Source organism: Homo sapiens, chromosome 6 (assembly GCF_000001405.40).
Source record: "Homo sapiens chromosome 6, GRCh38.p14 Primary Assembly".
In the NCBI taxonomy this organism is placed as follows: domain Eukaryota; kingdom Metazoa; phylum Chordata; class Mammalia; order Primates; family Hominidae; genus Homo; species Homo sapiens.
In genome coordinates, this window is record NC_000006.12 from 15133737 (window position 1) to 15199034 (window position 65298).

A 65298-nucleotide genomic window follows, 5' to 3' on the forward strand; every position below is an offset into this window, starting at 1 on the left:
TTTTGGCTCCAAACGTGAGCTTACTCCCTCCATAACGTTCCTCCCAAACCTGACCCCCATTCACTAGCCAGATAAATGGGAAAGCAAAGTGCTGTGCATGTTTTTTTTTTTTTTTTTTTAATTATTAACCTTTTGTTTCTTCATAGCATCCTGTTGCTTGTGTGCTTTTTGGTTTGGTGGGGGGTTTCAGACAGGGTCTCACTCTGTTGCCCAGGCTGGAGTGCAGTGGTGCGATCTCCACTCACTGCAGCCTTGACCTCTAGGGCTCAAGCAATGCTCCCACCTCAGCCTCCCACATGCCACCATGCCCAGCTAATTTTTTTCTCTTTTTTTTTAGTTTTTTATAAAGACGGGGTCTCCCTATATTGCCCAGGCTGGTCTGAATTTCCTGGGCTCAAGTGATCCTCCTGCCTCGGCCTCCCAAAGTGCTGAGATTACAGGCGTGAGCCACCATGCTCAGCCCATGTTACTTCTTCATAGCATCATCGGACGTCTTGTCTGTCATCTAGGCCTCTATCATGGATGAATGCTAATTTACAAAGCAGTTCTAGGAGTGATAAAATCTGGGCATGGTGGAGTGCGGGGTAGACAGTGGAGAGCGCTGGGTGTGACTCCAGATCCTGATGCTGCATTAGACACATGACAATCTGCATATGTTAAATAGCCTAAATTATCCATTCTACGAGGTATTCACATCTCAGAGCATGACGTAACACTCTCCTAATGCGATGGATCCTCACCTGGGCTTCCTGATTCCTGGGAGGTGACAAAGGTAGTGGTCTGCAAGCTATATATATTTTTTAATTTCTCAAATTAGGAAACCAGGATTTTGTCTCTAATGCCTTCAACTGCCCCACACAACAAATTCTGGTTATTCCATATAATGAATCCCTAAGGGCCTCTTTAAATTTGACCCTCTTCCCATGGATCCTGTGTTTTAAACAGTCCTATCAATAAAAAAAACAAAAACAAAACAACAACGAAAGCAGCATCATGTTAAATGCTATAACGATATACAAGTTTTACTTGTCAGCTAAGATAAAGAAATAAATAAGTGGCATTCTATAATCATAATTTAAGAAGAAATATCACAACCTTCTAATGCAACCCTTCTAATTTACAGGTGAGAGAAGCTGAGACCCTGAGATATTAAATAACCTACCTTTCAACCCAGGCTTTAGTGCCTCACCTCCCAAAGAGGGAACTGTTCTAGTCAATTGCAAAAGTCTATTTCAGCTCCATTCTTTTCACTGCCGCTCCCTTTCCTGTTACCTTCTTTTCCACCATAAATTCTGCCTTATGAAATAAGGTGAGGAACCTACCTCCACTTGCTGGGGACTCACTGTTCCAATCTTACCATGAGTTAGGTTCAGACCAACGCTGCAGATGGTTGCCAGATATGGGCAAATAGGCCCATGGCCTCTCTCCCCACTCCTGCCGCGTCAGTCCTCCCACCACGTCTCTTGTGGGGTGTCCTTGGTTACCACCCTCCCGGAATCTCACTTGAATCTTGACCCTGAGCCATCTGCTCCACCCACCACTCCTTCAGTTCCTGCCTATTCACCTGCCATTTCTCCCAGAGAGATGCTGCATCTTCTGCCTTCATCTCTCCTCCAACCCCCTCTGCCCCTACATCTGATTTTTTCCAAAGCACTAACTTGCCTCTGGTTCATCCTCTTCGAGGTCTTCAAAATGAGTGTATCTGTTACTTCCCTCGTGTGTTGTTTGCTCAGTAAGTGAGAACTAACACAGAGCCCTGCAGTTCTAAGGGAGTCTCAATCCTTGAAAAACTGACTTATATATTGCTGCCTTGGTGCGTCTACACAAGAAACTGTTAGTCCAAAATGGCTTTGGCTTTCATTCACTGTAGGAGAGGGATATTTAAAGGGTAGGTGCTAGAAATTCCTCAAGAGTTAAAATATTCCTTGAAAATACAAACTGGCAGGCTGAATTCATTATTGTGGGTTTTTTTTTTTCTTTTAAAAGCGGACAAACATTTTTCAATACTCGTGTTATGTGCTTTAAACATTGTCCTGACATCTGTTATTTAAAAGCACAATAGGCCTGGAGTGGTGGCTCACTCCTGTAATCCCAGCACATTGGGAGGCTGAGGTGGGTGGATCACTTGAGGTCAGGAGTTCAAGACCAGCCTGGCCAACATGCTGAAACCCCATCTCTACTAAAAATACAAAAGTTAGCTGGGTGTGGTGGCGTGGGCCTATAGTCCCAGCTACTAGGGAGGTTGAGGCAGGAGAATCGCTTGAACCCAGGAGGCAGAGGTTGCAGTGAGCCGAGATCGCACCACTGCACTCCAGCCTGGGCAACAGAGCGAGACTCTGTCAAAAAAAAAAAAAAAAAGCACAATAGAAGGCATGCTTTCAACTACAAACACAGATAAAATATGGAAACAGCTCTGTGTTTCTGGGTTATGGCCATGCTAAGCAACAGAGATTTGCATGACTAAGGTTCTACTGTGCTGACATATGCAAAATCCACAAGCAATCAAATCATTCTTAGTTTGACAATGTTTAAATGAGAAACGGAGCCTTCACCTTGGATCTGAAGACTTGTGGGCTCACCTGAGAACTCCATTTCACTCAATTTAATAGCAAGTTTAAAACAGACTTATCTAAATATTAGGTCTCCTTAACTTACAGTGATGTGGGTAGTGATTCTAATTATAGGAAGAAACAGTCAGTAGAGATTAGACCAGGGCAATCCAGGCATAATTCACCTGAGATTTGGCACAAGCTGATATTTAAAACTCACCTTTTACTTGCAAAAAAAAACAGCAACGACTTTTTTATTTTCTGTTAAAATACGCGACCTGATGACAATAAATGAATCCTCAAACATTTAGTCAGTTAAACACTACACTGACAGCATCTGTTTTGTTATTTTCTATTACAATTATAGTGGGTCAGGGGTTCTAATGAAATCATTTTCCCCAAAATATCAATTACCGGCCATAAAATGGGCTCAGATTTTGAATTTCCTGAATCGGCCCTAATTGCAATTATTTAACCTTTTTTTTTTTTCTTTTCTGAGACAGGGTCTCACTTTCTCGCCTAGTCTGGAGTGCAGTGGCACAATCACAGCTCACTGCAGCCTCAATCTCCCTGGCCTCAGGTGATCCTCCCACCTCAGCCTCCTGAGGAGCTGGGACTACAGGCATGCACCACCACGACCTGCTATTTTTTAGTATTTTTTTGTATCAATGAAGTTTTGTCATGTTGCCCAGGCTGGTCTTGAATTCCTGGGCTCAAGTGATCCACCCACATCTGCTTCCCAAAGTGCTGGGATTGTAGGCACAAGCCACCATGCCTGGCCTAATTTCAAATTTTCTGGGGTCATTTTATAATAAATAATTGAAATATGCTGGAAATTGTTAGTTGTGTTTCTTCCAGGGCAGGGGGCTGGGAGGTGAAATCCAAGTGTCCCTGAAACCTCATGTTAGATTTGCATGTCTTGATATTAGTGTAGGAAATACAGTTGCTGCTCAGGCCTTGAAAAAGAGTCATAGTGGCCCACTCATACCTGGATTGTTTCACAGGATGAAAACACAGCCAAGCCCCTAATCTCTCTGGTCCAGCCTGAACTTGAATCTGGACTTCCTTTGTCTACTATTTCCTTGTGTTGTAAAGAAGCTGCTGGCCATTGGATCTGCTTCATTTCTGGAACTTAGTGTCTTTCCACTTGAGAGGAGTCATTGGCTAGCCACACCTGATACCCATTTCAGAGAGCCGGGCAGAAAACAAAATGTGTCCTGTAGATTGCTGGAGAATGAGCCTGTGCGGCTCCTGTCCTAGCCCTCCCTCCCTACCTCCTTAAGAACAGTAATAGTGGGCTGGGCGTGGTGGCTCACTCCTGTAATCCCAGCACTTTGGGAGGCTGAAGCTGGTGGATCACGAGGTCAAGAGGTCCAGACCATCCTGGCCAACATAGTAAAACCTCGTCTCTACTAAAAATACAAAAATTAGCTGGGCGTGGTGGTGCACACCTGTAGTCCCAGCTATTCCAGGGGGCCGAGGCAGGAGAATCACTTGAACCTGGAGGCAGAGGTTGCAGTGAGCCAAGATCGCACCACTGCACTCCAGTCTGGCGACAGAGCAAGACTCTATCTCAAAAAAAAAAAAAAAAAAAAAAAAAAAAAAAAAAGAAGAAGAATAAGAACAGTAATAATGATGGGGAGGAAAGTGTTAGTTCCAAGGTTCTGGGATGTGACCGGGTCTCAGGGGGCAGAAAACGGATACTGGTGCTTTAGGAATGGCAGAGACCTGCCCACCCAGGTTCCCAGTGGTGGCAAGACCTCTGATCGAGGGGTGTAAGCCCACAGGAAGTGAAAGTGCCTACCTTCTCACCAACTTCAAAAGACTTAACAATAAGTCTTTCAGCAGAGTCTATGAAGGTCTGAGGTAGGTCAGTTTTTAGGAGTGCGTAGGCTTCCGGGCCTCTCACGTCAGTGCTTCCCAGCTGTAATGTGTGCGTGAATCACCTGGGTCCCTTGTTAAAATGCAAACACTAATTTAATAGGTCTGGGTTGGATCCAAGATTCCTTTTAGATTCCTTTTATCTGTTTTTTTTTTTTTTTTTTTTTTTTGAGACGGAGTCTCGCTTTTGTCGCCCAGGCTGGAGCACAATGGCTCCATCTCGGCTCACTGCAACCTCCGCCTCCTGAGTTCAAGCAATTCTCCTGCCTCAGCCTCCTGAGTAGCTGGGATTACAGGCGCCCGCCAACATGCCCAGCTAATTTTTGTATTTTTAGAAGGGACAGGTTTTCAGTATGTTGGCCAGGCCAGGCTGGTCTCGAACTCCTGACCTCAGGTGATCCACTCGCCTCGGCCTCCCAAAGTGCTGGGATTACAGGAGTGAGGCACCACACCGGGCCAAGATTCCTTTTTTCTAACAAGCTTCTAAGGACCACACTTTGGGTAGGGAGGGCTTGTATAAACCTAGAAATATGGAGAGGCACTCTAAGGACTAAGGATATTGGTCAAATTACCAACCCTGGGAGCTGGATCCCAAGGAATCAAATTCAAGTTGATGTAGAAAAATCAACTATGGTCTTCCCTTTTTTGGGAATGCTCCAAATGGATATTAAGGGAAAGGTGAGATTTGCTGCGTCCACGTGTTGTGGAGCAAATTCAAGCTCATCTTTTGTGATACATGTGCTTGCCTGCTAGTAATTTAAAGCTTTAAGGCAGCTATTGCTTAATAGCTTAGTGAGCACGAACCAACCCTCTGCGTGTGGTAGAATCCCCATGGCATCACCACACCCGACCTGTCGAGCCTCCATCACCGCACCAGCATCTCAACCCAAAGATCATCACGAATGGTTCTTCTGTTACTATCGTGCCTTTATTTTTGGAATAGATGATTGTCTTTTTAAATCCTTGTAGAATCATCTTATAATTTCTTTGTTTCCCTACTTCCAAGTTAAAATTCTTAGATAATTTTTTTTTTTTTTTTGAGATGGAGTCTCACCCTGTCTCCCAGGCTGGGGTGCAGTGGCGCGATCTTGGCTCACTGCAACTTCCACCTCCCGGGTTCAAGCGATTCTCCTACCCCAGCCTCCCAAGTAGCTGGGATTACAGGCGCGCACCACCACACCCAGCTAATTTTCTGTATCTTTATTAGAGACGGGGTTTCATCATGTTGGCCAGGCTGTTCTTGAACTCCTGACCTCGTGATCTGCCCGCCTCGGCCTCCCAAAGTGCTGGGATTACAGGCGTGAGCCACGGTGCTGGGCCAGATAAATAATCTTTGACTGTATTACCATGTTCTGAGCCTCCACTGTGTATTAAACATCCTGCTTGGCTTCTTACATGTACATCGCCTAACTTATTCCCCATGAAAGGCAGGTATTATTAGTCTTATTTTATAGCTGGGGAAATTAATTCTCAATGAGTTTAAATAAATTCTTCAAGCTCTCATGGTACAAAGTGATTGAACTGAAAATTCAACTCATGCCCATTCGCTCCATAGGGGCTGGTTTTATTATACCATTTGTTTGTCTCTGTCAGGTCAGACTATTTCTGAGCCTTCTCCCAGGTCCACAAATAACCTACTTCATCCACCTACTTCAGGTTCCACTTCCCAGTGAACCATCATACCTTTCTCAAAAGCAATAGAATCCTCTGCAGCAAGGGCTTAATTTACCTTTCCGTTAATATCCATTTGGAGCATTCCCAAAAATGGAAGACCATAGTCTAATGTATTCTAAGTTCAAGAATATGCCTCACCCTGACGCAACTTAATTTTACAATTTTTTTTTTTTCTTTTTTTTTTTTTTAGACAAAGGGTCTCCCTATCCTGCCCAGGCTGGTCTCAAACTCCTGGGCTCAAGCGATCCTCCTGCCTCAGCCTCCCAGAGTGCTGGGATTACAGGTGTGAGCCACTGAACTCGGTCCAACTTTGCAGATTTCTAACGGTAGGTTTATGAGCCATCTCCAATTCTTGTGGAGAAACTTCTCCAAGGTTGGGCGCGGTGGCTCAGGCCTGTAATCCCAGCACTTTGGGAGGCCAAGGTGGGCGGATCACTTGAGGTCAGGAGTTCGAGACCAGCCTGGTCAACATGGTGAAACCCCATCTCTACTAAAAATACAAAAATTAGCCAGGCATGGCAGCACATGCCTGTAGTCCCAGCTACTTGGGAGGGTGAGGCAGGAGAATCGCTTGAACCCAGGAGGCAGAGGTTGCAGTGAGCCAAGATCACACCATTGCACTCCAGCCTGGGTGACAGAGGGAGACTCTGTCTCAAAAAAAAAAAAAAAAAAAAACAGAAAAGAAAAGAAAAGCTTCTCCAACAAAGAATTCCTGGAGGGCTGAATATAGCTTCCTTGGGGTTTGCCTCACTTTGTTTTCTGTTGCTAAAGCAGAAAACCACATACTTTGTAATTTATATGAATTTAGCCTGCAGAACCATAAGTTAAATAAACTTCATAAGAGATTTATGGTTTAACTTATAGTTCTGGAGGCTAGGAAGTCCATTATGAAGGGCTGGCATCTGGTGAGGTCCTTCTTGCTGCATCGTAACATGGCAGAAGGGCAGAAGAGTGTGAGAGAGAAAGGCACCAGGGTCTGGACTTGCTTTACAACTCACTCTAGCCATAACTAACCAGCTCCTGCGATGACATTAATCTGTTCACTAGGGCAGAGTGCTCACAGTGCAGTTGCTGCTTGCTTATTTGGTCCCACTTCCAGACATTGTTGCATTGAAAATTACATTCCCACCATGTAAACTTTTGGAGGGACAGGGCTCAAGAAGTTGTGGACACTACTAAGTCTTACTCTTTCCTAGAGGAATAAAGACCTCTTTTTGGCTGGGCATGGTGGCTCACACCTGTAATCCTAGTACTTTGGGATGCCAAGGCAGGAGGATCACTTGAGCCCAGGAGTTTGAGACCAGCCTGAGCCACAAAGTGAAACTCCAACTTGACAAAACATTTTAAAAAATTATTCAGATGTCATGGCACATGCCTGTAGTCCCAGCTATTCTGGAGGCTGAGACAGAAGGATTGCTTGAGCCCAGGAGGTCGAGGCTGCAGTGAGCTATGGTCACACCATTGCACTCCAACCTGGGCAACAGACAAAGTGAGATCCCATCTAAAAAAAAAAAAACTTTCTGGGAAGTTCACCAAGGCTTTACTTCATTCCTGAGACAGTTGGCTTCATTAGGTCCACTAGCAGAGGGACTTTGACTGGCTCCTAAATTAGTTTTGGGTCATATGTCTTTCATGACAAATTGAAGTGTTTGTGGCACAGACAGCCATTGTACCATAAGACAGGTAGTACAAGTAGCCAGAAAAATCTTGTTCATATTGGGCTGCAACTTACAAGCTTTGATACACTGAGCAAGCCACTTTACTGTACTTTTTTTTTTTAACTATTTCTTTATTTTGTTTATTTATTTTTTTGAGACAGAGTATCATTCTGTTGCCCAGGCAGGAGCGCAGTGGCACAATCTTGGCTCACTGCAACCTCCACCTCCCAGGTTCAAGTGATCCTCCTGCCTCAGCCTCCAGAGTAGCTTGGACTACAGGCACAGATCACCATAACCAGTTAATTTTTGTATTTTTAGTAGAGACAGGGTTTTACCTCGTTGGCCAGACTGGTCTCGAACTCCTGACCTCGAGTGATCCACCCTCCTTGGCCTCCCAAAGTTTTGGGATTATAGGTGTGAGCCACCGCGTCCAGCCTAATTTTTGTATTTTTAGTAGAGACGGGGTTTCACCATGTTGGCAAGGGTGGTCTGGAACTCCTGGCCTCAAGTGATACACCTACCTTGACCTCCCAAAGTTCTGAGATTACAGGGTTGAGCCACCATGCCCAGCCACAAGCTACTTTACTTTTCTAAGTCTCAATTTAACTGTAAGATGTTAGTAATGGTAGATGACTGTAAGACTGCTAGAGGATTAAGTGGAATATCCTATGAAGTGTATCTGGCCTAAAGTTGCTATTCAATAAATAAATGCATATGATATCTCTTGCAAGGTAAATGATTTTAAATGACTTTGGTGTTTTTTGTTTTGTTTTGTTTTGAGAGAGGGTCTCACTCTGTCACCCAGGCTGGAGCACAGTGGTGTCATCTCGGCTGACAACAATCTGCACCTCCTGGGCTCAAGTCATCTTCCCACCTCAGCTTCACGAGTAGCTGGGACAAGTGCCAACCATATGCCTGGCTAATTTTTAAAATTTTTTGTAAAGACAAGGTCTCACTATATTGCCCAGGCTGATCTCAAATTCCTGGGCTCAACCGATCCTCCTGCCTCAGCCTCCCAAAGTGCTGGGATTGCAGGCGTGAGCCACCACGCCCAGCCTAGTTTCAGTCTTTATTGCCTTTCACACTCAGTTTTACTTTGTCTGAGTAGAGTGATGAGTAGAGGGAATCCCAATCCCTTTCATACTTCTCTTCCCATCAGTTAGCAATCCATTTTCTGGCAAACTTTCAGGTCCTTTCCATTTTAGTGAGGCTGTAAGCGAAATAATAATAATAATAATTTTTTAAAAAACCTTACTCACCTAGGTACCATTAATTCTTCTAAGATGGTAAATTGGGCCAAGATCGAGTCACAATAAAATTTTGTCATTCTTCTACGATGGAGTGCTGGGCCATCTCTTGATCACATTGGATGTTAACTAGATGACCTCTTGTAGTGCTTGGAAAAATACTCAGAAAGTACGCATTTAGATTGTAGTTTACCCTGCAAGCGTGTACATCATCTCTCCACAATTCAGTGACACCTCATCAGTCCTCTACATGGGGCGCCTATCCCACAGCTATTCAGATCCCACAGAGAACCCAGGTCCCGCTTTTGCTTTCGTTCTGCCTCAGAATCATCTAGCTAAGGAAAACTGCTTTCCAAGTTTGGGTTCAAATCCAGGTCAAAATAGTCCCTTTTCCCTCCTCACCATCCCACACCAACCCCTTCCCCAGACCCCCAGTTCTGAGCATACAGAACTAGGCACAGGGTTGAAGGATTGAGTGAATAAATGCATGAACAATTGTCCCAGCAGGTTCTGAGGCACTGTGTCAAGTGTGCTAAGACACAGGCCATCTGCTTTGTATCTTGACACCACGGAGTGTTTGTTTTAGTCATTTCTCCTTGCTCCCCTGAATCTCCCAAGCCCCAGCATATTTACAGCCGTTCAATAATAACTTCTTAGCCAGGGAATTCAAGATGAGTGGCAATAATTAACAGTCCTATGAACGTATGTCTATGGATGAGGGGAGAGAATTCCAAAGGTAAAAACAGCACTTGGGTGGACTTACCCTACAGACATTGCTTATCGGATTGGCTGCATGCTCCTAGAATGGCGGGAATGACTGTGGTCCATGAACTGTCAGTGTCAACATTCATCCAGGAACTTGTGAGGAATGCAGAATCTTGGGTCCCTCCCCAGACCTACTAAATCAGGATCTGCCTCCTAACAAAATCTCAAGGTGATGAGATTGCTGCTTGTCTAGGGACTATGCTTTGAGAAGCAAGACTGTACATTACCCATCATCACCTAAAGAGGTCACACATGGTCACACCTCCGAAGCTTGGCTCATGCTATTCCTTCTCCTTACAATATCCTTCCCCATCTTCTCTCCATGAATTCTACATTATTTCAGTTCCTACATGGAAATCATCAGAGCACCCATTTTAGCACTTAACGAAGAGAATGGCTTGCTTACCTGGACTCTACCTAAGCATTCCTAATTACCTCGAATTGTAATTACCATAGTTGTTAATATGGACTGGAGCTTGGGCTACATAGTGAGCCCCCATCTCTACATAAAATTAAAAAATTAGCCAGTATGAGCCAGGCGCGGTGGCTTACGCCTGTAATCCCAGCACTTTGGAAGGCTGAAGCGTGCAGATCACGAGGTCAAGAGATCGAGACCATCCTGGCCAACATGGTGAAACCCAGGCTCTACTAAAAATACAAAAAATTAGCTGGGCATGGTGGTGTGCGCCTGTAGTCCCAGCTACTCGGGAAGCTGAGGCAGGAGAATCACTTGAACCTGGGAGACGAGGTTGCAGCGAGCCAAGATCACGCCACTCCACTCCAGCCTGGCAATGGAGTGAGACTCTTTTGAAAGAAAGAAAGGAAGAGAGGAAAAAAGAAAAGAAAGAAAGAAAGAAAGAAAGAAAGAAAGAAAGAAAGAAAGAAAGGAAGGAAGGAAGGAAGGAAGGAAGGAAGGAAGGAAGGAAGGAAGAAAGAAAGAAACAAACAAAGAAGGAAAGAGAAAGGAAGAAAGGAAGAAAGGAAGAAAAGAAAGAAAAAGAAAGAGAAAGAAAGAAAGAGAAAGAAAGAAAAGAAAGAAAAAGAAAGAAAGAGAGGAAGAAAGAAAGAAAAAATTAGCCAGTATGGTGGCATGCACCTGTACTCCCAGCTACTCAGGAGGCTGAGGTGGGAGGATTGATTGAGCCCTGGAGTTGGAGGCTGCAATGAGCCGTGGTCACACCACTACCTCTAGCCTAGAAAGCAGTGTGAGACCCTGTCTCAAAATATATATTTTTGAGCAACAAGGTCTTCCTCTGTTGCCCAGGCTGGAGTGCAGTTGCACAATCATGACTCATGGAAGCCTCCCAGGTTCAAATGATCCTCCCACCTCAGGCTCACACCTATACTCCCAGAACTTTGGGAGGCTGAGGAGGGAGGATTGCTTGAGCCCAGGAGTTGGAGACCACTCTGGGCAACATTATAAGACCCTGTCTCTACAAAAAAATAATAATTATGAAAATTAGCCAGGCATAGTGGCGCATGCTGACAGTCCCAGCTAGTCAGGAGCCTGAGGCAGAAGGATCACTTGAGCCTGGGAGGCTACAGTGAGCCGTGATAGTGCCACTGCACTCCAGCCTGGGCAACAGAGCGAGGCTTTGTGTCAAAAAACAAAACAAAACAAGCAAACTATATATATATTTAAATATATTTCTCCTGTAGGACTGAGTTGTTCAACAGTAGAGAGAGATTATGTTTCTTCATTGTCCAGAACATAATATGTGCTCAATAAATGCTCATTCAGTGAACATTGGCACTGTATGCTCTTTGTCATTTCTATGTTCTATAGGTTCCAGAAAAAGCCACGTCATTTATAAGACATCCCACTAAATTTTAAATTACGCCCCATTCATCATACAGCAAACACCTATGTGCTTGCTGAATGAAAACCCATCTTGTGGCCGGGCACGGTGGCTCAAGCCTGTAATCCCAGCGCTTTGGGAGGCCGAGGCAGGCGGATCATGAGGTCAGGAGATGGAGACCATCCTGGCTAACACGGTGAAAAAAAAAAAAAAAGTCCCAACAAAATAAAATCCCAACAAAACAAAACGTAAGCTCACACCAGTTCATCTCCTCATGAAGTATAACCTCTAATGCAGTATCACGCTCATTTTCCATGACTTACCTGTTATGAGCACACATTATTCCATTATTAAACACTAAAGGAAACAGAGGACCTACTAGGCAAGAAGAGTTTTCAGACTGTTAAGTGGCTGGAAGGTTGCCTGGTCCTTGCGCCCGTTAAAAGACTGCACAAAAAGTCAGCACGTCCTAACTGCATTGCAGGGTTTCTATTAACTCTCAGCCCTGTAGGATTTGTCATCCAGTCATAAATGGACCCCATTTTTCTGACAATGGGAAAGAAGCAGCAGTTGTAATATGGATGGCTGTTATTCCTATTACCTTCTATTAAGAGGCACTTTCTTTCTTACTGGATCTCAAACCCAGCAGATTTCTCCTCATCTTGTATTTTGAGTGTAGAAGGAAGAAGAAGCTGTGAGAATGTGCTGGTGATGTCACAAAAGGGTAAAGAGGAAGCACAATCTAATTTCTCCCCCACTTTTTTCCTTTTTAAGAATGTAGTTTGATATTTATTTAATTTAAAAAGCCTCTGGTCAGGCTTGGGGGCTCATGCCTGTAATCCCAGCACTTTGGGAGGCAGAGGTGGGTGGATCACCTGAGGTTGGGAGTTTGAGACCAGCCTGATCAACATGGTGAAACCCCATCTCTACTAAAAATACAAAATTAGCCAGGTGTGGTGGCGCATGCCTGTAATCCCAGCTACTCGGGAGGCTGAGGTAGGACAATCGCTTGGACCTAGGAGGCAGACGTTGCAGTGAGCCAAGATAGTACCATTGCACTCCAGCCTGGGTAACAAGAGCAAACTCCATCTCAAAAAAAAAAAAAAAATAGCCGGGTGCGGTGGTGGGCACCTGTAGTCCCAGCTATTCAGGAGGCTGAGGCAGGAATATCGCTTGAACCCAGGAGGTGGAGATTGCAGTGAGCTGAGATCACACCACTGCACTCCAGCCTAGGCAACAAGAGCAAAACACCATCTCAAAAAAAAAAAAAAAAAAGTTTCTGTACAGTGTAACAAATGCAATTTTTACAAATCTGTTTTGAAAACATGGTGGCTGTTGATTTGGGTTTCATACTCTTAACAACTTCATCCACCAGTTTTTTTAGCTTCCTAATGTCTTGTAACCGCTCAGCTCACACAGTTCTGAAGTTTAGCTCCAGTCAGCTCACTTCCAGTGATGACTGGATGGAGTCCTATTTTTTTTTTTTTTTGAGACGGAGTTTCGCTATTGTTGCCCAGGCAGTAGTGCAACGGCTCGATCTCGGCTCACTGCCTCCTCTGCCTCCTGGGTTCAAGTGATTCCTCTGCCTCAGCCTCTCAAGTAGCTGAGATTACAGGCAAGCGCCACCATGCCCAGCTAATTCTTGTATTTTTAGTAGAGACAGGGTTTCACCATGTTGGCCAGGCTGGTCTCAAACTCCTGACCTCAGGTGATCCACCCACCTCGGCCTCCCAAAGTGCTGGGATTACAGGCGTGAACCACCACACCAGGCCTGATTTTAGTGCTCTACACGTTCAGAAAAACTTGTCTAGTAAGAAACTGTAGAAATGATCCCTGAAGCCCTGAAAATATAGTCTTTTCTCCTCTTTTCTTTCCTTTTTTTTTGTTTGTTTTGTTTCGTTTTTGAGACAGGGTCTTGCTCTGTCGCCCAAACTGGAGTGCAGTGGCACCATCACAGCTCACTGCAGCCTCAAACTCCTGGGCTCAAGCTATCCTCCCATCTCAGCCTCCCAAGTAGCTGGGACTACAGGCACACACCACCATGCCTAGTTAATTTTTATTATTTTTTTTTTTTCTTTTTTTTTGGCGGGACGGAGATTTACTCGTTGCCCAGGCTGGAGTGCAATGGCGCAATGTTGGCTCACCGCATCCTCTGCCTCCCAGGTTCAAGCGATTCTCCTGCCTCAGCCTCCTGAGTAGCTGGGATTACAGGCATGTGTCACCACGCCCGGCTGATTTTGTATTTTTAGTAAAGATGGGGTTTCACCGTGTTGCCCAGGCTGATCTCGAACTCCTGACCTCAGGTAATCCGCCCACCTCAGCCTCCCAAAGTGCTGGGATTACAGGCGTGAGCCACTGCGCCGAGCCATTATTATTTTATTTTATTTTATTATTGTTATTTTTTTTTATAGAGACTGGGTCTCACTATATTGCCAAGGCTGGTCTCAAACTCCTGGGCTCGAGCGATCCTTCCTCCTCGGCCTCCCCAAGTGCTGGGATTACAGGTGTGAGCTGTCACTCCCGGCCTTTAATTTCTCCCCTTTTCTAAAAACCCCAATTAACTACCTAAAAATGTAAGAAAAAATGAAAAGTTTGTCTAACAGCAGGTTCCAAATTTACAGTGAGTGATAAGACAAGACTGGCCATGGAGGTAGGCGTTCTAAATTTAGCTCCACGCTACCTCCTCGCACAGGCAGGGAGCAAGTCAGTCCTCCTCTGTGCCCAGGTCTCTTTGCCTGTCCCACGCAGGCAGCATCTGCCCTATCTCCAGGGCCTTGGCTGGACAAAACAGATCACAGATGCAAAACTATTTCATATACTCTAAGTCAGGGCTTCTTATTCAGGGGTCCATGGCCCCTCAACCCTTGGCCTTGGCCTCAGGATTTTAACAAACATCCAGACACTATCTTATTGAAGCTGGTGTGTATATGTACATGTGCTTTTTTCTGGGGAGAGAGTCTATAGCTTTCTTCAGATTTTCAAAGGAGTCTATGATCCAAATTACTATCCTGCTCCTCTTTTCTCTGTTATTAATTTCCGAGTGTTTACTGAGCCTTCACCAGGGGATCTGTTATTAATGATGTGGCTAACTTCCACTTCTCTTCTAACCTTGGAGCCGTCAAGGAAGGTTTACAGGGTTTATATTGGTTTGGATTTCACTTTAGAGGAGGGAGGGGGTGAAGATCACGTCCCCAGAGATGCCTGAGGAGCATTACCTCATCTCTGGGGAAAGCTAAGCCCAGGAGCTCTCCCACAGGGCCCCGTCAGGGCAGAGCATGAGGCTGTTGGGCCTGTTCTAAGTCGTGTTCTGGGGTTTTCTACTCCGGCAACACCTAACATATGGCATGTGCACTGATGCTTATGAAAACAGTGATTCATTCTTAATCCTTTAAAAAAAAAAAGTCAACCCTATGTGGCCTTGGCTCTCCTCCCTGAATGCCCTTCTGTTCTCCAGAATGTCTGTGTTGTCACCTGCCTCAGCCTTGTGTCGTGCGCTCTGTGACTCTGCCTCTCTGCAGGCCCCCTCCTGCCTTCCATGTCTGTCTCATTCCATCCCCACTGCTCTTTCCTCAGCGTCCTTGTGGTCACTCTGAAGCTGTGCATCCTCAGCCCTGTGTAGATGGGAAGACCTTTCCTCTCCTTCATTTCCATCCATGCACCTTGCCCAAGTGCCCCTCACCCTCACGCCTCTTCCACACTGGGTCTATTCTATGCCTTTATCCTCCTTCCCTAGGCTTCGTCCCTTTAGGGAAAATCTCCAGCTATGGGAAAACCTCCCTAGCTGGGGAGAGGCAGGAAGTAAGAAGGTGAGGGAAGAGGTAGGAAAAATTGGGGTATGGGCTGAATGAGGGCAGAAGTGGGGGAAGTGGGCTGCAGGGAAAATGACTGAGAATCACCGACTTTGCCTCCTGTCTTGCAACCTCTGCCTCCTGGGTTCAAGCAATTCTTGTGCCTCAGCCTCTCAAGTAGCTGGGATTACAAGCATGCGCCACCATGCTCAGCTAATTTTTATATTTTTAGTAGAGACCAGCTTTTCCCATGTTGGCCAGGCTGGTCTCGAACTCCTGACCTCAGGTGATCCGCCCACCTCAGCCTCCCAAAGTGCTGGGATTCCAGGCATGAGCCACCAAACCCAGTCTCGTCTTGATTTCTTTCATAAAATCATTTGTTTGATGCCCAACTGGGCAGAAGATGAAGATGTTATATCGTGAGAGAAGACAGAACCTTGCCAGTCTTATAAAAAATGAAGGAAAGAGAAGGACAGAGGGACAGGAGGAAAGAGGGGGAAAGATTCGGGAGATCATGAGGGGTAGGGGATAAGAACGCATCATATCATAGCTAACTCTGCTGTTGTTGCTGTTGTTTGTTGTTGTTGTTCTTGTTGTTCTTTGAGATGGAGTCTCACTCTGTCACCCAGGCTGGAGTGCAGTGGCACGATCTCAGCTCACTGCAACCTCCACTTCCTGGGTTCAAGCAATTCTCCTGCCTCAGCCTCCCGAGTAGCTGGGATTACAGGCATGTGCCACCACACCAGGCTAATTTTTTGTATTTTTAGTGGAGACAGGGTTTCTCCATATTGGCCAGGCTGGTCTTGAACTCCTGACCTTATGATCTGCCCACCTTGGCCTCCCAAAGTGCTGGGATTACAGGCGTGAGCCACTGCGCCTGGCTATTTTTATTTTATTTTATTTTATTATTTTATTTTATTTTATTGAGACGGGGTCTTACCATGTTTTCCAGGCTGGAGTGCAGTAGTGCAATCAAAGCTCGCTGCAGCTTCAGGCTCCTGAACTCAAGGGATCCTCCTGCCTCAGCCTCCTGAGTAACTTGAACTACAGGTACTCCTCACGCCCAGTTTTTTGTTTTTTGTTTTTTTCTTTATAGAGGCCAGATTTGGCAATGTTGCCCAGGCTGGTCTTGAACTCCTGAGCTCAAATGATCCTTCCGCCTTGGCTTCCCAAAGCCCTGGGATTATAGGCATGAGCCACCATGCCTGGCCTTAACTCTGTTTAGACCAAAGCAGATCTTAACCAATGGATAGGCAAATAGGACTCAGGAGACACAGGAGAGTCATTTCTAGAGTCAAAAGCAGCCAATCATTGTCAATGAGGTTTAAGATTAGGGTAGTCCCAAATTATGCAATAAGGTGGGTTCCAAACATTGGTTGTTGCCTGGAGCTCAAAACATGTTTCCAAAAAAGGCAGTATCCTTTGAAGAAGTCCAACAAAACTGTGTGAATCTTGGTTCTATGTAACCTTGGGTAAGCAACAACCTCTCCGAGCCTTAAATAAAGATGACAATACCTTCTAAGAAGTGTATCTTGGCCGGGCATGGTGGCTCATGCCTGTAATTCCAGCACTTTGGAAGCCTGAGGCAGGAGGATCCCTTGAACTCAGGAGTTCAAGACCAGCCCAGGCAACATAGTGAGACCCTGTCTCTTTTAAAAAAAAATTAAAAATAATTAAAGGAAAAAGAAGAAGTATATCTCTCCTTTTTTTTTTTTCTTTTTGAGATGGGGTCTTGCACTGACGCCAGGCTGGAGTACAGTGGCGTGAACTCAGCTCACTGCAAGCTCCACCTCCCAGGTTCAAGTGATTCTCCTACCTCAGCCTCCCGAGTAGCTGGGACTACAGGCATGCACCACCACGCCCAGCTAATTTTTGTATTTTTAGTAGAGATGGGGTTTCACCACGTTGGCCAGGATGGCCTCTATCTCTTGACCTCGTGATCTGCCCACCTCGGCCTCCAAAGGCAGGAGGATCACTTGAGCCCAGGAGTTTGAGACCAGCCTGGGCAACATAGTGAGATCCCATCTCTATTTTAATAAAAAATTAAAACAAAAAAAGGCTCCAATATATGGCAGATAGAATTACAGAGAAAAGCCACAGTAGCTAATAACCGGCAATGCACTGAAAATAGACAACTGTGCTAAAAAGACCATAGAAACCGAACAATAGTGTACTGCACGATGCTTGCAGAGGAAAGGGATCTAGAGTTTCAACCCCTAGCAGTAGAAGTGGATTGTTGCAGCAAGTACAGCCTCAGCTGTCATCTGTGCCCTAGGGCAGGGTTCAGTAGGTTAGGCGTTAAGAGACAGTGTACCTCATAAGAAGTGGTCAGGTTTCTTTCTGAGTTTCAGTTCTTCATTTATAGAAAGAGGATAGTAACGCACACTGTACACAGATTGTAGAAGACTAAAAATAGACCAGTATCAAAAATATTAAAAATTTTGAAAAATTCAAAATAAGATAGACCCTATTCCCAAACTATTTTCTGGAACATCAGCTGTATGGGCTATTAATAGGAATTACCAAAAAGGAAGTTTCCACACTCAAATAAAAATGGGAAATGCTGGCCGGGCGCAGCAGCTCACTCTTGTAATCCCAGCACTTTGGGAGGCCAAGGCAGGTGGATCACCTGAGGTTAGGAGTTTGAGACCAGCCTGGCCAACATGGCGAAACCCCGTCTCTACTAAAAATACAAAAACATTAGCCAGGCATGGTGGCAGTTGCCTGTAATCCCAGCTATTTAGGAGGATAAGTCAGGAGAATCGATTGAACCCAGGAGGCAGAAGTTGCAGTAAGCCGAGATCATTCCACTGCACTCCAGCCTGGGCAAAAGAGCAAGACTTCGTCTCAAAAAATAAAAAGGGGGGCCGGGCGCGGTGGCTCACACCTGTAATCAGAGCACTTTGGGAGGCCGAGGTGGGGGGATCACTTGAGGTCAGGAGTTTGAGACCAGCCTGACCAACATGGAGAAACCCCATCTCTACTAAAAATACAAAACTAGCTGGACATGGTGGCACATGTCCGTAATCCCAGCTACTTGGGAGGTTGAGGCAGAAGAATTGCTTGAACCCAGGAGGCAGAGGTTGCAGTGAGCCGAGATCACGCCATTGCACTCCAGCCTGGGCAACAAGAGCGAAACTCTGTCTCAAAAAAAAAGGAAATGCTAGGTCACAAGGAGGTCTCATACATCATCGGTTGACATAGAAATATATGCAAATTTGCAATATCTTCCAACATTTTAAATGCACATCTCCTTGGACATGGCAATCCTGCTAATGAGATGAAGGAGAAACACTAAATGAATTTTTCTTTTTTTTTTTTTATGAGGCAGAGTCTCACTCTGTCGCCCAGGCTAGAGTACAGTGGTGCGATCTCGGCTCACTGCAACCTCCGCCTCCCAGGTTCAGGTGATTCTCCTGCCTCAGCCTCCTGAGTAGCTGGGATTACAGACATGCACCACCACAGCCGGCTAATTTTTGTATTTTTAATAGAGACAGGGTTTCACCATGTTGGTCAGGCTGGTCTCGAACTCCTGACCTCATGATCCGCTCACCTCAGGCTCCCAAAGTACTGGGATTACAGGCGTGAGCCACCGCGCCCAGAATCTAAATGGATTTCTTATTGTAGGACTTCTTCAAGACAATAATGTGATATGTAGCATCTCCCAAACATATTTAAACTCAGATTCCTCTTCTTACGAGACATCTCCTGGGACTAGAGTTCCAAGGAAGACATTTGGAAACACTCAATTAAACCATGCGTGAGAGAGCTCCTAGCACAGATGGTTTTCCAGAAGACTTTATTTTCTTCTGCTGGTCCCAAGATTGGCCTCAGACCTCTTATCCCATCATCACCATCTGTTCCTTATGACCAAAGTCTCTCTCTTCCCTGGCCAGCTACACAATCAGATATATTTCAGCAACTTCCCTCTGCCCTCCTTTCTCTGAAGTATAGATTCCTGTAGGAGTTTCCCAAAGATCTTTGTGGCTCATAGTCATGAGGAATAAAAAACAAAAATGTTTTCTCCTCCAATGTCCTCTTTATTCATTTTGTCTCTGTAAGGAATGGCAAGGTCAAACAGATATAAGAGGTGAGGCTGTGTATGTGAAAGACCCCAAGCAAAATTCACTAAATTTCAAAGAAAAATTAGATGATATGCCAGACGCGGTGGCTCACACCCGTAATCCCAGCACTTTAGGAGGCTGAGTAGGGCAGATCACCTGAGGTCAGGAATTCCAGACCAGCCTGACCAACATGGAGAAACCCTGTCTCTACTAAAAACACAAAATTAGCCGGGCGGGTTGGCACATGCCTTTAATCCCAGCTACTCAGGAGGCTGAGGCAGGAGAATCCCTTGAATAGTGACATGGGAATCTCAACAAGGAGGACCTCGTATGCCGTATACAGTGGAGCACTGGTAACTGGATACTACCTACACAAGTGAGGTCTGAAAGTAATCCCTACATGAATGAACAAAACTAACTGGATGTACATTGAGCATAAGTCAGTAAGTCATAGTGACTGCCTTGAGAATTAAAAATATAGAGAGATCTTGGCAAGAAGCAGGCCCAGCTGAGTAAGGCTATCTTGTTTGATGAAGTAAGGAAGGCTATCTTATTTTCTCATGTCTTACCCAGTTGAGTAAGGCTATCTTGTTTTCTCATGTCACAGCGACAGTATGAGAGTCTCCTTAAAAGAAATTCCTAGTGAAGACAGGGCACGGTGACTCACGCCTGTAATCCTAGCACTTTGGGAGGCCGAGGCAGGAGGATTGCCTGAGCTCAGGAGTTCGAGACCAGCCTGGGCAACATGATGAAACCCCATCTCTACTAAAACTTAAAAAAAAAAATTAGCCGGGCATAGTGGTGGGCACCTGTAGTCCCAGCTACTTGGGAGGCTGAGGGAGGAGAATCACTTGAACCCGGGAGGCAGAAGTTGCAGTGAGCCTAGATAGAGCCACTGCACTCCAGCCTGGCTACAGAGCGAGACTCCATCTCCAAAAAAAAAAGAAAAAGAAAGAAATTCCTAGTGAAATACCTTTTGCTCTACTGAGCAAAGTTTCAATGCCTTCTTTGAGGTACTGAATCCCAGCAGGCTGCTAGGGGAAGATTATTTTTCTAGCAGCATTTGTCAATAGATCTGTATCCTATTATAATCTACACAAACAGGCGTGTGGTGTGTGTGTGTGTGTGTGTGTGTGTGTGTGTGTGTGTGTGTGTATATATATATTTTTTTTTTTTTTAGAGAGGGAGTATTGCTTTGCTGCCCAGGCAGGCCTCAAACTCCTTGCTTCAAGCAATTCTCCCTCCTCGGCCTCCCAAAGTGCTGGGGTTACAGGTGTGAGCCTCCACATCTGGCTATCTCTGTTTTCTTCATCTTGATAGTGGTGTTCCTGACCAGCTATTTGGGGTTTTTTGCTGACTCTAAAGTCTCTGAAATTCCTTGAATACAAAGCGCAATGGAGGCACATATTGTTGTTATTATTAAGATAGACTGGCCGGGTGCAGTGGCTCATGCCTGTAATCCCTAAACTTTGGAAGGCTGAGGTAGGCAGATCACAAGGTCAAGAGATCGAGATCATCCTGGCCAACATGGCGAAATACCGTCTCTACTAAAAATACAAAAATTAGCTGGGTGTAGTGGCACGTGCCTGTAGTCCCAGCTACTCGGGAACCTGAGGCAGGAGAATCACTTGAACCCAGGAGGTGGAGGTTGCAGTGAGCCAAGATCACACCACTGCACTCCAGGCTGGGTGACAGAGCAAGACTCCACCTCAAAAAAAAAAAAAAAAAGATACAGAGGAGGAAAAGAAAGGTTAACTGTATGCACAGTTGAAAGATCATTTTTATAGAGGCCTCCAAATCACTATAATTAATTATTGTGGGGTGTCTTACATACGACCATGGAATGCCACATGACTGATTACTATAGTTTGAATGTGTCCCCCATTCATGTGTTGGAAAGTTAATCCCCTCTACAACAGTGTTAAAACGTAAGACCTTTTAGAAGTGATTGGGCCATGAAGCCTCCACCCTCATGAATGGATTAACACTGTTATCTTGGGAATGGGATAGGTTTCTTTTTTGAGACAGGGTCTCGCTCTGTTGCCCAGGCTGGAGTACAGTGGTGTGATATCTGCTCACTGCAACCTCCACTTCCTGGGCTCCAGTGATCCTCCTGCCTCAGCCTCCCAAATAGCTGGAATTACAGGCATGTGTTACCTTGCCTGGCTAATTTTTGTATTTTCAGCAGAAAAGAGGTTTTGCTATGTTGCCCAGGCGCTCAGACTCCTGACCTCAAGTGATCCTCATGCCTCGGCCTCCCAAAGTGCTGGGATTACAGGTGTGAGCCACTGTGCTGGCTAAGGGAGTAGGTTTCTTATAAAATGATGAATTCAGCCTCCTTTTGCTCTCTCCTCCTCATTTGCTCCTCTGCCCTCCACCGTGGGATGACACAGCAAGAAGGGTCTCATGAGGTGCCAGCCTCACGATCTTGGACTTCCCAGTCTCCAGAACTGTGAGCCAATAAATTTCGTTGTTTTTTTTTTTGTTTGTTTGTTTGTTTAGATAAAGTCTTGCTCTGTTACCCAGGCTGGAGTGCAGTAGCGCAATCTCACTGCAGCCTCTGCCTCCTGGGTTCAAGCGATTCTCATGCCACAGGCTCCTGAGTAGCTGGGACTACAGGCACATGCCACTATGCTTGGCCAATTTTTGTATTTTTAGTAGAGACAGGGTTTCACCATGTTGGCCAGGCTGGTCTTGAACTCCTGGCCTCAAGTGATCCACCTGCCCTCCCAAAGTGCTGGGATTACAGGCATGAGCCACCGCGCCTGGCCCATATTTCTGTTTATTATAGATCACCCAGTCTATGGTATTGTGTTACAGGAGCACTAAATGGACTAAGACAGTGATGAAGAATGTATACAATCTTAAAAGCACATGTAAACTCTGACACACACAGTAGAAAGGAAAAGTTACATTGAGCACAATGTCTCACATATATATAACCCCAGCACTTTGGGAGGCTAAGGTGGGAGGATTCCTTGAGCCCAGGAGTTTGAGGCTGCAGTGAGCTATGATTGCATCACTGCACTCCAACGTAGGTGACAAAGTGAGACCTCATCTCTAGTTTTTGTTGTTGGTGTTGTTGTTGTTGTTGTTGTTTTTGTTTTTGAGAGAGGGTTTCACTCTAGTTGCCCAGATTGAAGTGCAATGGAGAGATCTTGGCTCACTGCAACCTCTGCCTCCTGGGTTCAAGTGATTCTCCTGCCTCAGCCCCCCGAGTAGCTGGGATTACAGGCTTGCGCCACCACGCCCAGCTAATTTTGTATTTTTAGTAGAGACGGGGTTTCACCATGTTGGTCAGGCTGGTCTCAAACTCCTGACCTCAGGTGATCTGCCCGCTTCAGCCTCCCAAAGTGCTGGGATTACAAGCATGAGCCACTGCACCCAGCCTCAAGACCTCATCTCTAAAAACAAAACAAAACAAGACTAAAAAGGAAATATAGTTTGGCCAAGACAGGTAAATTTAAAAGTCAATATATTTGTTTCAGTAAAATATAATCAGGAAGATAAATCTTTAACGAGCAATTTATAACCTGTGTCCAAAGCCAAAGATAATTTTAAATATTCATTGATTTAAATTATGAAAAGAAAGGTGTCCTACTTGTTACTGTAAATAATTGAGAGTTAACTAGAAATTTAAATATTTTTTACGAATAAAGGAATGAGTTCCTAAATTCTTGAAAATTTGATTTATGATGACTTTTCTTTCATTAGGTTGTAACTAAAGTAATGAGATTAAAAAAACTGACAAATGGAAACAAAAACTAATAACATGAAGAACTAAGATTTGAATGTGTTTGTGCATAAGTAAAAGTCATGTTTTTTTAAATTAAGGATGAATCTAAGAAACACAATTGCAATTGAAAAAGCAATGCATACGTCTCCAGAACCTGCTCAGTCCTATCAAAAACAGCTAACTTTTTTTTCTACTAACCTTTTAATCTGAGTTCCTCTTCTTCTTTACTGAAAGATAACATCTACTCTTTGAAATCACCTCTATTGGTTAAAATTAATGAATTGAGGGGAAGGGAACCCTTGACAACTCTGCCTCCAGCCATGGCAGATTAATTTGTAACAGACCAACACAGTCTCTCCAGGAATATATGAACAAAATGGAGATGGGGGAAACCGTTTGTTGGGTGTCATCAGAGTGGTACCAAGGCATCCAGGACCTGAAGGGGCAAGATTCCATAGAGAAGGGAATCTTAGGTGTGAGCCTGATATTAGTCATCTGTAGCAGTTTTTCTTTTCTTTTGGGGAGGGGGGCAGGTTGTGGGGAGGTAGGGGAGACAGGGTCTCTCTTGTGCTGCCCAGACTGGAGTGCAGTGGTGCAATCATGGCTCACTGCAGCCTTGATCTCTATAGCTCAGGGGATCCTCCCACCTATGCCCCAGAGTAGTAGAACTACAGGTACACGCCACCACATCCAGCTAATTTTTTAATTTTTTTGTAGAGACAGGGTCTCACTATGTTGCCCAGGCTGGTCTCAAGTGAACCTCCCACCTTGGCCTCCCAAAGTGCTGGTATTATTACAACCATGAACCACCATGCCTGGCTGCAGTTTTTCTTTTCAGGGCATTTGATGATTCATATCAAATTATCAGAAAACAGCAGATGTAATCCAAGCACTTTGGGAGGCGAAGGCAAGAAGATCACTTAAGGCCAGGAGTTCAAGGCCATCCTGGACAACATAGTGAGACCCCCATCTCTACAAAAATAAAAAATAAATAAATAATTTCACTAAAAAAAGAAAGAAAGCAGAATGGTGGCTGAGAAAATAGAAAATCAGCAATCTGTATATGACCAGTTGATGCAGTAATTTCAGAAAAATAAGTCTTATTTCAGCCAAATATATATTACTAGCAGCAATGAGAAAGGTATTACCAACCTTTCCAAATGAGCACTCCAATGATATTCAGCCTGATCTTCATTAAGAATAGTCACTTTTCTCCTGAATCATAATCAGAATGGAATATATATATATTGAGAGAGTCTCGCTCTGTCACCCAGGCTAGAGCACAGTGGCACGATCGTGGCTCACTGCAACCTCCACCTCCCAGATGGAGGCAATTCTCCTGCCTCAGCCTCCTGAGTAGCTGGGATTACAGGCATGCAACACCATGCCTGGCTAATTTTTGTATTTTTTAGTAGAGACAGGGTTTCAATTGGCCAGACTGATTAACTCCTGACCTCAGATGATCCACTCACCTCGGCCTCCCAAAGTGCTGGGATTACAGGCATAAGCCACGGTGCCTGGCCCAAAATGGAATATTTTAAAGCCTTAACAAAATAAACATTGTAAGTTAACTTGGTGAATAGTTAAGTAATCAATGATAAAGAACCCTACAAATTGCCAGGTATGGTGGCTCATGCCTGTAATCCCAGCACTTTGGGAGGTCGAGATGGGTGGATGGCTTGAGCTCAGGAGTTAAAAATCAGCCTGAGCAACATGACAAAACCCCATCTCTAAAAAAAATACAAACAAAAAAAAATCAGCCAGTCGTGGTGGCATGCGCCTATAGTCTCAGCTACCCAGAGGCTGAGGGGGGACGATTGCATGAGCCCCAGGAGGTTGAGGCTGTAATGAGCCATGATGACACCACTGCACTCCAGCCTGGGTGACAGAGCAAGACCCTGCCCCCAAAAACAAAACAAAAAATAAAAAACAAACAAACAAACAAACAAAAAACATACAAATCGACCAAAGGCAAGAGAATGCTCTGTTGCATGTGGGTTCTCCAGAAGCAGGTGCTAAGATAAAGTCTGGGGTATAAGATGTTTATTAAGGATCAACACGTGTCAGGCCAGGCACAGTGGCTCATGCCTGTAATCCCATTACTTTGGGAGGCTGAGGCGGGCGGATCATTTGAGGTCAAGAGTTCAAGACCAGCCTAGCCAATATGGCGAAACCCCATCTCTACTAAAAATACAAAAATGAGCCAGGAGTGGTGGCAGGCACCTGTAATCCCAGCTACTCAGGAGCCTGCGGCGGGAGAATCGCTTGAACCTGGGAGGCAGAGTTTGCAGTGAGCTGACATCCCACTGACTATTTCACTAAGAGTGAAACTCTATCTCAAAAAAAAGCAAAAACAAAAACAAAAATTAGTCAGGTGTGGGGAGCTGGGGGGTACAAGGTTGTAGTGAGCAGAGATAGCACCACTGCACTCCAGCCTGGGTGCTAGAGCCAGACCTTGCCTCAAAAAAAAAAAAAAAAAAAGGAAATGGAGTCTTGCTCTGTCACTCAGGCCGGAGTGCAGTGGCACAATCATAGCTCACTGTAGCCTCTATCACCTGGGCTCAACCGATTCTCCTGCCTCAGCCTCCAGAGTAGCTGGGACTATAGGTGCACACCACCACATCTGGCCCAGCTTCTAGAACAGTGCCTGATATATATGGAAATGCAGTACTCTTCATGGAGTAGGTTAATTCCTGAGTAGAAGCATATTGACTTCATTTCTTCACCTTTGTTCCATCCTCCATCTACCCAGGCAACCCTTCTTAGCTAAGGCTATGGATTGGAACACCTACAAGTGGTTTTTCCACGTGGACCTGGGCTTTCTCAAACATGGTGTCTGTGTTCCAAAGGTGAGCATCCCTGAGCGGGGAAAGGGGGGTCAGCCAAAAACTATATGGACTTTCATGACAAGCCTCAGAGATCAAATCTCATCATTTCCATCACATTGTATTTGCTGAGGCAGTTATAAAGATTTTCCCAAGGTCAAAGTTAGGGAACAACCTGTCTCAGTGGAGGAAGGTCAGTGTCACATTATAAAAAGAATATGTGAGATGAGATACATACTATCTGCCATAACACTCAAATTTCACTTGCAGTCATGTTATCAGGCCTCCCCACTCTAACCATGCATTCTTTTTTGTTGTTGGTTTGCTTTGTTTTGTTTTGAAACGGAGTCACTCTGTCACCAAGGCTGGAGTGCAGTGGCGCGATCTCGGCTCACTGCAACCACCACCTCCCAGGTTCAAGCAATTCTCCTGCCTCAGCCTCTCGAATAGCTGGGACTACAGGCAAATGCCACCACACCCGGGTAATTTTTTTTTTTTTTTGTATTATTAGTAGAGACAGGGGTTTCACCATGTTGGCCAGGCTGGTCTCGAACTCCTGACCTCAGATGATCTGCCCACCTCAGTCTCCCAAAGTGCTGGGATTACAGGCAGGCGTGAGCCAGTGTGCCCAGCCATTTTTGTTTATGTTTTGTAGAGACAAGGTCTCACTATGTTGCCCAGGCTGGTCTTGAACTCTTGGACTCAAGCAATCCTTCCTGTTTGGCCTCCCAAAGTGCTGGGATTACAGGCCTTTGCCACCACGCCTGGTGGGAATGCTTATTTCAGCAAGTAGAGGACTCACTTGGGCTCTGGGTGACTCGGAAGCAAAGCCACATACAACTGTCATCACTGTCACCTGTGTCAGCATACTATTTGCATTTGTTTTTTTCTCCTCTTTTCCATTGTTTATTTGTCATACTTACTTGGTTCATGTTATAGAAAATATATTTTCTTGGGAAAGAAGAAGACATTATAGTATAGTGTTAAAACTCCAGGTTTATTTATTTATAAAGAATGATTGTGTCATCATTAGGAATTTTAGTGTGAATTCTATGCTGGGTTGCCCATTTGATAGTAAGTGAATTTCAGATGAAGTCAGTTCTAAGACAATAATTCACTTCTGGGCCCTCAAAGTCAGTGCCCAACTCAGTTCTTTTTAATATCAATGGGATGTATTCATTAGCCAGAGTTAAAATAATCTAAAAACTTCTTCCAACAAAATAATTGGATTGAAATAACATCCAGAGTGGTTAGACTGGAAAAAAAAAGGCATTATTCAATTTCCAAATATAGTACCTTGAATAATAAAATGATCTCATTCTTGTTTTATTGTGGGTATTGCTTCATAATTGTCCTTAATGTTCATTCTTTATTTCTTCTTGGGAAGATCAGAAAGGGGTGACTGAAGTAGAAGCGAAGTCAGCAACTTATCTTCAGGCATAACTACTTTTCCTGTATCCTGAACCCTCGAGAGGGATTTCTGAAGAAAGAAAGAGAAAAATTACACCTTATCCAATGGAATGTAGAGAGTTGGAAATAAAAAGGCCTTAAAAATTGTAACACATATCTTTCTGGCTTATGACCACATTTTCTAACATCTGTTGAGGGACATTTTCTGACCGAAAGGCCTGTCAGTATCAATAAGGAGAGACGCTTTCCTCATTGTTCTAGAATCTACAGTGTCCAGGGTTATTGAAATGCATATATACTGCAGTTCATAGCAAAGGATGGAGAGCGGGAGTGAAGAGGGAAGGGAAAGAGGAGCAGGGATTAAAGTGTGGAGTCGCCCCTGGCCCTGCTTTGAACTCTCACTGGCTTTTTGGAACTTAATCAAGATCAAACAGGCAGTTGCCGCCAGCTCAAGGCCTCTGGTTCTCTATAATTTTTGGAGTAGATTTTGAGGTTACGATTATGACGTTTTGTGGTAACTTTAAACTGGAAAGTATTGCATTCACCTTTTATATTCCCCAAAGAAAGAAGAAATGCCCAGCCATGTAATGAAACTCCTTTCCATCTGACCATTGTGTTAGGAACAGATTTCACACTAAGCAAATCTTTGCAACCAGACTCAAATGTTTCCCATTACAGCCGTGCACAGGTATCAGTGTGCAAGGGGCTGCTGCAGAGTGTGCAATTCTCCCAGCAAAATGCACACACTTGGTGGCTTGGATAGAGTATCAAAATCATATCCACGGTTGAAAATTTGTTTGCACTTGTGATCACCACACCTTAGAGCCCAAACGATAAGAACACAGGCCGGGCGTGGTGGCTCACGCCTGTAATCCCATCGCTTTGGGAGGCCAAGGGGTGGGGGTGGGGGTGGGGGCGCCGATCACGAAGTCAGGAGTTCAAGACCAGCCTGACCAACATAGTGAAACCCCATCTCTACTAAAAATACAAAAATTAGCCAAGCATGGTGGCACACACCTGTAGTCCCAACTACTCGGGAGTCTGAGGCAGGAGAATTGCTTGAACCCGGGAGGCAGAAGTTGTAGTGAGCCAAGATCGCGCCACTGTACTCCAGCCTGGGTGACAGAGCAAGACCCCGTCTCAAAAAATAAATAAATAAATAAATAAATAAGAACACAAATTCCATAAATTGTTTTGAAAAAAAATCTGATTTCACATAACATACATGGCTCAAATTGTTGCAGCCTTAATTCCTTGAATAAGAATTGCTCATTTGCCACGTCTACAACATATCTTACTAGAATCCTTCACAGTTTAGCAACTTGTGCTTCCCTGTAAAACCAGCGCTAAAAAGTGACTTTTTTTTTTTTTGAGATGGAGTCTCGCTCTGTTGCCCAGGCTGGAGTGCACTGGTGAGATCTTGGCTCACTGCAACCTCTGCTTCCTGGGTTCCAGCGATTCTCATGCCTCAGCCTCCCAGGTAGCTGGGACTACAGGCGTGTACCACCATGACTGGCTAGTTTTTGTATTTTTATTAGAGAATTGGTTTCACCATGTTGTCCAGGCTGGTCTCAAACTCTTGACCTCAAGTGATCCACCTGCCTCGGCCTCCCAAAGTGCTGGGATTACAGGTGTGAGCCACCGTGCCTGGCCTCAACAGAAAGTTTCAATCTACCACAATATAATTGTTACCGTGGTTTTAGGGGAAATTTCCTTCCCCTTCACCTTGTCTCAGAGTAACATTAAAAACACTCAGTTCTTATAAAATAGCTACAGACTACAGCCTTTGAAGCCAAATTAAAGCCATGATGTATAACTAAAATAATGCTAATGAGAACAGAAACAATAGCAGTTATAAGATGCTCTTATTGGCCGGGCATGGTGGTTCACGCCTGTAATCCCAGCACTTTGGGAGGCTGAGGCGGATGGATCACCTGAGGTAGGGAGTTCGAGACCAGCCTGGCCAACATGGGGAAACCCCGTCTCTACTGAAAATAAAAATATCAGCTGGGCGTGGTCGCGGGTGCCTGTAATCCCAGCTACTTGGGAGGCTGAGTAACGAGAATCGCTTGAACCCGGGAGGCGGACGTTGTAGTGAGCCAAGATTGGCTACTGCACTCCTGCCTGGGCGACAAGAGCGAGACTCCATCTCACAAAAAAAAAGATACTCTTATCAAAGACTTCAGTAAAGTTCATAAATGGCATCTTATGAATCCTTTTTGAATAGCAGGCATTGTTATCTCCATGTTATCGGATGGGGAACCAAGACATTCAAAGATAACTTGCCAAGGTCATCAGATTCCTCAGAGCCACACCAAAACAGAAAGCCATAATGGTGTATGCTGCCTTGGTCCTCTGGGGTGTGTCTTTTAGAACTTCATGCTGGAGTCCATCTTACATTCTCAACTCAGAAGCCAACTTGGTTTGCATACATACTGGGAGTAACTTTGCTTTTTGTTTGTTTTTTAAGTAGATATGGGGTCTCACTATGTTGCCCAGGCTGGTCTCAAACTCCTATCTTCAAGCCAGCCTTCTGCCTTGGCCTCCCAAAGTACTAGGATTACATTCATAAGCCACCATGCCCACCCTAGGAGTAACTTTGGTACAAAATTGCTGGGCGCAGTGGCTCACGCCTGTAATCCCAGCACTTTGGGAGGCCGAGGCAGGCGGATCACGAGATCAGGAGATCAAGACCATCCTGGCTAACACGGTGAAACCCCGTCTCTACTAAAAGTACAAAAAATTAGCCGGACGTGGTGGCGGGCACCTGTAATCCCAGCTACTTGGGAGGCTGAGGCAGGAGAATGGCGTGAACCCAGGAGGTGGAGCTTGCAGTGAGCCGAGATCGTGCCACTGCACTCCAGCCTGGGCAACTGAGCGAGACTCCGTTTCAAAAAAAGAAAAAAAAAAGAGAAAATTTACTGACCTAGGAAAGAGAGAAAGAGAGAATAGAGAGAGAAAAATAAAGGCTATCTGTGACTCCTCAAAGAAGTTATTTCTATAAATGTCCAATAGGAGATCATTTTCAGAGTCTTTTACAGCTTCAGCATAATTGAGTACAACTTGCATGACTCAAATACACACTTCTATCCTGAAAATATCCTTTTCTATAATAATTTCATATTTTTGTTTCGTTTTGTTTTTAAGACAGGGTTTCTTTCACTCCTGCCACCCAGGCTGGAGTGCAGTGGCGCCATCTTGGCTTACGGCAACTTCTGCCTCCCTGGCTCAAGTGATTCTCCTGCCGTAGCCTCCCAAGTAGCTAGGACCACAGGCACGCGTGCCACCATGCCCAGCTAATTTTTGTATTTTTTGTAAAGACAGGGTTTCACCATGTTGCCCAGGCTGGTCTTGCACTCCTGAACTCAAGCGATCCGCCCACCTTGGCCTCCCAAAATGATGGGATTGCATACGTGAGCCACCAAGCCCAGCCTCGGCATTTTAAATTATGTTGAATACTTTCTCCTGAGATCCCAAATTTGGTACAATAGACATTAATATTTAAAACTGACAGTTGTAGCCGGGTGCGGTGGCTCAGGCCTGTAACCCCAGCACATTGGGAGGCCGAGGCGGGGGGATCACCTGAGGTCAGGAGTTTGAGACCAGCCTGACCAACATGAAGAAACCCCTGTCTCTACTAAAAATACAAAATTAGCTGGGCGTGGTGGTACATGCCTATAATCCCAGCTACTCAGGAGGCTGAGGCAGGAGAATAGCTTGAACCTGGAAGGCGGAGGTTGCGGTGAGCTGAGATGGCGCCATTGCACTCCAGCCTGGGTAACAAGAGCAAAACTCCGTCTCAAAAAAAAAAATAAAATAAAATAAAAAATAAAAATAAATAAATAAATAAATAAATAAATAAATAAAACTGACATTTGTAATTGATTTCAATATGTATTACATCATACTAAATATATCTGCTGTTCTCTTATTGTATATTGATATCAGAAAAGATTACCTGATCTCTTGCTTGAAAAAAAGAAAACATGTAGAATAAACATGCATTTTTTTTTTGAGACAGTTTCACTCTTCCGCCCAAGCTGGAGTACAACAGCACAATCTTGGCTCACTGCAACCTCTGCTTCCCTAGCTCAGGGGATCTTCCAGCCTCAGCCCCCGAAGTAGCTAGGACCATAGGCGCTTGCCCACGCCTGGCTAATTTTTGTAATTTTGGTAGAGACGGAGTTTCACCATGTTGGCCAGGCTGGTCTTGAACTCCTGAGCTCAGGTGATCCACCTACCTGGGCCTCCCAAAGTGCTGGAATTACAGGCATGAGCCACTGTGCCTAGTCAGGAGTTTCTCAGAGTTTGTATGAGATTCATCCAAAGAGCCACTCTTTCTTTTTTATTTTTATTTTTTGTTTTAATTAATTAATTTTTTTTTTTTTGAGACAGAGTCTTACTCTGTTCCCCAGGCTGGAGTGCAGTGGCATGATCTCTGCTCACCGCAACCTCTGCTTCCTGGGTTCAAGTGATTCTCCTGCCTCAGCCTCCTGAGTAGCTGGGATTACAGGCATGTGCCACCATGCCCGGCTAATTTTTGTATTTTTAGTAGAGACAGGGTTTCACCATGTTGGCCAGGCTGGTCTGGAACTCCTAACCTCAAGTGATCCACCCACGTCGGCCTCCCAAAGTGCTGAGATTACAGGTATGAACCAATTTTAATTTAAATATTTTATTTCTTTATGTGTTCAGAGTCAATAAGAATTCTCTTTCTCCTATTCTTTCCCACTTTTTATGGTCCCAATTCCAATCATCCTAGACTACCACCAAAATGTTCACTGGCTCCAGTTTAAGGTGATATTGACCTAGAAGTGTATGCATTATCAATTGTTAGACTTTCGAGGCCTAACAATTTTCCAGGGTCCAAAGGCCATCATTTGTAATGGTAGAATTTCAGCTATGTTGACGGATGGAGCCATTTTTGAAAACCAAGTCAATTCTCTTTAACTCAGGTTACAGAAGGAACTTCTTGTATGTAAGGCAAGTGCTGAATACAGATTTTGATTACTTTTCAGTTTATGTTAAAATTTCAAAGCCTAACAAAGATGAAAAGTCATCTACCAAAGAATGATGAACATTGACTCTCCGAGCCCTTGAATTCTAAACCACAGACTGATTGGAAACCCTTAGACCTCAGCGGCCCCACCCCCTATCGCACCCCCAGTGCTTCCGTTAATTAGTAGGGGTAAAGAGGGAGCCAGAAGGGAAGGGAGAACTGGGGCCTTACAATAGGATCTGTCAGGAGTCTAAGCTCCTCCTCGGAAGAAACCCTCTAGCCACAAGGATTACTGATGCCTGTAATTCTACAATTAAAGAATCATTGTTCTCTTAATAAAATGAAAATACCCTGGTGATAGTTTAAGTCTTACTCCATAACCTAATAGTATATCTCAACACCTACAACAGCAATACTTAGGATGTTTGGCAAAACTCACGATTCCTGGATGTCAACACAGAAATCACTGAATTTCGTCTTTTTTTTTTTTTTTAATTTTTTTTATTTTTATTTTTATTTTTTTGTGTGTGTGTGAGACGGAGTTTCACTCTGTCACCCAGACTGGAGTGCAGTGGCACGATCTTGGCTCACTGCAACTTCCGCCTCCTGGATTCAGGCAATTCTCTAGCCTCAGCCTCCCGAATAGCTTGGATTACAGGAGTGCACCACCATGCCCAGCTAATTTTTGTATTTTAGTAGAGGCAGGGTTTCACCATGTTGGCCAGGCTGATCTTAAACTCCTGACCTCAAGTGATCCGCCCAAACCGACCTCCCAAAATGATGGGATTACAGGCATAAGCCACCACACCCGGCCCAGAAATCACTGAATTTCTAACTCAAATTCTCATTTGATCCTTATGCACAGTGAAGTAGAACGACTTCTGGCTTAGAGCTAGAGAGAAATAAAGAGGAAGCAAGAGTAGAAGATGAAGCCCGGGCAACATAGCAAGACCTCATCTCTACAAAAAAAGAAAATGCATAAAAATTAGCGAGACATGGTGGTGTGCGCCTGTGGTCCCAGCTATTTGGGAAGCTGAGCTGAGAGGATCACAGAAGCCTGGAAAGTCAAGGCTGCAGTGAGCCCTGATCATGCCACTGCACTCCAGCCTGGGCAACAGAGCAAGACTCTGCTTCTAAGAAAAAGAATTGAAGATGTGGGATTGGGGTGAGGGGGATGTGGAATCAAAGATAAACACTCATGAATTATGGTGTATTTGACAATTTAAGCCACTCCTGAAAGGCACCGAGAAGGACCAAAAGGGAAATCAATGAGAAAAAGGAAAGGAAGGGTGCACAAATTTTATGCACCTGGCATGGACTTCTAAAATGTTGTTCTGCATTAAATAGGTCTCTACCACCTCATCAAGGAAAAAGTTTTGGTGTTGCTCTTCTTTCCTTTCCTTATTTCCTTTTTTTTTTTTTTGAGATGGAGTCTCACTCTGTCACCCAGGCTGGCGTGCAATGGCGCAATCTCAGCTCACTGCAACCTCCGCTGCCTCCCGGGCTCAAGCAATTCTCCCACCTCAGCCTCCCAAGTAGCTGGGATTACTAGCACACACCACCATGCCAGCTAATTTTTGTATTTTTGTAGAGACAGGGTTTCGCCAGGTTGGCCAGTCTGGTCTTGAACTCCTGACCTGATGTGATCTGCCCGCCTCAGCCTCCCAAAGTGCTGGGATTACAGGCATGAGCCACCGTGCCTGGCCACCCTTATTTCCTTTTTATTTAAAAAGGTTCCTTTCCATATTTAACATATAGAATTTTGCTTAGGAAATATGGGATTTGTGGAAAGTTAGGAAGGCATTTTTTACAAATAAATGCTGTGTATTAATGAATCCTACATCTTTTCCCACATTTATTTCTTCAAAGATGTCTACAAAGATAGTATTTTTGCAGGTTCTTTTTTTCTACGTAACACCTAACTTTAAAAAGGCAAAATATTATTCACACAAATATCTTTTACTCACTCTACCCAATATTAGAAGCATTATAGGCTCCAAAGACTATCATGATTAACCTTCCTCGAATAAAACTTTAGGGATCTGCTTTGAACCCACAAAAGAAATTAAATGCACAGTTAAGACTGATTTTCATCATCAAGTTGCAACAGGGAATTGTCTTTAAAGCCGTCTCCTGCTGCCTTCATTAGAGTCTTGATCTCTTGCTGCAAATTTATATTCCTTTGTGGGTTTAAGGCAGATATTGGGTATCCTTTTAATTTATTAGGCAAGCTATTGATGAGTCTCATTCTGCCACAAATTCATGAACAATATTCCCGTGGCCACTCTAGTGGGAGTCTTAAGTGAATACAACATCTTCAAGATAAGTGACCATTTTTCACAGGGTAAATGGTATATTAAAAAACCAACATGTGGCCAGGTGCGGTGGCTCACGCCTGTAATACCAGCACTTTGGGAGGCCGAGGCAGGCGGATCACAAAGTCAGGAGTTCAAGACCAGCCCGACCAACATGGTGAAACCCCATCTCTATTAAAAAATATATATATACAAAAATTAGCTGGGTGTAGTGGTTCATGCCTGTAATCCCAGCTACTTGGGAGGCTGAGGCAGGAGACTCACTTGAACCTGGGAGGCAGAGGCTGCAGTGAGCCGAGATCACGCCATTGCACTCCAGTCTGGGCAATAGAGTGAGACTCTGTCTCAAAAAAAAAAAACCCAAAATGTGCAAGTTAAAAACGTGTATCAGCCTCTGCTTTAAGATCCACTTTGAGGCTGGGCACAGTGGCTCACGCCTGTAATCCCAGCACTTTGGGAGGCCAAGGCAGGCAAATCCCTTGAGCTCAGGAGTTTGAGACCAGCCTGGGCAACATGGGGAAACCTCATCTCTATTAAAAATACAAAAATTAGCCAGGCGTAATGGCAGATGCCTGTAATTCCAGCTACTTGGGAGGCTGAGGCAGGAGAAATGCTTGAGCCCGGGAGGCGGAGGTTGCTGTGAGCCGAGATTGCACCACTGCACTCCAGCCTGGGCAACAATAATGAAACTCCATCTCAAAGAGAAAGCAAAACAAAACAAAACAAAAAAACAAGAGTCACTGGGTCTTTTCTAGCTCGGCAGGACGAAGAATGACAACTAACTCTAAAGCATCCATTCCATTCCATATTTATGGAGCATTTGCCAGGCGTTAGGAATTGCACTAGGTGCTAAGAATGCAAAGATCAAGGGCAGGGCGAGGTGGCTCATGCCTATAATCCCAGCACTTTGGGAGGCTGAAGTGGGAGGATTGCTTGAGCCCAGGAGTTCGAGACCAGCCTGGGCAAAGCAGTGAGACCCCCTCATCTCTGAAAAAATAAAAATAAAAAAATAAGAATGCAAAGATCAATAGCATATTGTCCCAGTTCTCACTCACTTGGGTTTGAATCCTACCTCTATTCCTTACTTCTAGTTGGCTTTGGGTAACTTTGACCACTTCAAGCCTTCTTTTCCTCCATTATGAAATGGGGAAAGTAATAGTATCTACTTACAGTAGATATCCCATGAGCATTTGTTGGAAAAAATTGTGTCTACTAAGTGAGAATCTTAATAAGTAAAATGAAGTTACATTTATTGATCTCCTCCTCTATGCCAGGCACGGAGCTTAGTGTTTCACATACATTATTTTCATTTCTACAACAACTGTCAAGGTGGGGGAAACAAGCAGTTATAATACAACGTGGTAAGAGCTATACTAGTGGCACCTGCAAACTGTGATGAGAACACAGTGGGGAGGCATTAGCTTTTTCTAGGGAACCCCATAGAGACTTCACAGAGAAGATAGGGAAGATTTCATAACAACAATAATAATAACAGCAGTAGCTAACAGCCATGGAGAACTCATTCAGCACCAGGCCCTGAGCCACAATACACGCCTTCAGTCAACGAGCACTCCCTGAGCCTTCCTCCTCGAGGTCTTAGCTCCCAGAGAGGGATGTGGTCCTATCATCCCATTTTGTAGAGAAAGAAACTAACCTTTAGAGTTGCTAAATAACGTGCCCAAGGTCACCCAGCTGGTAACGGTCAGGGTCAGGATCCAAACCTGAGTGTGCCTGATTGCAAAGCCCACACGCCGAGGAATGGTGCCTTCCTCCCTTTATGAATGTATGGCTTTATTAAGAGCTAACCAGCACACAGCAGCTGCGCAAATGACAAATTTGTGCGCTAACATCCAACAGACTGTAGCCTCCTTGGGGGAACTGTGCAGAACAGAGCCTGATACTGAAGGCGCTTAATTCTTTGGGAAGTCCAGCGTGTTTGATTCCAGCTGTACAGCCCCAGCTCAGAGGAGCTGGGGACAAAGGGCTCCATCCTGGGACTGGGGGAGGTGGCTGAGGTGAATAAAGTGCTGTCGAGAAATCAACTGCATGGCCTTGAGAGATGAGTTAACCCTTTCAAGACACCAGGCTAATATTTGGTTTAATTATCTCTTCCAAGGTAGTAAATGACACTCCAATGGTCTCAGTAAATTTATCTCTCAAATGGGAGCCATTTACTAACCTACTTCAGGCCTCAACCCTTCTGTCTTAGACAGCTTCTCTTTAAAAGGCCAGTTGTAAGCAAGTTCTCTACTTGCCTGCTTTAAAGAGAGTGGAAAGAAGTCCCTAAAACTTCCCAAGATTACTTTTAATTAAAAGGATACAAATCCTTATTTTTTCCCATTTCTCCAACCTTCTGTGCTGAGGGGGGAGATGAGATATTTAGCAAATAAAAGGAGACCTTTTCTTCGAATTTCAGAGCTGTTCAATTATAAACACGGCTGCCTGCGAAGTTGGAAATCAATTCAACTGCAATCTTCTTTAAAGCTTTTTAAATGCAACTGCTAACCTGTCTAGATGTTTAACTTTCAGGTTTCAAAACCTGTCAGTTAAAACTTGCTTACTGTTACTCCTTTTCTCTGAAGCTACCAGCCAGAAGAGAAATTATGTAGCAAATTGGAAACAAGGAACTAAGACTTGATAGCAACACAAAAGGCTAGCTGACGGGCTGGAGTGCAAGACACTACAATTCTTGCTCTGAAAATGAATAAGGATTAGAGGGCTCATCTACTGGCGGCCTCTAATGAGGTTGCGCCTTCTCAGTTCTGAAACAAGCAGTCAATTGATCCCTTCACAAGAACACCTGGTCTATTTCGAGAAGGAAAAAATTAGTGAAACCTGTTGTTGGCTGAGTTTACCAGTCAATTCTGTTAAATTGTGGCATTGGTAGCAATAGGGAGGCATGGTTCATTAAAAATACCATTCGGGGAAATCCTAAGGCAATGGGATAGTGATTACTGAACTAATTCTATTGGCCTGAAAGAGTTAATTCAGCTCCTAAAGGGAAGCAATTTACTTTCTATTCCCCCCGAGGATGGACCAGGCTCTTAAGGAGTTTCATACAATGAGGCTGTTTTTTACCACCCCTCCCCTCCACTCCCCTCACGTAAAGTCCCCCTGACAGTTGTCAAGCCCAAGATGAAGATGGGGTGTACTGGCAGGGTCACCTGGCATTACTCACATGGGCCCCTCTCAGGCAGCCTGGGTAATGCTGAATAAATCCATGCATGCAAGGAAAGGGCACAAGGACAAATCCTCTGACTTTGTGTGTCTGGATTCTAAACACCTACCCAAATTCTAAGCAGCACAGCCAGATAAATCCATCAACCAGGGTGGCTAAGGGATACCTAATTTATATGCAACCTTGGCAGTGTATCACTGGGCCCAAAGTGCCAGTGTAAACAGTTCTGGACAGGCCCCCATCCTGCTTCAGCAGAGAACAGACACCATCCTCCTGGACCACAAAGGTCCTCATTGCAAATGAAAAGGCGGGAGGGGGTCACGTTCAGGAGAGCAGAGTTAAATGAATAACACATGCCCTTCCAGATACGTGTGTGTGCTTTTTAATAATTAATTATGAAAAGTGTCAAACATAGATCAAAATAGCTATCATATAATGAAACCCCTATGCACCCGTGACACAGCTGCAACAATTAATAACTTATGGCCCATCTTATTTCAACTGGACCCCACCCACTCACCCCACGACAATGTTATCTTGAAGCAATCCCCAGACTTCTTATAATTTCATCCATAAATATTTTCAAAATATTTCTAAAAAATCAGATCTCTCTCTTTTTTAAAAAACAAACCTAAAATAATTACTACCCCTAAAAAAAAAAAAAAAGAAAGAAACAACCAGGCCAGGCTCAGTGGCTCATGCCTGTAATCCCAGCACTTTGGGACGCCTAGGTAGGAGGAACACTTGAGGCCAGGAGTTTCAGACCAGCCTGGACGACATAGTGAGACCCCATCTCTACTAAAAAATAGAAAATGAGCTGGATGTAGCGTCACGTGCCTGTAGTCCCAGCTACTCAGGAGACTGGGGTGGGAGGATTACTTAAGCCCAGGAGGTCAAGGCAGCAATGAGCCATGATCCCGCCACTGCGCTCCAGCCTGGGTGACAGAGTTATTTCTTGTCTCTAGGAGAGTAAAAAAGGCCAGGCAAATGGCTCACACCTGAAATACCAGCACTTTGGGAGGCCGAGGTGGGTAGATCACAAGGTCAGGAGTTCGAGACCAGCCTGGCCAACATGGTGAAACCCCATCTCTACTAAAAATACAAAAAAATTATGTGGGCGTGGTGGCACACACCTGTAATCCCAGCTACTCAGGAGGCTGAGGTAGGAGAATTGCTTGAACCCGGGAGGTGGATGCTGCTGTGAACCGAGATCATGCCACTGCACTCCAGTCTGGGCAACAGAGTGAGACTCCATCTCAAAAAATAAATAAGTTAAATAAAATTAAAAAATACAGCTGGGCACGGTGGCTCACGCCTGTAATCCCAGCACTTTGGGAGGCCAATGCGGACAGATCATGAGGTCAGGAGATTGAGACCATCCTGGCTAACACAGTGAAACCCCATCTCTACTAAAAATACAAAAAAATTAGCTGGGCATGGTGGCAGGTGCCTATAGTCCCAGCTAGTCGGGAGGCTGAGGCAGGATAATGGCGTGAACCTGGGAGGCAGAGCTTGCAGTGAGCCGAGATTGCACCACTGCACTCCAGCCTGGGCGACAGAGCGAGACTCCATCTCAAAATAAAATAAAATAAAATAAAATAAAAAATACAAAAATACAAAAAAATTAACCAGGTATGCTGGCACTTGCCTGTAGTCCCAGCTACTCGGGAGGCTGAGGCAGGAGGATTGCTTGAACCCAGGAGGCGAAGGTTGCAGTGAGCTAAGATCGCACCACTGCACTCCAGCCTGGGTGACAGAGCGAGACTCCATCTCAAAAGAAAAAAAAAACAACAGCAAACCCTTTTGACACATGCTACAACATGAATGAACATTGAGGACACTGTGCTGAATGAAATAAACCAGACATAAAAGGACAAATATAGTCTGCTTCCACTCATATGAGGTATCTGGAGTAGTAAATTCATAAAGACAGATAATTGAATGGTGGTTGCCAGGAGCTGGAGAGAGGAGGGAATGGGCAGTTAGTATTTAGTGGACACAGAGTTTCGATTTTGGAAAATGAAAACCATTCTGCCATTGGATGGAGGTGATGGTCGCACAATAATGTGAATGGACTTAATGTCACTGGACTGTACACTTGAACATGATTTAAATGGCTGGACGCGGTGGCTCACACCTGTAATCCCAGCACTTTGGGAGGCTGAGGCAGGCGGATCACCTGAGGTTGGGAGTTCAAGACCACCCTGACCAACATGGAGAAACCCGTCTCTACTAAAAATACAAAATTAGCTGGATTTGGTGGCCGGTAATCCCAGCTGCTCGGGAGGCTGAGGCAGGAGAATTGCTTGAACCCAGGAGGAGGAGGTTGTGGTGAGCCGGAGATCGCACCATTGCACTCCAGCCTGGGCAACAAAAGTGAAACTCTGTCTCAAAAAAAAAAAAAAAAAAAAAGATTAAGATGGTGGCCGGTAGCAGTGGCTCATGCCTATAATCCCAGCATTTTGGAAGGCCAAGACAGGCGGATCACCTGAGGTCAGGAGTTCGAGACCAGCCTAGCTAACATGGTGAAACCCCGTCTCTACCAAAAATACAAAAATTAGCTGGGCGTGGTGGCGGGCTCCTGTAATCCCAGCTATTCAGGAGGCTGAGGCAGGAGAATTGCTTGAACCCGGGAGGCAGAGGTTGTAGTGAGCCGAGATCATGCCACTGCACTCCAGCCTGGGCAACAAGGGCAAAACTCTGTCTCAAAAAAAAAAAAAAATATATATATATATATATACAAAAATTAGGCAGGCATGGTAGTGCGCACCTGTAATCCCAGCTACTCAGGAGGCTGAGGCAGGAGACTTGCCTGAGCCTGGGAGGCAGAGGTTGCAGTGAGCTGAAATCAAACCACTGCACTCCAGCCTGGGTGACAGAGCAAGACTGTCTCAAAAAAAAAAAAAAAAGGATAAAATGGTAAAATTTATGTTGTGTGTTTATATTTGGCCACAAATTTTTAAATGGTAGGGGTTTTTTTTTTAACAAAAAAACTTTCATATCATAAACTATTCACTAAGTGTTGAAATTTTCTCATAAATATCAAAAATTTTGTTCAGTTTGCTTGCATCAGAAGCCACATAAGGTTCACGTACTGTGGCTGGTGAGCAGGTCTTTTAAAAACCTACATATTCCCTGCCAGCCTCCTGCTTTTCCCCATTACAATTTATTCATGGAAAAACTTTTCCTGTAAAGTTTTCCACAGTAAATAGTTAGCTCCTCACACACATCCTTATGGGGTCTTCTCTGTTTTTCTCTTTTTTTTTTTTTTTTTTTTTTGAGTCCTGCTCTGTCATCCAGGCTGGAGTGCAGTGGTGTGATCTCGGCTCACTGCAATCTCCAACTCCCAGGTTCAAGCGATTCTCCTGCCTCGGCCTCCCGAGTAGCTGGGATTACAGGCATGCACAACCACACCTGGCTAATTTTTTTTTTTTTTTTTTTTTTTGTATTTTCAGTACAGATGTGGCTTTCACCATGTTGGCCTGGCTGTCCTCAAACTCCTGGACTCAATCAATCTGCCCACCTTGGCCTCCCAGAGTATAGGATTATACGCATAAGCCACAGTGCCCTACCTTTGTCTTCTTGAATACTGAAAGTTAAATCAAGAGACCAGCTCAGATTCAAGTTTGATGTTTTTGGCAAGACCACTGCCTAAGTCCAACTACGCCACTGTAAGAGTATATGAGTGGCCCAAAATGTGAGTGTGCAAAATTCATCAACAAACTATGATGAGCAACCCAGTCCATGCTCCCACCATCAGTGGTCTTAGAACAGGGGTAGGAGGAATGAGAGGAAATATCCACACACACACGCACAAAATTTGTTTCTGGTTTTTTTTGGGTTTTTTTTTTTTTTTTAAGACGAGGTTTCACTCTGTCGCCCAGGCTGGAATACAGAGGCACAATCTTGGTTCACTGCAGCCTCAAACTCCCTGGGCTCAGGTGATCCTCCTGCTTCAGTCTCCCAAGTAGCTAGAACTATAGGTAAGTGCCACCACACCAGGTAAATTTATTGTATTTTTTTGGTGTTATATTTTTCGTGTAGAGACAGGGTTTAACAATATTGCCCAGACTAAAACAAAAAAACATTTTAAGACAAAATCTTTGTCATCAAGGAACCTGAAATCTTGTTAAGATGGCAAAACTGATACATGCAGAACAATTAATAATTAAGTGCAGGCCAGGCATGGTGGCTCACGCCTGTAATCCCAGCACTTTTGGGAGGCCAAGGTGGGCAGATCACCTGAGGTCGGGAGTTGGAGACCAGCCTGGCCAACATGATGAAACGCTGTCTCTACTAAAAGTACAAAAAAAAAAATTAGCCAGTTGTGGTGGTACATGCCTGTAATCCCAGCTACTCGGAAGGCGGAGGCAGGAGAATCGTTTGAACCCAGGAGGTGGAGTTGGCAGTGAGCCGAGATCGCGCCACTGCACTCAAGCCTGGGCAACAGAGCCAGACTCTGGCTCAAAAATAATAATAATAAAGTGCAAAACTGCTATGACTATCAAACCCTATGTCATTCTAAGGGTGAGATCATCTAAGAAGGTTTTAGGTCGTATAAAGTTCCTGAAATGGATCTTGAAGGATTGTTAGATTTTTGGAAGAAAGAAGGCATTCTAGGAAGTGAAAACTATACAAAGAAAAGCACAAAGGTTGGCATTTGGAGGCGGATAGAGAGGATAATTTAAACAGACTGAGAAAGATAATATAGGGGAATGAAAAGTCAACAGAGAAATAAGCGTTGGAAGAAGCCCACTGATCTCTAGAGATTAAGAATCAGTTGTTACTTATGTTTTGGCATGCACACTTAGGCAAAATTCTAAAGGCCTATAAATATTGTGGGTGTTTTGAGGATCTGATGTCTAATATATTTTAATAGAAGAATTGAGGTGTTATCTGAATGAAATCTTTTCCAGCTGAGTTCATCCTTTCTAGAGACGAAACACATTAAACTTTTTTTCATGAAAAATACAGTTAGAACTTGTAAAATGTTGGGGGTGAAGGGTGGAGGAAATGTACATGAAAAAGATGGAAAAAGAGTTGGTAATTGTTGAAGCTGAGTGATGGGTATATAGGGCTCATTATGCTGTTCTCCCTACTTTTGAGTATGTTTGAAACTTCCATAATAAAAAGTTATTTGTAAACCTATTGCTATTGGGGTCAAGGGTCCTTCCCACGTTCCATGTTTCCCATGTTATAGGAAAAAAAAGACTCACTAGACCGGAAGATGCGGTGCTTGTCTCTTCTGTTGTCAGGCTGTTTAACTCTGAGCCAATTACTTCACCTTTGTGGGTCTCAATTCCCTTCTCTGTAAAATGAAGGGAAAAAGGAAAAGAACTACTGCTTATTGAATGCCTACTATGTGCAAGAATTTTGCGGTGCACTTTATACACACGCTGCAAGTACCAACAGGATGGACGCAATGTTCTCCTTAGTCTCCAAAGTTTCTTTCCCTCTCTAGGCGTCCAGGAATTATCCACTTAACTTCAGTTCGTGATTGGATAAACCCATGTGGCGAATGCCTGGCAAGTCTGAGGAGACATACAGATAAAAAAGACAGTTCCTGTCTTCAACGACTTTGTTATCTAGAAGGACAGCTAGGACAAATGAGTGTAATACAACTGATCAATGTTATAATAACTGTTATAACAACTAAATAGGAAAGATACTAAATGTTTTACCTTACATGTAGTGTGCATCCCTACAATATGAGAAAATGATGCAATGGTGTACTGATAGAACCAGATGGTGCTGGGTGGGGGTCCTGTAAGAGGAACACTCATCCCCTAATGAGGGGATCAGAAGGTTTCATAGAGGAGACAGTGTCTGTGTTACGTTTTTTAAAAAATAAACTTGTTGCTGGGCATGGTGGCTCACACCTGTAATCCCAGCACTTTGGGAGGCTGAGGCAGGTGGATCGCGAGGTCAGGAGATCGAGACCATCCTGGCTAACACTGTGAAACCCTGTCTCTACTAAAAGTACAAAAAAAAAAATTAGCCAGGCATGGTGGCGGGCGCCTGTAGTCCCAGCTACTCGGGAGGCTGAGGGAGGAGAATGGCATGAACCCAGGAGGTGGAGCCTGAAGTGAGCCGAGATCATGCCACTGTAATCCAGCTTGGGCGACAGAGCAAGACTCTGTCACAAAAAAATAAATAAATAAATAAATAAATAAATAAATAAAAATAAACTTGTTGGCCGGGTGCGGTGGCTCATGCCTGTTATCCCAGCACTTTGCGAGGCTGAGGTGGGTGGATCACCTGAGGTCAGGAGTTCGAGACCAACCTGGGCAACATGGTAAAACCGTGTCTCTACTAAAAATACAAAAATTAGCCAGGCATGGTGGCACTTGCCTGTAATCCCAGCTACTCGGGAGGCTGAGGCACAAGAATTGCTTGAATCTGGGAGGCAGAGGTTGCAGTGAGCTGAGATAGCACCAGTGTACTCCAGCCTGGGCAACAGAGTGAGACTCCATCTCAAATAAATAAATTAATTAAATGAGCCAGGTGCAGTGGCTCATACCTGTAATCCTAGCACTTTGGGAGGTCGAGGCGGGTGGATCACCTGAGGTCAAGAGTTTGAGACCAGCCTGGCTAACATGGGGAAACTCCATCTCTACTAAAAATACAAAAAAATTAGCTGGTTGTGGTAGTGGGCGTCTGTAATCCCAGCTACTTGGGAGGCTAAGGCAGGAGAATCACTTGAAACTGGGAGGCAGAGGTTGCAGTGAGCTGAGATCACGCCACTGCAGCCTGGGCAACAGAGGCAGACTCTGCCTCAAAAAAAAAATAAATGGATAAATAAAAATTAAAATAAATAAATAAAATGCAATTATACAGTATTTGTCCTTTATTGTCTGGCTTCTTTCACTTAGCATAATCCCCTCAAGGTTCATCTATGTTGTAACACATGCCAGAATGGCCTTCCTTTTTAAGGCTGAATAATATTCCATTGGATGAATATACATTTTATTTATCCATTCATTCATTGATGACCACTTGGGTGGCTTCAACCTTTTGGCTATTATGAATAAAGCTGCTGTGAAGACAAGTGTATAAAAATCTGTTTGTGGCCGAGCGCGGTGGCTCACGCCTGTAATCCCAGCACTTTAGGAGGCAGAGGCGGGCATATCACCAGGTCAAGAGATCGATATCATCCTGGGCTAACATGGTGAAACCCTCCTCTCTACTAAAACACAGACAAAAAATTAGCTGGGCATGGTGGTGTGTGCCTGTAGTTCCAGCTACTTGGGAGACTGAGGCAGGGGAATCACCTGAACCAGAGAGGCAGAGGTTGCAGTGAGCTGGGATCGCGCCACTGCACTCCTGGCAACACAGCGAGACTCCATCTCAGAAAAAAACAAAAAACAAAACAAAACAAAAACCGGGGGCTGAGCTCAGTGGCTCACGCCTGTAATCCCAGCACTTTGGGAAGCCAAGGTGGGCAGATCACCTGAGGTCAGGAGTTTGAGACCAGCCTGGCCAACATGCTGAAACCCCATCTCTACTAAAAATATAAGAATTAGCCATGCCTGTAATCCCAGCTACTCAGGAGGCTGAGACAGGAAAATCACTTGAACCCAGGAGGTGGAGGCTGAAGTGAGCCAAGATTGTGCCACTGCACTCCAGACTGGGCCACAGAGCAAGACTCGGTCTCAAAAAAAAAAAAAAAAAAAAAAAAAATCTGTGTTCCTACTTTCAGTTCTTTTGGGTATATACTATGATAAGTCTTGAAGAATGAGAAGGAATTAAGTCAAAAGGGAAAGATAAGCAGTCCAAGAAGAGTGAGTAACTTGTGTAAAGGCACAGGGAGCTATAGTTCAGTTGGCTGTAGAACAGAGAGAGAGGATACGTGCTGAGACAGGAAACTGCAGAGAGAGGCAGGCGCTAGACCTTGAGGGACCTTGTGTGAGAATGGACAGTGAGGGCTAAAAGCAGCCTCAGGTCAAATCCCTGTTTACACTGCTAATGTTGTTTTCTTTTTAACTTCTAAAAAATATTTTAGGCTGGGCACGCCTATAATCCCATCACTTAGGAAGGCCGAGGTGGGTGGATCACCTAAGGTCAGGAGTTTGAGACCAGCCTGACCAATATAGTGAAAGCCCATTTCTACTAAAAATACAAAAATTATCCGGGCATGGTGGCGTGCGCCTGTAGTCCCAGCTACTTGGGAGGCTGAGACAGGATAATTGCTTGAACTCAGGAGGTGGAGGTTGCAGTGAGCTGAGATTGTGCCACTGCCCTCCAGCCTGGGCAATAGAGCAAAATTCCATCTCAAAAAAAAAAAAAAGTATATATATATACACACACACACACACATAAATACACACACGCACACACACGCACATATTTAATCTTTATTCTTTTGTAAAATGTAGAGATTGAATCTCACTATGTTGCTGCCCAGGCTGGTCTCAAACTCATGGCCTCAAGGGATCCTCCTGCCTCAGCCTCCCAAAGTGCTGGGATTACAGGTGTGAAGCAGCACACCTGGCCTTCACTGCTTTTTTTTTTTTTTTTTTTTTTTAAGACAAAGTCTCACTTTCTCATGCAGGCTGGAGGGCAGTGGCACCATTTGGGCTCACTGCAGCCTCGACAACCTGGGCTCAAGTGATCCTCCTACCTCAACCTCCTAAGTAGCTGGGACTACAGGGGCCTGCCACCACACCTGGCTGCTTTCTGTATTTTTTGTAGTGACAGGTCCTCGCCATGTTGCCCAGGCTGGTCTCGAACTCATGAGCTCAAGCCATTCACTTGCCTCAGCTTCCCAAAGTGTTAAGATTACAAGCATGAACCACTGTGCCTGGCCTCACTGCTATTCTTAAAGTGACCACTGTAATGTACCTTTAAGCAACTACTCAAAAACAATGTTTTTCCAGCAAAAAGGTTGGGACCTAATGCAAATGATCACTAGAACATGAACACACATCGTTGTGACCCGAGTCTTATGTTTCCCTCACAATAGTCCCCCTCGCTCTACAGAAGTTCAATTAATAGTAGTGGAATGCTAAATTGACTAATTACTTATGGTCAATGGATCTGTGCTATTTCACAAAATCTTTTGCTCAATATAGTATTCTCTAATGCATTGCTTTTATTTGACTGAATTCTTTTCAGAATCAACTAAGCCAGAGCACAAATCCGATTATGAGATTGTACATTTAACTCTCCAGCTGACTTTCTCTGTAAGGCAGGATGAATCCCTTCAGTCATGTTGAAAATGGTGCCAAGTGGCCGGGAGCGGTGGCTCACGCCTGTAATCCCAGCACTTTAGGAGGCCAAGGCGGGCAGATCACGAGGTCAGGAGATCGAGACCATCCTGGCTAACATGGTGAAACCCCGTTTCTACTAAAAATACAAAAAAATTAGCCAGGCTTGGTGGCGGGCACCTGTAGTCCCAGCTACTCAGGAGGCTGAGGCAGGAGAATGGCGTGAACCTGGGAGGCAGAGGTTGCAGTGAGCCGAGATCACACCATTGCACTCCAGCGTGGGCGACAGAGCAAGACTCCGTCTCAAAAAAGAGAGAGAAAATGGTGCCAAGTAAACTCTTGGACCCACACAGATATGAATTGATTTTATGACAGTGCAACCAAGGCTCCCATAATCTATTTATTTCTATAATTAGTATTTTTTTTTTTTTTGAGATGGAGTCTCGATCTGTCGCCCATGCTGGAATGCAGTGGCGCGATCTCAGCTCACTGCAGCCTCTGCCTCCCAGGTTCAAGCAATTCTCCTGCCTCAGCTTCCTGTGTAGCTGCGACTACAGGTGCCGGCCACCATGCACAGCTAAATTTTTTTGTATTTTTAGTAGATATGGGGTTTCACCATGTTGGTCAGGCTGGTCTCAAACTCCCGACCTTAGGTGATCCACCCGCCTCAGCCTCCCAAAGTTTTGGGATTACAGGCGTGAGCCACCGCGCTCAGTTTATAATTAGTCTTAATCCCATGTGAACCCAGTTGCATTGTAGAGAAATAGATGGCAAGCTCTGAGTGTGTGTGTGTCTGTGTGTATGTGTGTGTAGCACAGTTTAATACTGGTAGTATTTGGGTATTTCTCACAATGTTAAGGAACGCTGTAGCATCACAAATGGACAAGCACTTCTCACAAGAGGATCCATGAATAATGTCCATGTGTTCTTCAGGTAGTTTCACTTTTCTGGAATTTATGTTTATGCTTTTGCTTATCAAGTGAAATAATAGTAAAAGTTAAGAACCACTGTGTTAGGCCAGGCGCAGTGGCTCACGCCTGTAATCCCAACACTTTGGGAGGCTGAGGCAGTTGGATCACCTGAGGTTGGGAGTTCGAGACCAGCCTAGTCAACATGGTGAAACCCCCGACTGTACCAAAAATACAAAAATTAGCTGGGGATGGGGGCGGCCGCCTGTAATCCCAGCTACTCAGGGGGCTGAGGCAGGAGAATCGCTTGAACCCGGGAGGGAGAGGTTGCAGTGAGCCGAAATTGTGCCACTGCACTCCAGCCTGGGTGACAGAGTGAGACCCCGTCTCAAAAACAAAAAAAAAAGAACCACTGTGTTGATTTTTCAACAAAAGTCACTTGTCAGATGGAGGTTTGCTTTGTCTGTACGTGTGTGTGGTGGTGGGAAGGTGGGGATGCGTGGGGTCACTTCAGTTGGTGATGAGTAAGATGGTTCACAGATCCAAAATGCCATAAAACCAGAGCTCTGGGCTGGATCTCTTCAAACATTGCTCCCAAAGTAGCCAGAGTCTAAAGTGACCTCAGATATCAGGTAGCAATACAAAAAGTCAGCAATATGAACTGGGACCAAGGCAGGAGGGACGTCCCCAGACACTTTGATCAAGGCCCAGTGGTCGTGGCAAAAGACAGCCTGGTCCTCCTGCTTTAGGGACCAATCACTGCACACATGAAGTTTGATCTTCATCTCTCAGGATCATGAAGTTTTTTTTTTTTTTTTTTCAAATGAGTTGGTTTGATTCCAGGTGATACAGAAATTAGAGTAGAACAAAAACCAGAGCAGCTGAGCAAATTCACAGCTAAGGTAGGAATGGCTGAGTGAAAAATCTGAAGAGATCATGAGCCACTATAATATATATATATATATTTTTAACAAAAGTTTATTTTTAAATGGACCACACGGGCCAGATGTGGTGGCTTATACCTGTAATCCCAGCACTTTGGGAGGCTGAAGCAGGTGGATCATTTGAGCTCAGGAGTTCAAGACCAGCCTGGGCGACATGGTGAGACCTCGTCTCTACTAAAAATACAAAAAAATTAGCCAGGCCTCATGGCACACACCTGTAGTCCCAGCTACTTGGGAAGCTGAGGTAGGAGAATCACTTGAACCCGGGAAACGGAGGTTTCAGTGAGCCAAAACAGAGGGAGATTTGTCTCAAAAAAAAAAAAAAAAAAGGACCACAGGCTGCAAGATAACACTTTATTCTAGATGTAGGTGGCAAAGGATGTTATACTAGGGAATCCAGATATTTAATTTTATTTAATATTTTTTCTTTTAATTTTTTTTTGGTTTTTTTTTTTTTTTTTTGAGATGGAGTCTTGCTCTGTCTCCCAGGCTGGAGTGCAGCCTTGGCCTCCCAAAGTGCTGTCATTACAGGTGTGAGCCACTAAGCCCAGACTTTATTTTTTTAATTCTATTTTGAGACAAGGTCTGGCTCTATCACCCAGGCTAAAGCGCAGTGGAGTGATCTTGGCTCACTGCAACCTCTGCCCCCTGGGCTCAAGCAATCCTTTCACCTCAGCTTCCTGAGTAGCTGGGACTACAGGTGCACACAACCACGCCCAAATAATTTTTGTATTTTTTGTAAAGACAAAGTTTTGCCATTTTGCCCAGGCTGGTCTCGAACTCCTGGCCTCAAGCAACCTGTCCACCTCAGCCTCCCAAAGTGCTGGGATTAGAGGCGTGAGCCACTGTGACCAGCCTCCTTCTTCTTCTTTTTTTTTTTTTTTTTTTTTGAGATGGAGTCTCCCTTTGTCTCCCAGGCTGGAGTGCAGCAGCGAGATCTCAGCTCACCGCAACGTCCGCCTCCCGGGTTCAAGTGTTTCTCCTGCCTCAGCCTCCCAGGCACCCACCATCATACCCAGCTAATTTTTGTATTTTTAGTAGAGACAGGGTTTCACCCTGTTGGCCAGGCTGGTCTGGAACTCCTGACCTCAAGTGATCCGCCCACCTCAGCCTCCCACAGTGCTGGGATTACAGGCATGAGCCAGGGTGCCAGGCCGCTCCTTGTGTCTTAAAATCAACTCTGAGGTGTATGGGTGATAAGAAGAATTCATATTTATCATACTCTCTTTTATTCAATTTAAATGTGTTGCTAAGTATTATATACTGTATTTGCTTAGGATTTAAGTTCAATTGTATATAACAGAACTTCATCTCCCCCCTGCCCTGCCAAAAAAAAAAAAAAAAAGGCATACATGAGACAGTAGCTTATTTCAGCCTCAGATATAAGCATGACTGTTGGCACTTGGGGTGGTGGAGTGGCCCCAGTTGCCATTCTGCCACCCACAGGTGTTGGCCTGCCACATGAGTGAAGATGGCTCAACACTGAGGCCCTGTTCCAAGTCACAGGGGAGAGGGAGGTTGGTGAAAGAGGAATACCACCTCTCTTTAAGGGTGCATTCCAGAAGTGGCACTTCCAATGGCCACAATTAATCACATGGCCATAAGCAACTGCAAAGATTGCTGGAAATGTAGCCATTATGAGTGACAACGGGGTTCTCTGACAAGGAAGAAGGGCAGAGAAGTCATTAGCGGACTAGCAATCTCTGCAAATATGTTTTATCTTTTTCTAAAAAAGGAAAAAAACGAAAAAGAAAATGTAGTTCTAAAAGAGAACCCCCCCCCCACTCCACATTTTACCTGGTGGTGGATTCCCCCTCCTCCCCGTTTCAACCTAAAAGTCATTTCCTCAGAGAACCTGCCTTGGGTTTTCCCCTTTCTTCCTTTCACCATCTCTGGCCCCCTTTGAGATGAGATCTCTGTTATTCTCTGTCAACAGCATTTCTCTTCAGAGCACTTACCATCAGTGACATGAATGACTCACTATTATGACTACATGTATGATGTCTGGCTCCTGAACTGCACTCAGAGCTTTGTAAGGACAGGTATTGAACCTGCCCAATTCACAGGTGCCCCTTGGCAAAGTCTCTAGCCAAATCTCTCTGCTGGGCACGGTAGCTCACACCTGTAATCCCAGAACTTTGGGAGGCTGAGGCAGGTGTATCACCTGAGGCCAGGAGTTCAAGACCAGCCTGGCCAGTATGGTGAAACCACATCTCTACTAAAAATACAAAAATTAGCCAGGTGTGGTGGCATGCGCCTGTAATCCCAGCTACTTTGGAGGCTGAGGCAGGAAAATCACTTGAACCTGGGAGGCAGAGATTGCAGTGAGCTAAGACCACGCCATTGCATCCCAGCCTGGGCAACAAGAACAAAACTCCATCAAGGAAGGAAGGAAGGAAGGAAGGAAGGAAGGAAGGAAGGAAGGAAGGAGGGAGGGAGGGAGGGAGGGAGGGAGGGAGGGAGGGAGGGAGGGAGGAAAGGAAGGAAGGAAGGAAGGAAGGAGCCAGACGAGGTGGCTCATGCCTGTAATCCCAGCTCTTTGGGAGGCCGAGGCGGGGAGGCAGAGGTTGCAGTGTGCTGAGACCACCCCATTGCACCCCAGCATGGGCAACAAGAACAAAACTCCATCAAGAAAGGAAGGAAGGAAGGAAGGAAGGAAGGAAGGAAGGAAGGAAGGAAGGAAGGAGTGAGCCGGACGCGGTGGCTCATGCCTGTAATCCCAGCTCTTTGGGAAGCTGAGGTGGGCGGATCATGAGGTCCAGAGATCGAAACCATCCTGGCTAACATGGTGAAACCCTGTCTCTACTAAAAATACAAAAAATTAGCTGGGCATGGTGGCGGTCGCCATAGTCCCAGCTACTCAGGAGGCTGAGGCAGGAGAATGGCGTGAACCCGGGAGGCAGAGCTTGCAGTGAGCCGAGATATCACCACTGCATTCCAGCCTGGGCGACAGAGTGAGACTCCATCTCAAAAAAAAAAAAAAAAAAAAAGGAAGGAAGGAAAAAGAAAGGGAAGGAAGGAAGGAAGGAAAAGAAAGAAAGAAAGAAAGACAAAGAAAGAAAGAAAGAAAAAGAGAGAAAGAAAGAGAGAGAAAGAAAGAAAAAAGTTATGGTGTTCACAAAAAGATTCTCAATTATGGACATAACCAATTTGCTTGAATTCATTTTGATTTTAAAAATAAATAGGCCAGGCATGGTGGCTCACACCTGTAATCCCAGTACTGTGGGAGGCCAAGGTGGGTGGATCACGAGGTCAGGAGTTCGAGACCAGCCTGGCTAACATGGTGAAACCCCATCTCCACTAAAAGTACAAAAAGTAGCTGGGCATGGTGGTGAGCACCTGTAATCCCAGCTACTCAGGAGGCTGAGGCAGGAGAATTACTTGAACCAGGTGGGCGGAGGTTGCAATGAGCAGAGATCATGCCACTGCACTCCAGCCTGAGCAACAGAGCAAGACTCCATCTGAAAAAAAAAAACCAAGATCATCATATGCAATGCATGTACCTTGATTGGATTCTAAATCAGGGGAAAATAGTATAAAGGATATTTTGGAGACAAATGGGGAAATTTAAATAAACTGTGCTGGCCGGGTGTGGTGGCTCACACATGTAATCCCAGCGCTTTGCAAGGCCAAGGAGGGCAGATCACGAGGTCAGGAGTTCGAGACCAGCCTGACCAACATGGTGAAACCCCATCTCTACTAAAAATACAAAAATTAGCCGGGCATGGTGGTGTGCGCCTGTAATCCCAGCTACTTGGGAGGCTAAGAATAGCTTAAACATGGGAGTCTGTCTGAAAAAAAAAAAGGATATATATATATACACATATATATGTATGTATATACACACACACACACACACACATATATAGATTGTGCTATTGTCTGAATTTTATTTTGTTTTGTTTTGTTTTTTGTTTTTTTTGAGACGCAGTCTCGCCCTATCACCCAGGCTTGAGTGCAGTGGCACGATCTAGGCTCACTGCAACCCCCGCCTCCTGGGTTCAAGGGATTCTCCTGCCTCAGCTGCTGGAGTAGCTGGCGTTACAGGCACCCGCTACCACGCGTGGCTAATTTTCTTTTTCTTTTTCTTTTTCTTTTCTTTTCTTTTTTTTTTTGAGACGGAGTCTCACTCCGTCACCAGGCTGGAATGCAGTAGCACAATCTTGGCTCACTACAACCTCCGCCTCCCAGGTTCAAGTGATTCGCCTGCCTCAGCCTCCCCAGTAGCTTGGACTGCAGGCTCATGCCACCAAGCCCAGCTAATTTTTGTATTTTTAGTAGAGACGGGGTTTCACCATGTTGGCCAGGATGTTCTTGATCTCTTAACCTTGTGATCTGCCTGCCTCGGCCTCCCAAAGTACTGGGATTACAGGCGTGAGCCACCACAACCAGCACTCTGAAAGTTTTTGCTGCCCCAAAATTCATACGTTGAAACCTAACCCTCAAGGAGATGATATTAAAAGCTAGGGTTCATTGGGAGGTGAGGTGAGTAGGTCATGAGAATAGAACCCTCATGAATGGGAGGCCTTAGGAAAGAGGCCCCAGGCAGGGCACGATGGCTCACGCCTATAATCCCAGCACTTTGGGAGGCTGAGGCAGGTGGATCACCTGAGGTTGGGAGTTCGAGATCAGCCTGGTCAACATGATGAAACCTGTCTTTACTAAAAATACAAAACTTAGCTGGGCGTGGTGATGTACGTCTGTAATCCCAACTACTCGGGAGGCTGAGGCAGAAGAATCATTTGAACCCGGGAGGGGGAGCTTGCAGTGAGCAGAGATTGTGCCACTGCACTACAGCCTGGCTGACAAGAGCGAGACTCCATATTACAAAAAAAAAAAAAAAAATGGTCAAACCCCAATTCGACTAAAACAAAAATTAGCCAGGCGTGGTGCCACACATCTGTAGTCCCAGCTAGTTGGGAGGCTGAGGAACAAGAATTGCTTGAACCCAGGGAGCAGAAGTTGTAGTGAACCGAGATAGCACCACTGCACTCCAGCCTGGGCGACAGAGACTTTCTCTCAAAAAAAAAAAATTTAGGGAATCAGCATGAAAGAAAATAGTCCCCTTTGTCTGTTTCTCTAACATGTTTTCACCAAAGTCTTCGTTTTTGTTTTTTGTTTTTTGTTTTGAGACACAGTCTCACTCTGTCGCCGAGGCTGGAGTACAGTGGCACTGTGTCAGCTCACTGCAACCTCCGCCTCCTGGGTTCAAGCAATTCTCCTGCCTCAACCTCCTGAGTAGCTGGGATTACAGGTGTCCACCACCACGCCTGGCTAGTTTTATATTTTTAGTAGAGACGGGGTTTCACCATGTTGGCCAGGCTGGTCTTGAACTCCTGACCTCAGGTGATCCGTCTGCCTCGGCCTCCCAAAGTGCTGGGATTACAGGCGTGAGCCACTGCACCCGGCCTGTTTTCACCAAAGTCTTAAAGACAGATCCAATATATTACTTTTTAAAAATAAGTTTCTATATCCAAGAGGATATAGGATAAGGCAAGAGGAAATTCAAGGGACATGTAAGGCAAGGTATGGGGGAAGGGGCTCAGAGCTTCCATGGCCTCCCTGGTTGTGCCACCCTTCAGGAGGCTCCACTTTTTCAAGTATCCAGAAGCTCCTGAACCCTGTCCTCGTGGATTTTCACGGAGGCTTCATGACATCAGCATTCCTTACCTCAGGGTATAGGATGGGACCCTCTTATGGGAGGGTCTTAAGACCCACAATCAGTCTTTGCCGCCGCGCCGGCGAGCGCCGCCCGGGAGGCAGCGGCTGGAGGAGCGGACGGGCCCCGCGGGGCCCGAGGGCAAGGAGCAGCCGCCGGCCTTGGCCTCCCAAAGTGCCGAGATTGCAGCCTCTGCCCGGCTGCCACCCCGTCTGGGAAGTGAGGAGTGTTTCTGCCTGGCCGCCCATCGTCTGGGATGTGAGGAGCCCCTCTGCCTGGCTGCCCAGTCTGGAAAGTGAGGAGCGTCTCCGCCCGGCCGCCATCCCATCTAGGAAGTGAGGAGCGCCTCTTCCCAGCCGCCATCACATCTAGGAAGTGAGGAGCGTCTCTGCCCGGCCGCCCATCGTCTGAGATGTGGGGAGCGCCTCTGCCCCGCCGCCCCATCTGGGATGTGAGGAGCGCCTCTGCCCGGCCGAGACCCCGTCTGGGAGGTGAGGAGCGTCTCTGCCCGGCCGCCCCGTCTGAGAAGTGAGGAGACCCTCTGCCTGGCAACCGCCCCGTCTGAGAAGTGAGGAGCCCCTCCGCCCGGCAGCTGCCCCGTCTGAGAAGTGAGGAGCCTCTCCACCCGGCAGCCACCCCATCTGGGAAGTGAGGAGCGTCTCCGCCCGGCAGCCACCCCGTCCGGGAGGGAGGTGGGGGGGGGTCAGCCTCCCGCCCGGCCAGCCGCCCCATCAGGGAGGGAGGTGGGGGTTCAGCCCCGCCGCCCGGCCAGCCGTGCCATCCGGGAGGGAGGTGGGGGGGTCAGCCCCCCGCCTGGCCAGCCGCCCCGTCCGGGAGGTGAGGGGCGCCTCTGCCCGGCCGCCCCTACTGGGAAGTGAGGAGCCCCTCAGCCCGGCCAGCCACCCCGTCCGGGAGGGAGATGGGGGGGTCAGCCCCCCCACCCGGCCAGCCGCCCCGTCCGGGAGGGAGGTGGGGGGGTCAGCCCCCCGCCCGGCCAGCCGCCCCGTCCGGGAGGGAGGTTGGGGGGTCAGCCCTCCGCCCGGCCAGCCTCCCCGTCTGGGAGGTGAGGGGCGCCTCTGCCCGGCCGCCCCTACTGGGAAGTGAGGAGCCCCTCTGCCCGGCCAGCCGCCCCGTCCGGGAGGGAGGTGGGGAGGTCGGCCCCCCGCCCGGCCAGCCGCCCCGTCCGGGAGGGAGGTGGGGGGGTCGGCCCCCCGCCCGGCCAGCCGCCCCGTCCGGGAGGGAGGTGGGGGGGTCGGCCCCCCGCCCGGCCAGCCGCCCCGTCCGGGAGGGAGGTGGGGGGGGGGTCAGCCCCCCCGCCCGGCCAGCCGCCCCGTCCGGGAGGTGAGGGGCGCCTCTGCCCGGCCGCCCCTACTGGGAAGTGAGGAGCCCCTCTGCCCGGCCAGCCGCCCCGTCCGGGAGGGAGGTGGGGGTGTCAGCCCCCCGCCCGGCCAGCCGCCCCGTCCGGGAGGGAGGTGGGGGGGGTCAGCCCCCCCGCCCGGCCAGCCTCCCCGTCCGGGAGGTGAGGGGCGCCTCTGCCCGGCCGCCCCTACTGGGAAGTGAGGAGCCCCTCTGCCCGGCCAGCCGCCCCGTCCGGGAGGGAGGTGGGGGGGGTCAGCCCCCCCGCCCGGCCAGCCGCCCCGTCCGGGAGGTGAGGGGCGCCTCTGCCTGGCCGCCCCTACTGGGAAGTGAGGAGCCCCTCTGCCCGGCCACCACCCCGTCTGGGAGGTGTGCCCAACAGCTCATTGAGAACGGGCCAGGATGACAATGGCGGCTTTGTGGAATAGAAAGGCGGGAAAGGTGGGGAAAAGACTGAGAAATCGGATGGTTGCCCTGTCTGTGTAGAAAGAAGTAGACATGGGAGACTTTTCATTTTGTTCTGCACTAAGAAAAATTTCTCTGCCTTGGGATCCTGTTGATCTGTGACCTTACCCCCAACCCTGTGCTCTCTGAAACATGTGCTGTGTCCACTCAGGGTTAAATGGATTGAGGGCGGTGCAAGATGTGCTTTGTTAAACAGATGCTTGAAGGCAGCATGCTCGTTAAGAGTCATCACCAATCCCTAATCTCAAGTAATCAGGGACACAAACACTGCGGAAGGCCGCAGGGTCCTCTGCCTAGGAAAACCAGAGACCTTTGTTCACTTGTTTATCTGCTGACCTTCCCTCCACTATTGTCCCATGACCCTGCCAAATCCCCCTCTGTGAGAAACACCCAAGAATTATCAATAAAAAAATAAATTAAAAAAAAAAAAAAAGAGGAAATTCAAATGCTCTCAGAGAAAGCAAGAGGATGCTGATAGAATTGACCTGGATAAGTCGGGGGCATGGCGGTTCACGCATAAACCCAGCACCTTAGAAGGCCGAGATGAGAGGATCGTTTGAGCCCAAGAGTCAGAGCCCAGCCTGGACAACATAGGGAGACCCCACCTCTACAAAAAAATAAAATAAAATATCACAAAATAAAATAAAAGAATTTATCTAGATAGATATGTCTGTCACAACTACTTTGAGAAAAGCTTCTGGAATATGACCAATAACCCCAGGACCCATCAATTTATGGCCACTCATGAAATACCAAAGCACATGACTAGCAATATTTAAGGAGTCTTCCTACTCACTGTGAAGAAGCATCCAGAAGAAAAAAAAGTCATACATCATTTTAGAATATTAAAAAGTCTGATAAGAGAATTTGATTAGTGTTTTTTTTTTTTTTTTTTTTGAGACAGAGTCTCACTCTGTCTCCCAGGCTGGAGTGCAGTGGCATGATCTCAGCTCACTGCAACTTCTGCCTCCTGGGTTTTACGCCATTCTCCTGCCTCAGCCTCCCGAGTAGCTGGGACTACAGGCATGCACCAGCAACGCCCGGCTAATTTTCTTGTATTTTTAGTAGAGATGGGGTTTCACCATGTTTGTCGGGATGGTCTTGAACTCCTGACCTTGTGATCCACCCGCCTCGGCCTCCCAAAGTGCTGGGATTACAGGCATGAGCCACCGTGCCCGGTGAGAATTTGATTAGTTTTTGTCCTCATTTCAAGGAAGGCCACTTCCAGAATGAGGGCAGAAATGAAGTACGTCTTAAAACAAAGGCTAGGAGCAAAAGAGGGAATGGAAAATACAAACTAATTGGGAAGCATTCTGTGTACACACAGCCACATGCATGACGCTGGGTTTATGGCATGACTCTTCCATTTTCACCAAAGACACCTTTCCTAGGGCTGCCACAACAAACTACCACACACTGGGTGGCTTCAAACAATAGAAACTTATTCTCCACAGTTGTGGGATCCAAAAGTTCCAAACTGAGGTGCCAGCAGGGCCACACTCTCTCTCCTAGCTTCTGGAAGTTGCTGGCAATTCCAGATTTTCCCTGTATTTTCCCTGTATTACAGCTGCTTACTCCAACCTCCGCTTCTGCCATCACACGGCTTCGTTGCTCTCTGTGTCTGTGGCTTCACGTGGCCCTCTTATTTCTGTGTCGTCTCTGTGTCTCTTCTCCTCTTCCTACAAGGACACTACACATATTAGATTTAGGAGGTCCACCCTAAATCATCTGAATATAGCTTTATTTTATTTTATTTTATTTTATTTTATTTTATTTTATTTTATTTTATAAGACAGAATCTCAATCTGTTGCCCAAGCTAGAATGCAGTGGCGTGATCTTGGCTCACTGCAGCCTCTGCCTCCCAGGTTCAAGCGATTCTTGTGCCTCAGCCTTGCAAGTAGCTGAGAGTACAAGTACGCACCACCACGCTTTTTTTTTGTTTGTTTATTTGTTTGTTTGTGTGTTTTGAGACCGAGTCTCGCTCTGTCGTCCAGGCTGAAGGGCAGTGGCACAGTCTCGGCTCACTGCAGCCTCTGCCTCCAGGTTCAAGCTATTCTCATGCCTTAGCCCCCTGAGTATCTGGGACTACAGGAGCATTTTTTTATTTTTATTTAGTTTGTTTATTTATTTGTTTGTTTGTTTTTTGGAAGGGAGTCTCTCTCTGTCGCCCAGGCTGGAGTGCAGTGGCACAATCTCAGTTCACTGCAGCCTCTGCCTCCTAGTTTCAAGTGATTCTCCTGCCTCAGCCTCCCAAGTAGCTGGGATTACCTGTGCGTGCCACCATGCCTGGCTAATTTTTGTATTTTTAGTAGAGATGGGGTTTCACCATGTTGCCCAGTCTGGTCTCCAACTCCTGAGCTCAGGCAATCCACCTGCCTCGGCCTCCCAAAGTGCTAGAATTTCAGGCATGAGCTACGACACCTGGCCTGAACATACCTTAACTACATTTGCAATTACTTTATTTTAAAGTAAGGTCCAATTGGCAGGCACCAGGAGTTAAGACATCAACATGGTTTTGGGGTGAACATAATTTAACCTTCAACAGCACTAAATAGTTAGCCAGTTGACTAGTACCATATTTAATTGATCATCTACATAAGAGCTTCAGGACCTGTGGGTTAAATCTAGGCCAAAAAGAAAAATCTAGGCCAAAAGATATGGTCTCTTCACTCAAGAACTTGTAGGAGAATAGTTATTATAAAACAATTTTGAAGGCCATTATTGCTAAAAAAAATTCATATTAGTGCTGTTTATAAGGTTAAAAAATAGAAACAACCTAATTATCCAATTATAAGGTTTTATAAAAGTAGAGTGACTAATTCATCCTAGTTTGTACAGGACTTTCCAATAAAAGTTCTCTATCCCAAGAACCCTCTCCAACTGAGGCAAGTGGGAATGGTTGGTCACCCTATAGCAATGCAGTAGACTAACAAGCAATTTCATTTAAAAATATGCTAACAAAGATTTTTTTTGAGGATATAGGAAAATGTTTATGATATAATGTTAAGCAACAACAAAAAAAGCAAAATTCAAAAGGCTATAACCAGTATAATCTTAATCATGCAAATTACCAAAAAAAAAGTTTTTATAGAAAAATAACTGGTACAAAGTATGCTAAAAGGCTAACTGCAGTTGCCTCTATATAGTGGGATTTTAGAAAATTTTCTTTGATGCTTCTTTACACTTAAATAATGTACTTCCCAAATTTTCTCTCAGTGAATATGCATTGCTTAATCGGGAAAAAAATTAAAGGAAAAAACAAATAATACATTTCTGGATGGAAATTAGCCTCTTAGGCTGGGCACAGTGGCTCACGCCTGTAATCCCAGAACATTGGGAGGCTGAGGCAGGCAGATCACCTGAGGTCAGGAGTTCCAGACCAGCCTGGGCCAACGTGGCGAAACCCCATCTGTACTAAAAATACAAATATTAGCCGGGCATGGTGGCACATGCCTGTAATCCCAGTTACTTGGGAGGCTGAGGCAAGAGAATCGTTTGAACGTGGGAGGCAGAGGTTACAGTGAGCCGAGATTGCGCCACTGCAGTCCAGCCCGGGCGACAGAGCAAGACTCTGTCTCACAAAAAAAAAAAAAAAAAAAAAGGAAATTAGCTTCTTAAATTTCTACTACAATTACTCTCATTGAATAATTAAAATAACAGTCTTAATAAGTATTTACTATGTGCTGAACAATAGAACTTATTTTATCATTATTCCTTACTATAAAACCACTCTGCAATGAAGGTATTGCTGTGATCACCATCTTTCAGACGAAGAAACTAAGGCTCTCAGAGGTGACTAACTTGCCAGCTGGATAATGGACAAGCTAGGACTCCAGCCCCTCTCTGAACCACAATAGTACTCAGGAACCTTATCCATTTGATCAATGTCTGCAGCAGCACGTTCTAGTGTACCCCACTATTTCCCCAAGTGTTTCCTATGAGACTCCCTCAAGCTGCTGATGTACACAAATAAAAGGAAGTCTGAGTTGAAGTGGTTCATAGAAAAGTTCAGAAAAGAGGTCAAGCACAGTGGCTCACACCTGTAATCCTAGCAATTTGGGAGGCCGAGCCCAGTGGATCATCTGAGCTCAGGAGTTCAAGACCAGTGTGGTCAACCTGGAGAAACCCCGTCTCTACTAAAAATACAAAAATTAGCCAGGCATGGTGGTACACACCTAGAATCCCAGCTACTCGGGAGGCTGAGGCAGGAGAATCGCATGAACCCAGGAGGCAGAGGTTGCTGTGAGCAGAGATCACGCCCCTGCACTCCAGCCTGGGTGACAAAGTGAGACTCCATCTCAAAAAAGAAAAAAAAAAGTTATTTTTCTCACTCATTTGTATAAATATAATTATTACTAGTTTTTTATTCTTATTCTTTGTGCATTCCTTTGACATTTTTTTTCTTTCTTTCTTTCTTTTTTTAATTTTTGAGACAGAGTTTCACTCTTGTCACCCAGGCTGGAGTGCAATTGCATAATCTCAGCTCACTACAACTTCCACTTTTAGAGTACAAGCATTTCTCCAGCCTCACCCTCCTGAGTGAGTGGTTAGGATTACAGGTACCCGCCACCATGCTTGCCTAATTTTTCTTTTTTCTTTTTCTTTTTCAGCTGGAGTATTGCTCTATCACCCAGGCTGGAGTGCAGTGGCGTGATCTTGGCCCACTGCAATCTCTGCCTCCCACGTTCGAGCAATTCTCCTGCCTCAGCTTCCAAAGTAGAGGGGAGTACAGGCATCCGCCATCAAGCCCAGCTCACCTAATTACAATTAGGCCAAGTGCGGTGGCTCATGACTGTAATCCTAGCACTTGGGGAGGCAGGTGGATCACCTGAGGTCAGGAGTTCAAGACCAGCCTGACCAACATGGTGAAATCCCAACTCTACTAAAAATACAAAAATTAGTCAGGCATGGTGGCAGGTGTCTGTAATCCCAGCTACTCAGTAGGCTGAGGCAGGAGAATCGCTTGAACCTGGGAGGCTGAGGGTGCAGTGAGCTGAGATTGTGCCATTGCACTCCAGCCTGGGCAACAAGAGCAAAACTCTGTCTCAAAAAATTAATTAATTAATTGTGTTTTGTTGTTTTTCTTTGAGACGGAGTCTTGCTCTATCACCCAGGCTGGAGTGCAGTAGCATGATCTCAGCTCACTGCAACCTCTGCCTCCCAGGTTCAAGCGATTCGCCTGCCTCAGCCTCCCGAGTAGCTGGGATTGCAGGCACCAGCCACCATGCCTGGCTAATTTTTGTATTTTAGTAGAGATGAGGTTTCACCATGTTAGCCAGTTTGGCCTCGAACGCTTGACCTCAGGTGATCCACCCACCTCAGCCTCCCGAGGTGCTGGGATTACAGGCGTGAGCCACCGCGCCTGGCCTAATTTTAATTAAAAAGAGGATTTTAATAATTTTTGGCACATAGACTGTGTACTTATTTTATATATTCTTACTGCTGTAGCTTTTGAAGTCACAGAATGGTAAACATATTCTAGAAATTGATAGTATGATAGGTTTTAGGGAAGAAGAGATTTTAGGTGCTTTTTTGTCAGTAGTTAGGGTAAGTTAATCTTTTATGTTTTAGCTCCTGTTATTGATAGAGTGGAGACAAAAAAAGTGGGGAATTTTGTAATAAAATCTCCCCGCTGTAAACAATGACTTTCCAAGAAATATTAGAGGAAATTGTTTCTTTGTAATAATGATCACAGATAGTGGAACCCCCTTACTAATTTGTGATGTTCCCCATCTGGGTGCATGTTCTCTAAGACTGAGTTTGTTGTAAATCAATTAGAAATGCCCAGAAACATAAGCATGATTCTCTTTACAGACACGTACATGCATGAAAGAGAACCCTAATGGGGCAGTCTCTAGGCTTAAGGAGGACATTGCATTTTCTTTCTTTTATTTTTTTGAGATGGACTCTTGCTCTGTAACCCAGGCTGGAGTGCCATGGTGCAATCTCGGTTCACTGCAACCCCCACCTCCCGGGTTCCAGCGATTCTCCTGCCTCAGCCACCCAAGTATCTGAAATTACAAGCTCCCACCACCACACCTGGCTAATTTTTTGTATTTTCAGTAGAGTCAGGGTTTCACCATGTTGGTCAGGCTGGTCTTAAACTCCTGACCTCAGATGCTCTGCCCGCCTCGGCCTCCCAAAGTACTGGGATTACAGACGTGAGCCACCGTGCCTGACCTGCATTTTCTTAAATAAGAGACAAACTTAGTAACTGAAAAATAGGAAAAATGTCCACTCACAAATTTTAGTAATCTTAATTGAATTTGGGGAGAAAAAACAAAGTACTTTTAAAACTGCAGTATGATGACGTATATAAATCACAATAATTCTTTTAATTATTCCATTAATTTGTGAATAAAAGCAATTTGGTTGAGGATCGCTTGGGCCAGAGAGGTCAAGATTGCAGTGAGCCATGATGGAGCCACTGCACTCCAGCCTGAGTGACAGAGTGCGACCCTGTCTCAAAAAAAAAAAAGAAAAGTATTTTAAAAAGACAGGGGTGTGTTCTTTTTTTTTTTTTTCCTTTTCTTTTCTAAGATGGAGTCTTATTCTGTCACCCAGGCTGGAGTGCAGTGGCACAATCTTGACTCACTGCAACCTCCACCTCCCGGGTTCAAGCAATTCTTCTGCCTCAGCCTCCTGAGTAGCTAGGACTACAGGTATGCACCACCACGCATGGCTAAGTTTTTGTATTTTTAGTAGAGATGGGGTTTCACCATGTTGACCAGGGTGGTCTCAAACTCCTGACCTCGTGATCGGCCCTCCTCAGCTTCCCAAAGTGTTGGGATTACAGGCATGAGCCACCGCACCCGGCAGGGGTGTGTTCTTTTCACATAACAAGAAGTCTGGAGCTGGGCAGCCCAAGGCTGGTGGTACAGGTGATCAATTATACTTTGGGGGACCCAGGGTCTTTTAACTTTCTCTTCTGTCATCTTTCCCTGAAGGCCTTGATCCTTATACTTGTGTCTTCATGGTCACAACATGGTACACTAGCTGTGTTACAAGAAAGGGGTCTCGATCCAGACCCCAAGAGAGAGTTTTTGGATCTCGCACAAGAAAGAATTCAAGGGAAGTTCATAGTGTAAAGTGAAAGTAAGTTTGTTAAGAAAGTGGAGGAGGCCGGGCACAGAGGCTCATGCCTGTAATCCCAGCACTTTGGGAGACTGAGGCAGGCCGATCACCTGAGGTTGCAAGTTCGAGACCAGCCTGACCAACATGGAGAAACCCCGTCTCTACTAAAAATACAAAAATTAGCCGGGCATGGTGGCGCATGCCTGTAATCCCAGCTACTTGGGAGGCTGAGGTAGGAGAATCACTTGAACCTGGGAGGCGGAGGTTGCTGTGAGCCGAGATCACGCCACTGCCCTCCAGCCTGGGCAACAAGAGGGAAAACTCTGTCTCAAAAAAAAAAAAAAAAAGAAAGTAGAGGAATAAAAGAATGTCTACTCCATAGTCAGAGCAGCCTCAAGGGCTGCTGGTTACTCATTTTTATGGTTATTTATTGATGATATGGTAAACAAAGGGTGGATTATTCATGTCTCCCCTTTTTAGACCACGTAGGGTAACTTCCTGACTTTGCCCTGGCATCTATAAACTGTCATGGCGCTGGTGGGAGTGTAGCAGTGAGGAGGACCAGAGGTCACTCTAGTGGCCATCTTGGTTTTTGGAGGGTTAGAGCCGGCTTCTTTACTGCAACAGTTTTATCAGCAAGGTCTTCATGACCTGTGTCTTGTGCCAACCTCCTGTCTCATCCTGTGACTTAGAATGCCTTAACTTTCTGGGAATGCAGCCCAGTAGGTCTCAGCCTCATTTTACCCAGCTCCTATTCAAGATGGAGTTGCTCTGGTTCAAATGCCTCTGACAGTTGTACCCTGAGTACCGTGAACACAATTCAGAAGAAGGAGAAGGGGCATGGGGCCAGTCATCCCTGCCCCCAACCACTTTGTTTTTTGTTTTTTGTTTTTGTTTTTGAGATAGGTCCTGACTCTGTTTCTCGGGCTCTTGTGCGGTGGCACAATCTCAACTGACTGCAGCCTCAACCTTCCTGTCTCAAGCAATCCTCCCACCTCAGCCTCCTGGGTGACTGAGACTGCAGGCATGCACCATCATGCCAGGCTAATTTTTTTTTGTAGAGAAGGGCTTTTGCCATATTGCCCAGGCTGTTTTTAAATTTCTGGACTGAAGCAATCCGCGTGACCATCAGCCCCATTTTATCCAGAAAAGAAAAGCTTTCTTAGAAGCCTGCATTCAACCGACTTCTTGATGGGCCAGAACTATGACACATATGCACCCCGACTCCAAGTGAGTCCAGAAAAAAAAGTATCGTAGGACTTTGCTGCCCTGAATCACAAGGGGGTTTTATTTCTAAGGAAGACAGAGGGAATGGCTATTGCATAAACAGCTGATAATATGTGCCACCAGCATGAGGGAGACTGAGGAGTGGCCAGAGAAGGAAAAGGGAAAAAAGAGAGTGTGTGATGCTCCCAAACCAGAGGAGATTCTTTTAAAAAGGAGGGAGATGGCCAAGTGTGGTGATCCCAGCACTTTGGGAGGCCGACGCAGGAGGATCACTTGCGCCCAGGAGTTCAAGACCAGCCTGGGAACATAGCCAGACCCCCATTTCTGAGAAAAATAAATAAATAAAAATTCAAAAAAAGAAAAGGAGGGATTCCTAGCACTTTTGGGAGGCTGAGGTAGGCATATCACTCGAGGTCAAGAGTTCCAGACCAGCCTGGCCAACCAACATGGTGAAATCCTGTCTCTACTAAAAATACAATAATATACTAGGCATGGTGGTGCACACCTGTAATCCCAGCTACTTAGGAGGCTGAGGTAGGAGAAATACTTGAACCCGGGAGGTGGGGGTTG

General features: G+C 45.6%; 1 long non-coding RNA gene across 1 annotated transcript, besides 2 other annotated features; it reads right to left on the reverse strand.

Annotated features, from left to right (window-relative positions):
• Window positions 1–10048: 10048 nt before the first annotated feature.
• Window positions 10049–43177, reverse strand: LOC105374946 (uncharacterized). The gene is made up of 3 exons (XR_926520.1): window positions 43105–43177; window positions 27283–27466; window positions 10049–10120 (listed from the first exon to the last, which is right to left on the reverse strand). It is a non-coding gene; the product is annotated as an uncharacterized LOC105374946 (long non-coding RNA).
• Window positions 42509–42709: a silencer, noted in NCBI's record as "peak5677 fragment used in MPRA reporter construct". NCBI's record gives its function as "represses an SCP1 promoter by STARR-seq MPRAs in K562 erythroleukemia cells {active_cell/tissue: K562}" and the evidence as "EXISTENCE:reporter gene assay evidence [ECO:0000049][PMID:32103011]".
• Window positions 60209–60409: a silencer, noted in NCBI's record as "peak5678 fragment used in MPRA reporter construct". NCBI's record gives its function as "represses an SCP1 promoter by STARR-seq MPRAs in K562 erythroleukemia cells {active_cell/tissue: K562}" and the evidence as "EXISTENCE:reporter gene assay evidence [ECO:0000049][PMID:32103011]".